A 61,772-nucleotide genomic window follows, 5' to 3' on the forward strand; every position below is an offset into this window, starting at 1 on the left:
TTTTTCCCTTCTTGTTTGGAGTGAAACATAGGCTCCACAGTAGTAGACCTACGACACAAATAACAAACAGAGGACAGGATGACATGAAATATAACAGCCATGTCTCTGAGTAGGACTACTGATCTACGATCACTTATGCTTTTTACATCACCTCTCCTACTCTTTATAAGGGATCTGTTATTCATTTTTGAATAAGAAATGCAGAAAGGGATTAACACTCTTTCCTTATCATAATCCAGAATAAAATGTGTTCTTCCTGACCAGCCACTCGCACATAAACAAGCATTTATTTTTTATTTACAATCAAGTTATTTTATTCCTTTACTTGACATAAAGTGCTATGTGCCAGTAGACTTTTTCACATCATAGACCTTCAGGAGTATTATTTATATTTATGTAATAATATAATATTTGGGTTTAGTATATCATATACAATGTACCTCAGACATCCACTGTTTTTCATAAGAATTTGCTTAAATGCAGTTTCTACCTGATTTCATTCTCCTCCAATCAAATCTCTGTTAGCAATACTCCCAGTTAGGTCATGTTTGATAGAGCAATTAGGAACAGTGATTAGATTGGATGAGTTTTGGTTAAATAGTTTGTTGAATAATGCTTTGTCTAGGAAAAGCAGTGGATTTCTGGAAATGCTAAACGCTAGTCAGAGGTTGCTGAAACAAACTAAATAACCAACTATGTATTTAAATCTGTCTGGGTCAATAAACAACAGCCTAAGTAAGTGAACAAACCCATTAATGGAAGCACCATTTGTTCTGTGTCATGAACTCTTTTTAGCACTAAATGAAATGGGCGCTATATTTTCATTGAACATGCATAACATTTGTAAGATGAAGGAATAATAATGTATTTGAAAAGACTTCCCCCTGCCATCGACACAGACTATGTTGTCTATAGCTTTATATGTAAGATGGCGATGTTTTCAGAAAGCTCATTCCAAGGTCTTAAAAGTTAGTTTGAAGGATTTATTTGAACTTGTATATCCAAATATCAGAAATGTAGACAAATGTGATGTCATTTTTAGATGTTTACTATGATTGAAATAAAGTTATTTACTGAACATTCTGAGATCAAATATAGCGCTGGTCTTGTCCATGTTGTCTTTGTTGTAAAATATAAATTTCCAATTTACACAGATTAGGGGAGGTTACAAAAAAATTCCAAGAAACTGAATATTCCTTTAAGCATGGTCAAGTACGGTAATTCATCGGTGGATGGCGTATCATGTCACCCTGGCACTGTGAGGCTTAGCCGAGGGAAGTAGGGGTCCTGCAGCATCCCCTGATAAGCACTACCAACCCAAAACATCTTCCCTCGGCCATGCTGTGAGCATCTGGCTAACCATCCTAACTGAGCTGCAGGAGAAAATAGAAAATACTCAGGGATGTCAGCGTGGCTGTGTTTTGGCTGCATTTAAACAGGCAGCCCAATTCTGATCTTTTTTCCACTAACTGGTCTTTTCACCAATCAAATCAGATCTTTTCACATCAGGTCTTTTTCAGAGCTGGTCTGATTGGTCAAAAGACCAATTCATGAAAAAAAGATCAGAATTGGGTTGCTTGTCTAAGGCTGCGTTCACAGAGCCAGCCCAATTTTTTTTAATTAATTGGTGTTTTGACCAATCAGATCCGCTCTAAAAAAAAAAGATCTAATGTGATTGCTGCAGCACCCTCAGCAACCCTACTTCCCATGGCTATGTTGGTAGAAAAGTGCTGCATCAAGTTCACAGTATCTCTCATAAGTGTTCAATTAGGTTGAGATCTGGTGACTGAGATGGCCATGTAATATGGCTTACATAAACAATTCAGTGACCACTCGTTCCCTGTGGATGGGGGCATTGTCATCATATGGGGGCATAACCATGGTAACCAAAATAATCACCTGCCCAGCATTTTTATACATGACCCAAAGCATGATGGGATGTTAATTGCTTAATTAACTCAGGAATCACACCTGTGTGGAAGCGCCTGCTTACAATATACTTTGTATCCCTCATTTACTCAAGTGTTTCCATTATTTTGGCAGTTACCTGTAGCTCAGTAGTTGAACTATTCTTTTTTATTTAGTCGGTTTTGCTCATCTTTATTAAGGGTGTCAATAATGTTGAAACCCACTGTAAATCTTAAATGAGCGTGTTTTCATGAATTTGATTATATAATCTTGAAGCCCATTTGAAAGACCCGGAACATGACCCTGGAAGTATGACGTAGTATGATGTCACTTACACATCATATAGGTGTGTGATGAACAGGCAGAGCTGCAAAATACATTTTATAAGGAACGCCCACACGAGGAACCTTGGCAGTGATGTCATTTTGAGGGGTGTAATGACGCAGCTGTCCAAAAAAATGTTATTCGAGAGAGGGGTTTCTGAGCTGTCTAGAAATGTCAGGCTTTTGTATTATGACTTGTAAAAGTGGGAAATTAATTTGGATTTTATTTTCAGTTTTTGTCCAGCTGAATGTGTCTGAAAGCCATTATTTTGCTAGACAAGCTATCTTTACTTTTAAGAGGATATAGAGAACTTTTATTTCTGGGTTCTCTTGAGCCTTAATAAGGGGTCCCCTAAATTGACAGATTGGCCACTAGGCCTCTCCAAGCTGATCCTAATGAGGCAAACCGGGGCTTGAACACAGAACCATGACTGTTATCCCAAAAAAGCTAAACTTCTTGACATCACGTTCCAGAAACTTCTGAATTTGTATTACTGTATGTGCCAATACTGTATTAAAATAGTCATTCATTTCACATGTCATATCTATGTTAATGTCCATAAAAAAAGCTTATTTTTTAAATGTTGAAACCGACAAATTGTGTTAATATTTGAATTTAATGAACATATTTAATGAATGTTTAGAATCAAAGGTTAATGTAGCTTTGTGGGGATCTGACCAAATTCACGTAGAAATGCCAGTTATTAATCAGTCATTCTGATTAAAAAGCACGTCTGATAAGCAGTATTCAGTTGTATTTTGTATTTTTTCTATGCATCCCGTCCTTAAATATTCAGGTTTAAATATTTGTGAAAATAAATGAGAACACTCTGTATACCAAAGGTGACATTGCAGTTAACCACCATCAATTGAGTTGCTATAATCTTTTAAAACTTGAATTTAGCAGGAGGAACATTGGTGAGCTCGTTTTGCATGACCGGTCCCCGGTTGTTGCACAGATGGGAGGAATTTACACTCGATTAGCAATTTAGGAGCCTGGCAGGGAACACTGAATGCCCCACCGAAACCGACGGTGAGGCCGTGGAGGGGTGGAGTCGAAAACAAAACGCACGTGGTGCATACAAACTTTTGAAAGACCTAATTAATACTACATGCTACCTAGATATTTCGTGACAATGATGAGGATGCCAGCTCATCAAACAGGGGCAACTAAACTCAGCAAAAAAAGAAACGTCACTTTTTCAGGACCCTGTCTTTCAAAGATAATTTGTAAAAATCCAAATAACTTAACAGATCTTCATTGTAAAGGGTTTACATGCTTGTTCAATGAACCATAAACAATTAATGAACATGCACCTGTGGAACGGTCGTTAAGACACCAACAGCTTACAGACGGTAGGCAATTAAGGTCACAGTTATAAAACTTAGGACACTAAAGAGGCCTTTCTACTGACTCTGAAAAACACCAAAAGAAAGATACCCAGGGTCCCTGCTCATCTGCGTGAACGTGCCTTAGGCATGCTGCAAGGAGGCATGAGGACTGCAGATGTGGCCAGGGCAATAAATTGCAATGTCCGTACTGTGAGACGCCTAAGACAGCGCTACAGGGAGACAGGACGGACAACTGATCGTCCTCGCAGTGGCAGACCACGTGTAACAACACCTGCACAGGATCAGTACATCCAAACATCACACCTGCAGGACAGGTACAGGATTGCAATAACAACTGCCCGAGTTACACCAGGAATGCACAATCCCTCCATCAGATGCACTCTTCTGTGTTCTGCAGAACAAAGTGATGAATATGGGTTTCTGCCTCACCTGTATCAGCGACACAATGAAAAGCACTGGAATGGCAGTGACAAGACTTTATTACACTGAACAAAATATAAATGCAACATGTAAAGTGTTGGTTCCATGTTTCATGAGCTGAAATAAAAAATCCCATAAATGTTCCATATGCACAAATTTGTTTACATCCCTTTTAATTAGCATTTCTCCTATGCCAAGATAATCCATCCACCTGACAGGTGTGGCATATCAAGAAGCTGATTAAACCTCATGATCATGACACAGGTGCACCTTGTGCTAGGGGCAATAAAAGGCTGCTTTAAAATGTGCAGTTTTGTCACACAACACAATGCCACAGATGTCTCAAGTTGCTTTATTTTATTTATTTAACCTTTAACTAGGCATGTCAGTTAGGAACAAATTCTTATTTACAATGACGGCCTGGCAAAAGGCCTGCGGGGACAGGGGCGGGGATAAAAATAAATAAAAACAATATAGGACAAAACACACATTACGACAAGCGAGACAACACAACACTACATAAAGAGAGACCTAAGAACAACATAGCAAGGCAGCAACACATGAGAACACAGCATGGTAGCAACACAACATGACAACAACGTGGTAGCAACACAACATGACAATAACATGGAAGCAACACAACATGACAGCATCATAACATGGTACAAACATTATTGGGCACAGACAACAGCACAAAGGGCAAGAAGGTAGAGACAACAATACATCATGCAAAGCAGCCACACCTGTCAGTAAGAGTGTTCATGATTTGAACGAGAGATTGAGATTAAACTGCCCAGTTTGAGTGTTTGTTGCAGCTCGTTCCAGTCGCTAGCTGCAGCGATCTGAAAAGAGGAGCGACCCAGGGATGTGTGTTTTGGGGACCTTTAACAGAATGTGACTGGCAGAACGGGTGTTGTGTGTGGAGGATGAGGGCTGCAGTAGATATCTCAGATAGGCCTTACTCCCCCCTAAGAGGGTTTTATAAATAAGCATTAACCAGTGGGTCTTGCGACAGTGATGACCAGTTTACAGAGGAGTATAGAGTGCAGTGATGTGTCCTATAAGGAGCATTAGTGGCAAATCTGATGGCCGAATGGTAAAGAACATCTAGCCGCTCGCGAGCACCCTTACCTGCCGATCTATAAATTACGTCTCCGTAATCTAGCATGGGTAGGATGGTCATCTGAATCAGGGTTAGTTTGGCAGTTGGGGGTGAAAGAGGAGCGATTACGATAGAGGAAAACAAGTCTCGATTTAACCTTAGCCTGCAGCTTTGATATGTGCTGAGAGAAGGACAGTGTACCATCTAGCCATACTCCCAAGTACTTGTATGAGGTGACTACCTCAAGCTCTAAACCCTCAGAGGTAGTAATCGCACTGGTTGGGAGAGGGGCATTCTTCTTACCAAATCACATGACCTTTGTTTTGGAGGTGTTCGGAACAAGGTTAAAGGCAGAGAAGGCTTGTTGGACACTAAGAAAGCTTTGTTGTAGAGGGTTTAACACAAAATCCAGGGAGGGGCCAGCTGAGCATAAGAATGTATGATCTGCATATAAATGGATGAGAGAGCTTCCTACTGCCTTGGCTATGTTGTTGATGTAAATTGACAAGAGCGTGGGGCCTAGGATTGAGCCTTGGGGTACTCCCTTGGTGATAGGCAGTGTCTGAGACAGCAGATGTTCTGACTTTATATACTGCACTCTTTGAGAGAGGTAGTTAGCAAACCCTCAGAGACATTAATACTCTTTAGCCGGCCCACAAGAATGGAATGGTCTACCGTATCAAAAGCTTTGACCAAGTTAATAAAAATATCAGCACAAGATTGCTTAGAGTCAAGGGCAATGGTGACATCATTGAGGACCTTTAAGGTTGCAGTGACACATCCATAACCTGAGCGGAAACCAGATTGCATACCAGAGAGAATACTATAGACATCAAGAAAGCCAGTCAGTTTTTCCAACACTTTTGATAAACAGGGCAAAATAGAAATAGGCCTATAACAGTTAGGATCAACTTGCTCTCCCCCTTTAAATAAAGGATGAACTGTGGCTGCCTTCCAAGCAATGGGAACCTCCCCAAAGAGGAGAGACAGGTTAAAAAGGTCAGAGATAGGCGATGATATGGGCAGCAACCTTAAAGAAGAAAGGGTCTAAACCATCTGACCCAGACGTTTTTTGGGGGTCAAGTAGAACCTCAGACTCAGTGACTGCCTGCAGGGAGAAGCTGTGTTGCGGGGCAGGAGAAAAAGAGGGAGGAGCATCAGGGCTAGTCGCATTAGACGGGCTGGGAGATGAGGAAGTGTTGGATGGGCAAGGAGTCATGGCTGAGCCGATAGGAATCCGGATTTAATGAAGTGGTGATTAAAGAGCTCAGCCATGTGCTTCTTGTCAGTAACAACCACATCATCAACATTAAGGGACATGGGCAGCTGTGAGGAGGAGGGTTTATTGTTCAGGTCTTATACTGTTTTCTAGAACTTCTTGGGCTTAGATCCACTGAGAGAGAACTGCTCCTTAAAGTAACGAACTTTGGCCTTCCGGATAGCCTGAGTGCACTTATTTCTCATTTGCCTGAATGAGAGCCAGTCAGCCTGAGTATGCATGTGCCGAGCCTTTCGCCAAATACAATTCTTGATGGGATCGTGTTTGTTAACAATACCACTGAAAATATAAAAAAAGATGGTCCAAGCGTCTTCGACAGAGGGGATCAAGGTGATTCTATACCATTTTACAGAGGCCAGTTCATGAAGGAAGGCTTGCTCATTAAAGTTTTTTAGCAAGCGTCTATGATAAATCAGGACAGGTTGTTTCACTGACCAGCCATTATGAACACAGGCTGGAAAACAGTGATTACTAAGGTCATTACAGAAAACACCAGACTGATACCTATCAGGATTATTTGTGAGGATAACATCGAGGAGAGTAGCCTTTTCTGGGTGTTTGGAGTCATTCGTTGTGGGATTGGTAATAATCTGAGAAAGATTTAAGGAGTCCCATTGCTTTAGGACTTGGTCAGGTGGTTTAAGCATGTCCCAGTTTAGGTCACCTAGCAGGACAAATTCAGATTTAGTGTAAGGGGCCAGGAGAGAGTCTAGGGCAGATAGGGTACAGGCCGGTGCTGATGGAGGACGATAGCACCCAGCAACAGTCAACAAAGAGCTATTTGAAAGTTTAATGCTTAAAACCAGCAAATTAAATTGTTTGGGGACAGACTTGGTGGAGACAACTGAGCACTGAAGGTGATCCTTGATGAAGATTGCAACTCCCCCACCTTTGGAAGATCTTTCATGCCGAAAAAGGTTATAACCAGAAAGGTTAATAACATCAGTATTCAAAACACTCTTCCTTAACCACATCTCAGTAATGACAAACACATCTGGATTGGAGCTGTGAACCCACACTTTCAATTGATCAATTTTAGGATATAAGCTTCTAGTGTTAACGTGCAGAAAACACAGGCTTTTACAAGAGCAGAAATCAGTAAAGCAGATATCAGAGCACAAGTCAGAATTGGGGCTAGCAACAGTAGATGGGCCACGGTGTACATGCACATTTCCAGATATCATCAGCAGTAATACAATCAAGGCACGGCAGAGGACAGGGAGAGCTCTGCTGTGTTGATTTATGACATTTGAATGTGCATTAGATGGCAACAAGATCATACTGTACAGCAATTTCATCAGGTAACATGAATACAAAACCGGCGAGAGGTGGTTAGAATAGGATGGGAGGCCAAAAGTCTGTGTAACCAATAGAGAGAGTCCCGAGTGTTGGAACAAACTTAGTCTGTCTCACTGTTGGGTCAACAAGAAAGTTCATAGTCAACAAAGCATACAGGAGTCATGAGGCAAATAGCAAAATGCACAAGAAACATTTTTAATATAAAACGACTTGGGGCTAGCCATTGTAAGTTCAGAGTCACTCGCCCCAAAGGTGCTTGTGTGCTGGTGGCGAGTGAAAGCTTGGGAGAGAGGTGGGGAGTGTGGTGGGGGTACCTGTACCAGACAGGGGGAGACAGGCCAGGGCAGACAGTGAACAGATCACCAGGTGGAATCCAAGCAGCAGTACAGCAGGCAACGGGAGTAGGTGTCACACCCACTTGGGAGAAGCTTTTATTTCTGGAGGCAGATTTCTTGTAGAAAATGCCAGTGGATGGTCTCTGAACAGCGGGAGGGGGCTTCAAAGGCCTCTGGATTTGGATGGGGCAGGCTGCGAGAGGCTCCTGGCACTTGTTGGGCCCAAAGGCCTCTACACCTCTTACTTCACACCTCAGTACTAATTTAAGTTTTATCTTGTCTGTTCAAGCAAACCTAGCAGTCTTAACTCAGCATTCAGTCCCCATAAAGTAAAATATATAATTGTAATGTACTTTATTTTTCATTTTTCTTCTTGGCTCTCAAAATAACATCAGACCAAACGCTACTCACTCAGTTCGAGGTTGGATGGTGTCCTCAGGAGTGTGCAATTGGCATGTTGACTGCAGGAATGTCCACCAGAGCTGTTGTCAGAGAATTTAATGTTAATTTCTCTACCATAAGCTGCCGCCAACGTCGTTTTAGAGAATTTGGCAGTACGTCCAGCTGGCCTCACAACCGCAGACCACGTGTAACCACGCCAGCCCAGGACCTCCACATCCGGCTTCTTCACCTGTCGGATCGTCTGAGGGAGGGTGCTGAGGAGTATTTCTGTTTATAATAAAGCCCTTTTGTGGGGATAAACAAATTCTGATTGACTGGGCCTGGCTCTCCAGTCGGTGGGTTTGGCTGCCAAGTGGGTGGGCCTATGCCCTGCAAGGCCCACCCATGGCTGCATCACTGCCCAGTCATGTGAAATCCATAGACTAAGGCTAAATTAATTTATTTCAATTGACTGATTTCCTTATATGAACTGCAACCCAGTAAAATCTTTGAAATTGTTGCATTTATTTTTGTTTAGTATAGTTTCTTTATTTTTTTATTTGACCTTTATTTAATCACGTAGGCCAGTTGAGATCAAGTTCTCATTTACAACTGCGACCTGGCCAAGATAAAGCAAAGCAGTGCGTGTCACGGCTGTCTGAAGAATGGGACCAAGGCACAGCGTGTGTATCGTTCCACATTTTATTAAAAAACTGAAACTATGCAAGACATACAAATAAACTAATAAACAAAACAACAAACCATGACGAAGAGGTGCAACATACACTTACTCAAAATAATCTCCCACAAAACCTAGTGGGAAAAACAACAACTTAAATATGATCCCCAATTAGAGACAACGATGACCAGCTGCCTCTAATTGGAGATCATCCCAACAACAAAAAAACATAGAAATACATAAACTAGAACCCCACATAGAAATACATAAACTAGACAAAACCCCCAACATAGAAAAAAGAAACTAGAACCAACAGACATAAATAAACTAGACAAAACCCCCTGTCACGCCCTGACATACTCTACCATAGAAAATAAAAGCTTTCTATGCTCAGGACGTGACAGTGCGACAAAAACAACACAGAGTTACAGATGAGATAAACAATCGTACAGTCAATAGAAAAATCTGTATACAGTGTGTGCAAATGAAATAAGGAGGTAAGGCAATAAATATGCAAATAGTGGCGAAGTAATTACATTTTAGCAATTTACACTGGAATGAGATATGTGCAGATGAGGATGTGCAAGTAGAAATACTGATGTGCAAAAGAGCAGAAAAACAAAAACAAATATGGGGATGAGGTAGGTAGTTGGTTGTTTGGATGGGCTATTTACAGATGGGCTGTGTACAGCTGCAGCGATCGGTAAGCTGATCTGACAGCTGACGCTTAAAGTTAGTGAGGGAGATATAAGTCTCCAACTTTGATTTTTGCAATTCGTTCCAGTCATTGGCAGCAGAGAACTGGAAAGAATGGCGGCCAAATGAGTTGTTGGCTTTGGGGATGACCAGTGAAATATACCTGCTGGAGCGCATGCTATGGGTGGGTGTTGCTATGGAGACCAGTGAGCTGAGATAAGGTGGGGCTTTACCTAGCAAAGACTTATAGATGACCTGGAGCCAGTGGGTTTGGCGACGAATATGTAGCAAGGAGCCAACGAGAGCATACAGGTCGCAGTGGTGGGTAGTATATGGGGCTTTGGTGACAAAACAGATGGCACTGTGATAGACTGAATCCAATTTGCTGAGTAGAGTGTTGGAGGCTGTTTTGTAAATTACGTTGCCGAAGTCAAGGATCGGCAGGATAGTCCATTTTTCGAGGGAATGTTTTGGCAGCATGAGCGAAGGAGGCTTTGTTGCGAAATAGGAAGCCGATTCTAGATTTAACTTTGGATTGGAGATGCTTAATGGGAGTCTGGAAGGAGAGTTTACAGTCTAGCCAGACACCTAGGTATTTATAGTTGTCCACAGAGTAGTGATGCTAGTTGCTGCGGGGGGTGCAGAGCTGTTGACCGGGGTTGGGGTAGCTAGGTGGAAAGCATGGCCAGCCGTAGAGAAATGCTTATTGAATTTCTCAATTATCATGGATTTATCTGGTGACAGTGTTTTTGGAATTAGTGCTGCGGATGCAAATTTCTGTTGGAAAAAAAAGCTAGCCTTAGCTTTCCTAACTGAGTGTGTGTATTGGTTCCTGACTTCCCTGAAAAGTTGCATATCGTGGGGATTATTCGAAGCTAGTGCATTACGCCACAGGGTGTTTTTGTGCTGGTCAAGGGCAGTCAAGTCTGGAGTGAAGCAAGGGCTATATCTACTCTTAGTTCTAAATTTTTTGAAATGGGCATGCTTATTTAAGATTGTGAGGAAAGCACTTTTAAAGAACAACCAGTCATCCTCAACTAACGGGATGAGGTCAATATCCTTCCAGGATACCCGGGCCAGGTCGCTTAGAAAAGGCCTGCTCGCAAAAGTGTTTTAGAGAGCATTTGACAGTAATGAGGGGTGGTCGTTTGACTGCGGACCAAACGACGGACGCAGGCAATGAGGCAGTGATCGCTGAGATCCTGGTTGAAAACAGCAGAGGTGTATTTAGAGGGCAAGTTGGTCAGGATGATATATCTGAGGGTCCCCATGTTTACAGATTTGGGGTTATACCTGGTAGGTTCCTTGATAATTTGTGTGAGATTGAGGGCATCTAGCTTAGATTGTCGGATGGTCGGGGTGTTAAGCATATCCCAATTTAGGTCACCTAGCAGTACGAACTCAGACGATAGATGGGGGGCTATCAATTCACATATGGTGTCCAGGGCACAGCTGGGAGCTGAGGGGGGTCTAGAACAAGCGGCAACAGTGAGGGACTTATTTCTGGAGAGATGGATCTTTAAAAGTAGAAGCTCAAACTGTTTGGGCATAGACCTGGATGGTATGACAGAACTCTGCAGGTTATCTCTACAGTAGATTGCAATTCCGCCCTCTTTAGCAGTTCTGTCTTGACGGAAAATGTTGTAATTGGAGATGGAAATTTCAGAATTTTTGGTGGCCTTCCTAAACCAGGATTCAGACATGGCTAGGACATCAGGGTTGGCGGAGTGTGCTAAAGCAGTGAATAAAGCAAACTTAGGGGGGAGGCTTCTGATGTTAACATGCATGAACCCAAGGCTTTTACGGTTGCAGAAGTCAACAAATGAGAGCACCTGGGGACACACAGGGTCTGGGTGAACCTCAACATCACCAGAGGTACAGAGGAGGAGTAGGATGAGGGTACAGCTAAAGGCTATAAGTACTGGTCATCGAGTGCTTTGGGAACAGAGAATAAAAGGAGCAGATTTCTGGGCGTGGTAGGATAGATTCAGGGTATAGTGTACAGACAAGGGTATGGTAGGGTGCGAGTACAGTGGGAGTAAACCTAGGCATTGAGTGACGATGAGAGAGGTTGCATCTCAGTTAAGCTCAGTGCGGTCTCCGCATGTGTGGGGGGTGGGACAAGGCAAAGGGTGGCTACTTTGAAGAATCTCAAGTATAAAATATTTGTAGATTTTTTTAACACTTTCTTGGTTACTATATAATTCCATATGTGTTATTTCATAGTTTTCATGTCTTCACTATTATTGTACAATGCAGAAAATAGTAAAAATAAATAAAAACCCTTGAATGAGTAGATGTGTCCAAACTTTTAACTGGCACTGTACATTTTTTTCCGGTTTGGGTTGTCATAGAAACATCAAACTAAATCCAAATTATTCAAACCAGACCGTCAATGGAACTGACACAAGCCATTACTGCCATACATAAAGTTTCGGCTTTACAAAGGATGTTACAGAATTATCTGCCGGTGACTCTTAGATAAACACCATTGAATAGCCCTCTCTCAGAGAAAATATGTAACTGGCCCTTCACATCTCTGGCCCTAATCAAACCGATTGGTTGCTAGTGACCAGGTTGCAAGGTGCCTTATCACACTGTGGAATCAGCCAATCACAGGCGGTCATCTTGGGTACCAGATCCCCAATTCCTGCCGCCCCCTCTCAGTCTTCTTCAAGCAGTTGCAGAGAGAGCATTAAGCCCCTACACCTCTTCCCTGCCCAACACAACTGGACTCATTCACATACCTTGACATGTGGAATGGTGTCCGTGTATAAAGTAAGTTGAAGGAGGGAAATCGTATGTGTATATTACTGCTGGTTGTTCTGTACAATATTAGCTTTTAATTCTATACAGTTATTTGCCATTTGTTTCTACTCTATTCTGTCAGGTTCTGCATCTGTGCATTCTTGCCCTGGTGTATTAATTTGGTATGTGAATATTCATTGCCTATATTTTCTCCTGTTACAGAAACACTACCATTCCCCTTTCCATGTCTGCCAGTGTATGTCAATAAAGTGTGTAACTCTGAGGTTGAATCATTCCCCATGTCCTCTGAACAGGGCCGGGTCTAGCGTGTCACAGACCAGCAAAATATGGAGAGCCAGGTCGCACTCTTTCAAACGGTGTGAAATTACTGGGCAAAATGGTGTGCAATTATTGATTTACATAATTACATCATGTATAGGTCCCCTTGTCTGTCCAGTGCCTTCATCATTGTCTTGTTTCAAGGTACTTATGGAGACAACACTGCCAAAATAACACCTGAACCCTGAAGACATCCACCTGGCTGCCACAAGCTCGCTCAGAACAAGCTGCAGAAGTCATGGTTAATTTGGAGTAGAAAATGTTGTATCCCACATGCTTCAAGTTGCACTGGACCAGGGTTTCTGTAATGGGATTTGGTTTGTTTGGTCGATGTGAGGAGTGTGAATGATGTTTGCTTTACTAATGATTCTGATGTGCTGTTTGAAACAAGTCATGCAATTGAAACCAAGTTTCCAAATGATGGTCCAAATGCAAACCCTCAACCCGGCCATATACAGATACTGTAAGTACGGGGTAGGTCATCGTTTCATCCACGCTTGTATGAGGTGAAGTCTCTCCTGTCCTCTCTCCGTCTGTCATGGCTCGGTGTGTTGCTACTCGTCTTTGTGGGTCTTTTACAGGCACGAAATACAATTTCAGATGATCATCAAATCAAAATCAAATTGTATTTGTCACATACTTCGTAAACAACAGGTGTAAACTAAGAGTGAAATGCTTACTTACGGGCCCTTCCCAGCAATGCAGAATGCAGTAAAGACATTCAAATAATAATAATAATAATAATAGAAATCTAGAGAAATAAATGCACAATCAGTAGTGATAGCTTAGCTATATACATGGGAACCAGTAACGAGTCGATGTGCAGGGGTACGGGGACATTGAGGTAGATATGTACATATACTGTTGTTAGGGGTAAAGTGACTATGCAACAGGATAGATAATAGACAGTAGCAGCAGCATACTGTATGTGATGAGTGTGTAATTGTGTGTGGTGAATATGTGCCTGTGTGTACGTGTTATGTGTGTGTGTGTGTGTGTGTGTGTGTGTGTGTGTGTGTGTGTGTGTGTGTGTGTGTGTGTGTGTGTGTGTGTGTGTGTATGTGTTGGAGTGTCAATGTAAGTATGTGTGAGTGTGTGTATAGAGTCAAAATGAGTAAAAGGTCAATGCAGATAGTCCGGGTAACTATTTGGTTAATTATTTAGCAGTCTTATGTCTTGGGGGTAGAAGCTGTTCAGGAGCCTTTTGTTCCGGTACCAATTGCCGTGCAGTAGCAGAGAGAACAGTCTATGACATGGGTGGCTGGAGTCAATTTTTAGGGCCTTCCTCTGACACCACCTGGTGTAGAGGTCGTGGATGGCAGAGAGTTCAACCCCAGTGATGCACTGGGACGTACACATTACCGTCTGTAGCGCCTTGCGGTCAGATGCCGAGCAGTTGCCATACCAAGCAGTGATGCAGCCAGTCAAGATGCTCTCAATGATGCTGCTGTTTAACTTTTTGAGGATCTGACTGCCCATGGCAAATATTTTCAGCCTCCTGAGGGGAAGAGGCGTTGTCGTGCCCTCTTCACAACTGTGTTGGTGTGTTTGGACCATGATAAGTCCTTAGCAATGTGGACACCGAGGAACTTCAAGCTCTCAACCTGCTCCACCATAGCCCTGTTGATGTGAATGGGGACGTGTTCGGCCCTCCGTTTATTCTAAATATGTCTAAGTCCCGCCGGGGAACTAATGGGACTTTTCAGTTTTTTTATATGTTGGCCACTATGGGGAGATTAATTATTCTTCTGCATTAGGCTACCAGGAAAATGGAATGGGGGGGTTGGCCAGGATCCTTCACTGGCAACCTGGAGATGGTTGTAGACACAACATGGACCATAGCTCCAGCCACCTCTCCCAGTCATCCACCTCTTCCAGTTCAGCTTAAGTTACTGATTTATTAAAAATATTGAAAAATGCATTTTGAAATGTTTGAGAAACTGCCCTGTCAGTGGATTATAAAATGAAGTATTGATATTCAACATTAATTAATTGAATAGGGGTGAAATTTCCCCGGCCCCATCGCGCAACTGTATACCTAAACTAATGTTGTGGACTGTGATGCGCATTGTCAAACGTCACGCTGGTTTCCACTTCCTTTTCCACAAAGCTTTGAAAATTAGCAGCGTGAGTGTATAGCCTAATGCAGATTTAATGCAGCCTACTGTCTGAGCAATTGAGATTCAGTAGATACTGTTGATAAATGGTTTACAGAACTAAAACTAACTTAGAAGGTTGACGTTTTCTAGGAAGGAGACAAGGTTTTTCTGTATAATAAGAGGGTGAAGCTATGACAATAGGATTAATCATGATTTTTTTTTAAATATTCTCCGCATTCTGTTGTCCTCTTCTTGATGTCAAACCTTCCTGTTTCTTCAGTTAAAGTATCTGTTTCTTCTTGGAGTGTCTTTCCCATATGTTTTTAGAATATTTTGCACTTGTTTTGGTGTTTCTATGACAATCAATGAAAAAGTTATTGTGAACGAGATTTAAATGCATTTTTATATTGTTTGATTATTTCTATCAAATCAACACTTTACTTTTTTATGCAAATCAAAGGTTGTAAAAGTACAGCAGATGTTATTAGAACAATTTGCACTAGCAAATCAACACTTGACTTTATCTGTCCAGTCCCTAACAAAAACATGTGCTCGTGAAAGATCCTTCGTAGTAGTCAGAGAGGAATGGAAATTGTTGTCAACCTTTAAATAGGCTAACATGGAATGTCTGTTGAATGTCTGATATAAAACCTAATTTACCTCAGTATGTTCAGATGAGAGACAGGTTTGACGACTTTGGTGTACTTAATTTCCTTGGCTTAGTGGACTGCACATTTTTTTTAAATAATGTCACTAGCAAACTGGAGAGCCTATCACAATATACCAAGTACTTCGATTTCATAAGACTTAAAGCTGATGTTGTCAGATTTTACAGTTCACAAATGGTACGAGACAAATCAACTGGACAGCTCCTCAGCTTTTTGTTCCAGCATGACCTGATGCAGACTGTCCTCGAGGCGACAAAGTTACTGCAGCTGGTTCTCACTATACCAGCCACAACAGCATCCGTTGAGAGGTCTTTTTCTGCGCTGAAATGGATAAAAACCTTTAGTCAAAACCGGACTGATCAAGGACGACTCTCATCCCTTGCCATCATCTCCATTGAGACCTAGAGACTTTTAAAACTGAGGCCCAACCGGGAGGAGTTTTTTACAGTTCAGTCACTGATGTCTTTACACAGAAGTATAGATAGATGGACTTTATTTACAAGTAAATGTAAGTTCAAGTGTTTATTTAAAGTAGCGCAGTCTACTTTTCATTTTATTTTTATCAAGAACAAAAAAACAATCTAGTCCTTGCCGATGACAAGCATACCCATAACATGGTGCAGACACCACCATGCTTGAAAATATGCTTGAAAATACTCAGTGATGTGTTGTGTTTTTGCCCCAAACAAAACGCTTTGTATTCAGGACATAAAGTTAATTTCTTTGCCACATTTTTTGCAGTTTTACTTTAGTGCCTTATTGCAAACAGGATGCATGTTTTGGAATATTTTTATTCTATACAGGCTTCCTTCTTTTCCCTCTGTCATTTAGGTTAGTATTGTGGAGTAAGTGCAATGTCATTTATCCATCCTCAGTTTTCTCCTATCACAGCCATTAAACTCTGTAACTGTTTTAAAGTCACCATTGGCATCATGGTGAAATCCCTGAGCAGCTTCCTTCCCCTCTGGCAACTGAGTTTGGAAGGACGCCTCTATCTTTGTATTGACTGGGTGTATTGATACACCATCCAAAGTGTATTTAATAACTTCAACATTCTCAAAGGGATATTTAATGCTTGCTTTTTAAATGTTTACCCATCTACCAATAGGTGCCCTTCTTTTTTTAATTGAAAACACCCCTGGTCTTTGTGGTTGAATCTGTGTTTGAAATTCACTGCTCTACCGAGGGACCTTACAGATAATTGTATGTGTGGGATACAGAAATGAGGTAGTAATTCAAAAATCATGTTAAACACTATTATTGCACACAGAGTCCATGCAACTTATTATGTGACTTGTTAAGCACATTTTTACTCCTGAACTTATTTAGGCTTGCCAGAACAAAAAGGTTGAAGAGATTTCAGCTTTTCATTTTGTATTCATTTGTAAACATTTGAAAACCATAATTCCACTTTGACATTATGGCCAGTGACACAAAATCTTAATGTAATCCATTTAAAATGCAGGCTGTAACACAACAAAATCTGTAAAAAGTCACGGGGTGTGTATACTTTCTGAAGGCACTGTATATCTCAATCAGTAGAGCGGACTACTAGGCATTGTGTGTGTGTGTGTAGCACTGTCTAAAACTAGGCCTACTCGCTGGCATTTGGGTCGCTGTCTGTAGTGCTGAAGGACGCCTGTTCATGCAGGCCAGTTTTGTGGGGCACAAGCTTTTAGGGCCTGTGAGTGTGTCTAATGGTTGCGCAGCCTACCTGCTGCTGTTTGATGGTTGGATTTTGTATTTATTTAGGATCCCCTCTACTCTTCCTGGGGTCCAGCAACATTAAGGCAGTTAAATACAATTTAAAATATAAAATGACATTACATTTCATAACACTTCACACAATACATTAATTGTGTTCCCCCAGGGCACTACTCCACTGACACATCTACAATACAAAATCCATGTGTACTGTGTGTGTAGAGTGCGTGTCTTATTGTGTGTATGTGTGTCTGTGAGTGTGTGTGTGTGTGTGTCTCTTCACAGTCCCCGCTGTTCCATAAGGTGTATTTTTACCTGTTTTTTAAATCTGATTCTACTGCTTCTATCAGTACCTGATGTGGAATAGAGTTCTATGTAGCTATGGCTATATGCAGTACTGTGTGCCTCCCATAGTCTGTTCATGAATTAGGGATTGTGAAGAGACCTTTGGTGGCATTTCTTGTGGGGTATGCATGGGTGTCCGAGCTGTGTGATAGTAATTTAAACAGACACCTTGGTGCATCCAGCATGTCAACACTTCTTACAAAAACAAGTAGTGATGAAATCAATCTCTCCTCCACTTTGAGCCATGAGTGATTTACATGGGATTTTAATGTAAGCTCTCTGTGTAAATTTAAGGGCCAGCTGTGCTGCCCTGTTCTGAGCCAATTATAATTTTCCGAGGTCCCTCTTTGTGGCACCACACAACTGAACAGTAGTCCAGGTGCGACAAAACTAGAGCCTGTAGGACCTGCCTTGTTGATAGGGTTTATTATGGACAGGCTTCTCCTCATCTTAGCTACTGTTGTATCAATATGTTTTGACCATGACAGTTTACAATCTAGGGTTACTCCAAGCAGTTTAGTGACCTCATCTTGCTCAGTTTCCAAATTATTTATTATAAGATTGAGCTGTTTGATGGTTGGTTGTGGTTGTTTGATGGTTATCTTTGTGATGGTGTCATACTGATAAACACTGTGTGTGTGTGTGTGTGCGTGCGTGCGAGCGAGCGAGCGAGCGAGTGAGTGACGGGACCGGGACCGGGACCGGGGGTGGGAAAGGGATGTGAGTGAACCCTCACTTTCACATCGTATTACAATGCCATGCTGCCTTGATAGTGTACTGTATATTTTTGTGATTGAAAATCAAATAATTTTGCTCTGTATAATTTCTGCTCTGTATGTAATTGTGTCTCTTTAAGCTGTTTTGAATTGTTGTTTGTGGTAACACAGGGCACCATTGAAAAAGAGGCCCTGGTCTCAAATTAGGATTCTCTATATAAATAGTGGTTAAATAAAATTAATACAAATGTTATAATGTTTCCTATCAAATGTATGAAACAACGTTTTTGTATCAGAATATTCATAAACATTGTGATTGGAGGACAACTGTGAGTGTTATCGGATCAAATCCTCTCTTCTCCTCAAGCTCATTAATGATAAAATGTTCATATTTGAACATTGCCAAAAGTCTCGCATTGGCCCAGGTATCCCGCGAACCAGACCGAATTTGATCTAAATCGAGACAGCTTGAACGGATTCCCTCAAACAGGCTGATTGTCATGATTAGGCAATAAGGAGCAACTTTACCGCTGCTGGAGATGGCAGATCGTATTTTCACTCAGGTGGTTGAGAGGAAGAAGGCAGAAGTTCTGGTTGAAACTGTGCAACAGGAGAAAATGAGAGCATAGACTCGGATGAAGGAAGGATGGCGCAGGCAGATGTGGAATATGAATCAGATGGCAGTGGAAGTAAGGAAGAATGGACCTTTGTCCAAAAGGACAGGAAAATAATCAAAGTTGGGATGGGAAAGAGAGCACCTAGTGTTAAAAAAAGACCTCATCACATTTTGTGGAAGTCAGGTTTCTGGGAGAATTGGGGCCCGAATTGTCAAATTCGTTGGAAGTATCCAAGATGGTGGAGAGAGGTGTGGGTAAAGTGGAGTCGGTGAGGGTCACGAGGAGTGGGCTGGTCTTGATTTTTTGTGTTTCTTCTGATCAGAGGAAGAGTGTCTTGGCAATCAGACAAATTCATGACCATGCTGTATTGTGTTTGAACTAAGGAGAAGTGCACCTGTCAAAGGAGTCATTGCTGGAGTCTCTGAGTAAGTGGGCATCGAGGAGTCGAAAAGTATTCCTGGAGTGGTTAATGCATGGAGGATGAATCGTTGGGTCAATGGCAAGAAAGAAAAGAACTTCTCTATTATTATGTCCCTCCCGATCCGAGTGAAGCTGGGGTATGTGCACTTTCCTGTAAGAGCTTTTACTTCCAGGCCGTTGCAGTATAAACGGTATAGAATGTTTGGACATGTAGAAAGTGTCTGCAGGCGGAGGAATCCGAGATGTGGAAGTTGTAGAAAAGAAGGTCATGGTGAAAGTTATGAGGAAGATGTGAAGTGTCGCAGCCGTTGTGGAAAGCATGTAACCACATCTTCGGAGTGCCGGGCAAAAGAGAATGAGGTTGCCAATGTCAGGGCCATCCAGAGAATTGAATATGCAGAGGCCTGCATATTAGAGACCTTCAATGCAGGCTGCGGAGTAGGCTTCCCACCAGCAGGATCCAAGGATGTTACATGTAAAGAAGGTGCACTTTATGATTTTTATGGCAATGGTGATCAGTGGCATGGCTAAAGTGGAGGGAAAGTCCAGGAAGACGACATTATTGTGAATGCAGCAGAGGAGTTCCTGGGACTAAAAGATTTCTCAGGGAAGGTGTTACACGAGGTGCTGTCACGAGCAGTGCTACCCTCTCAGAGCCTCAGGAGGGAGCAATGGAAGATGGAGGAAATGAGGGAGTAGGTTTTGTTAAGATATTTTGTTGTGTTTTAGGTTATGCGGATTAGCCCTGTACAGTTGGTGGCGGTAATGCACCATAAATATTGGATGCCAACCGCCGTTCAACTCCAACGAAGATGAAGAAGATTAGACAATATAATGAATTCATCCTACAGAGTAGTAAGCTTTACTGAAGTAGAGCAGTGGTCCCTCAAGTGGGGCTTCAAGTTTTCAGTTGAGAAAGCACACTGTTTTTTCTAGAAGGAAGGTTGGGGAGGAAATACACTTGAAGTTGTATGGCGGGAATCTGGAGCGGGTGGGAGTATTTAGATTCCTGGGGGTCTGGTTTGACACTCGAATGACATGGGCGGAGCATATTAACAGAGTAGTTGTCAAAGGAAAGAAAATATTGAATGTGATGTGTTGCTTGTCAGGAATGGAGTGGGGGGCAGATAGAATGCCATTTAAAATGATATACAGTGCGGGAAAAAAGTATTTGATCCCCTGCTGATTTGTATGTTTGCCCACTTACAAAGAAATGATCAGTCTATAATTTTAATAGTAGGTTTATTTGAACAGTGAGAGACAGAATAACAAAAAAAAATACAGAAAAACACATGTCAAAAATGTTATAAAATGATTTGCATTTTAATGAGGGAAATAAGTATTTGACCCCTCTGCAAAACATGACTTAGTACTTGGTGGCAAAACCCTTGTTGGCAATCACAGAGGTCAGACGTTTCTTGTAGTTGGCCACCAGGTTTCCACACATCTCAGGAGGGATTTTGTCCCACTCCTCTTTGCAGATCTTCTCCAAGTCATTAAGGTTTCGAGGCTGACATTTGGCAACTCGAACCTTCAGCTCCCTTCACAGATTTTCTATGGGATTAAGGTCTGGAGACTGGCTAGGCCACTCCAGGACCTTCATGTGCTTCTTCTTGAGAACACTCCTTTGTTGCCTTGGCGTGTGTTTTAGGTCATTGTCATGCTGGAATACCCATCCACAACCCATTTTCAATGCCCTGGCTGAGGGAAGGAGATTTGACGGTACATGGCCCTGTCCATCGTCCCTTTGATGCGGTGAAGTTATCCTGTCCCCTTAGCAGAAAAACACCCCCAAAGCATAATGTTTCCACCTCCATGTTTGACGGTGGAGATGGTGTTCTTGGGGTCATAGGCAGCATTCCTCCTCCTCCAAACATGGCGAGTTGAGTTGATGTCAAAGAGCTCCATTTTGGTCTCATCTGACCACAACACTTTCACCAGTTGTCCTCTGAGTCATTCAGATGTTCATTGGCAGACTTCAGACGGGCCTGTATATGTATTCTTGAGCAGGGGGACCTTGCGGGCGCTGCAGGATTTCAGTCCTTCACGGCGTAGTGTGTTACCAATTGTTTTCTTGGTGAATATGGTCCCAGCTGCCTTGAGATCATTGACAAGATCCTCCCGTGTAGTTCTGGGCTGATTCCTCACCGTTCTCATGATCATTGCAACTCCACGAGGTGAGATCTTGCATGGAGCCCCAGGCCGAGGGATATTGACAGTTCTTTTGTGTTTCTTCCATTTGCGAATAATTGCACCAACTGTTTCTCACCAAGCTGCTTGGCGATGGTCTTGTAGCCCATTCCAGCCTTGTGTAGGTCTACAATCTTGTCCCTGACATCCTTGGAGAGCTCTTTGGTCTTGGCCATGGTGGAGAGTTTGGAATCTGATTGATTGCTTCTGTGGACAGGTGTCTTTTTTACAGGTAACAAGCTGCGGTTAGGAGCACTCGCTTTAAGAGTGTGCTCTTAATCTCAGCTCATTACCTGTATAAAAGACACCTGGGAGCCAGAAATCTTTCTGATTGAGATGGGGTGAAATACTTATTTCCCGCATTAAAATGCAAATCAATTTATAACATTTTTGACATGCGTTTTTCTGGATATTTTTGTTGTTATTCTGTCTCTCACTGTTCAAATAAACCTACCATTAAAATTATAGACTGATCCTTTCTTTGTCAGTGGGCAAACGTACAAAATCAGCAGAGGATCAAATACTTTTTTTCCCCCACTGTATAGCGCTATTAATGTCATCAATGGATTATGGAAGTATAGCAAATGGATCAGCAGCTCAGACATCTTTAAAAAAAATCTAGATTTGTTATCCAGGCCCAGGCCCTAAGAATCTGTTGTGGAGTACTTAGTTCCTCTAAGGTGGCAGCGATGCAGGTAGAGTTGGGAGAGATGCCGTTAAAGTTAAGAAGACAACAGCTAGCTATGACATATTGGGTAAATCTACAATGACATAAGGTTACACATCCTACAAAAAAGGTGCTCCTAGAGTGCTGGGAACATAAACAAAATATGAATACAAGCTTTGGGTGGATATACAATTGCATGGTGAGAGAGATGGGGTTGTTTGGGAGGGAGTTTTCCTGCTATCCCACCTTGGTTTCTCCCTCAAACAGTGATAGATCTAGGGTTGCTTGAGAGGGTAAGAGATGTTGAAGAAGGAGTAGATTCAGTTGTAAGTGAACATTTAAGAACACAATACTAGGCTTTCTTGAATATATTCACAGATGGATCTAAGGACCCTAAAACAGGGAGCAGCTTTTAATGTTCCTGAGTTTAAGGTGGCAGTGACAAAAAGAGCAACGGATAATTTATCTGTTTACACAATGGAGTTGTTGGCCATACTATTGGCTGCAGAGTGGGTGGAGGAGGTGAGGCCATACAGGGTAGTCATCTGCTCTGACTCCTGTACAGCATTGATGAGCTTAAATTCATGTGTGTCTCAGAGCAGATAGGATGTATTGTATGAGGTTTGCAGTGTTTGTATAGGATGAAACAAATGGGGGTATTTGTGATGTTCCTCTGGGTACCAGCTCATGTGGGAGTAGAGGGGAATGAGGAAGTGGATATTATTGCCAAGCAGGCTCTTAATAAACATCCTAATGTTGAGATGGAATTGTCAATCAGTAAAGCAGACGCCAAGGGATTAATAAGAACAGTGATTAAAAATAAGTGGCAAGAGATGAGGAACAGGAAGAGTAAGGGAAGACACCTGTATAAGATCCAGGAAAAGGTGGTGGCAGGGAGGTCCTCAGGCCGAGAGAGAAGGGAGGAAAGTGTAGTCACAAGGCTGAGACTGGGACACACAAGGTAAATAGTACATTGAAAGTGGTGGGGAAACATTCGACTGGGAGGTGTGATAATTGTCAGGAGGAGATGGAGACAGTGGAGCATGTTCTATTTCAGTGCCAGAAGTATATGAGAGAAAGGGAGCGATTGTTATTAGATTTGAGGAGTAATGGAGTTGAAGAGCCAGGATTAAGTGAACTCTTGGGGAAATCTTCATGCGATGTAGTATTTAATCATGTATTTTGTTTCCTTCGAGAGACGAGATTATTGGGTAGGATTTAGACCGTCACTGTCTCTGGTCCACACTCCAGTCCAGTTGGTGGGAGTAATGCACCTTAAAGTTGGTTGCCAACCGCCATATAAAATCCACAGTAGAAAAAGAGTAACGTATTAGGCTGATGCACAGCCCATATAGAGGCTGGAGGCATGCACCCATAACAATTGTTTGCAGACCGCAGTAATATCGAATAAAAAGATTGGGCACAGACGACGGCAAGCAGTTCTATTGGAACTGCCGCATGTTGAGCTCAGAGAGGCACGCCAACTTCACTGAAAAGGGTAGCCAATCACCATACATCTGAAATGCCGAATGGTAAGTAGGATTGCAGCACCACACTAGTGAGTTTAACTATATCTTTATTTGGTGTTCAGTTTAAATATATCGTTAATCAGGTAAAGCGAAGGATCGTTTCCTGAAGCCACTTGTAGCAGACTACGAGGAACTGCTGGGTCGTTTCCAACAGACGGAATCCGTGCGGTTTGAGGAATTTACTGCTATTTGGAGAAACATGGGCTTCTCAAGTGTATTTTAGTAAGTCCCTTTCCTCTTCATCAGTCGTCTCTTTATGATTACCTGCCGGCCTACCTAGTGTGGACAATTTGTTGCCAAATATGCATTTGCATAATGCACACTTTTTTTTAAACATGCAAATTATTATTAGACCACTCTGCCAACCTGTGCCTGGTTTTCCGATAACGATGGAATTTAGGTTTACTGGTGTTTTAATGATGCATCTTTCCTACAACGGCCGAATATTTAACATGAGTTTCCCAAAACGCCACACAGAAAACCACGCTAAATATGTCAGTGTTTGTCGATACTGATCGGATGGAAAGAAGGGTAGCGCTGCTCGCGGGTCAGCTTTCTCAGTTAAAATCTTACTTTAATATATAATTATTTCACAAAACTGACGACGGATGAGTTCCTAGTGAGAATTTACAATCTACGGCTGCAAGTATTGAAGTGGCTTAATGTATTGCGTTACCCAATAAAAATGCACTAAATCAACGATTTGGCACGTCATTCCGCAACATTTTAGGCTACGCGTCATGAAATGTATTAGACAAATTAAGCAGTTGCCTACAAGTAACAAAATATATTCAATTTATTGAACATGAAATAGGCCTATATGCTACTATATTTATATTTTAATGCAGTCATCTTGTTTTTAATTTAAAGTTTATTTTATATCCCGCTTGTGTTAATTGCAAAGACATTAGCAACTTTTGTTGTAGAACACTTTGTTCAGCAGTTGCAGAGAGATGGATAAATCATGTGATTCTAGGTTTAGCAGAGATCTTCTGTGTATAAAGTGACGCGGGAGGGCAAAAAAGCATATAATGAAGCATGTAGCTGTTCTTCGAGTGGTCAGAGGCAGACGTTAGGGGTGCTTGTTAGGTTACGAGCGTTTTCAAGTGCTACGTTAACGATGGTTTTGAGAAACAGCTCGAGGTTTAACGATGCTCCTACGAAGGCGCTAAAGATTTCAATTTTCAATAATTTCTCCTTAAAATGCTTTTTGGAAACTGGGCCATGGTCACGTTCCAGAGTGTGCGGTCAATGTTGTAGATTGGTTATGCCATGAACAGAGCTGACGCATATTAGGAATTCACAACAATAGGTGGTGTTTCTAGAGGTGCTACTTCATTTAAGAGCTTATTCTGCGAGGGCAATTACACAGTAAAATAATGATGCTGAGACTCATATTTTTCACTTCAAAATGTCAATGATTGCAAGGTTAAACAGACGATACTACTTTTAACAATTTCCACAGCAAATTTTACAAACACATTTACTTGAACAGTGCAGATGCAAAGTTTGGTAATGGCTCAAATCGTAATTCTTTAACCAAAATTTGCACTGTTTGTCAAGAAAATGTTTGTTTGCTCAATAAATCCTGTTAATTCATTCATTTATTTTATTTATAAAAAAAAAATGAACACAACAAATACAAAAACTGAAATGTACAAACAAGAGCACATAAATCTAACATATCAAGATTCATTTTCAATTTGTTAAATACTTTTATGGTGCGTATTGTTTTTACATTTACTGATCATTTCAAAAAGAATTGAAATATTATATCTTAAATAATGTAAATGGGGGTTTGTTCTCTGCCCACTTCATTTTATGGACAAAGAATCTTCCATGAAAGAAAAACAAATTAACAATGAAAGTTAAATCAGGGTCCATATCATTTGGATGGAAATAAAACATATCAATCTTTCAAATTAACATTAATAGTTGCTTCTTTTCAAATAAAATCTTCTAACTCACACAAATCTTCTGACATAAGAACAGTCCCAAAATAAATGTTCAAGAGTCTCTGGGTCACAACTACAAAATACACATTTGTTATCAATAGCTATTTTAAATCTGTATAGTAAAGGTCTTTACAGGGTAGATTCTATGAATGCGTTTGAATGATACTACTTTCACCTTATTAGATACAATATTTACCAGATAACGAAACTTTGTTCCAGTTCACTTGTCCTAGGGCTGCATTCCAGTACATTTTAGCAGAGGGAATGGTAAGATATTGACATAGTTTCCTTATATACATGTTATTACATTTAAAATGTCAAAATGTCAATTCCTTCTAATTGTATTGAGGCTACAAAATCCTCAACAGTTGCACTTGGAGTATTGTTATATTCTCCTAAACGAAGAATAGCACCTTTAGGGACAGCTCTAACAACAATTTGATACTCCTCAGGAGTGAATGTAACATTGTGTGTGCTAATAAATTCTGGATAATCATATAGTTGTCCATCATTATTCAATAATTGTTTAACCCAAATAATGTTGTCAAACCAGTTCTGGAAAAACAAAGACTTGTTTTTGTATTTTATGTCTTTATTATTCCAGATTGTACACATATGTGGGGAAAAATGGTGTGTGTACATGAGGTTCCAAGTTAGAAGTACTTGTTTATGAAAGTTTGCAAGCTTAATAGGGATTTTACCCATATCAAAGTTGCATTTGAGTAAGAATTCTAGACCACCAATCTGTTGGAATATTAAATTAGGGATGATATTCCAAATGCAATCCTTATTTCTTAAATAGTTTTGTATCCATTTAATCTTAAATATTATATTAGAGGTTTTAAAATCCAGAGCATTCAACCCTCCCTCACCTTCGGGGCTACATATTACCGCTTTTCTTAAATAATGAGGTTTATTCCTCCGTATGAAGTTAAATAATTTAGTATCAAACATTTTAGTTACTGACAGAGGAACATCCAATGGAGGTATGAACTAATCTGGACAGACCTTCAGATCTTGATAAAAGTACACGTCCAGAAAAAGAAAGATCTCTTAATAACCAGGAGTTAAATCTCTTTCCAATTTTCTCTACAATAGGAGAGAAATTTAAGTTGGCCCTTTCTTTCTGATCTTTGTTAACTGTAATACCAAGATATGTGATCACATCTTTTACAGGAATATTACATACTGAGTTTAAGTCACATCTTTTCAATGCAAATAATTCACATTTCCTAATATTCAGAGATAAACCTGATACATGTGAGAAGGCATTAATACACTCAATAGCTTTCTTGACTTCATTATGATCTTTCAAAAACAAATGGTGTCGTCAGCCAATTGTGAACACTCTATCTCTTTGTCTTGTTTCTGAATACCCCTAAAACTATCCTTATTTATATGAAGTGCCATAACTTGTGTGACCAATAAAAATAAGGAAGGAGAAATTGGGCGTCCTTGTTTAATTCCACGTCTGTCGAATCTTTGAAGTTCCATGGGATAATTTAACAGAGCTGTTACTATTGTAAAGTGTCTTAATTACACTGTATCAAATGCCTTGTAAAAGTCTACAAATAAAATAAAGCAATCTTCCATAATGTGCTCATTGTAGTCTAACAAGTCCAATACTAGTTGAATATTATTACATATGTCTGCCCTTCATAAAACCAAACTGGGTATGTTCAATGATTTGGTCAAGACCTTTTTTTAAAATCTTTCTGCAAAGATGGATGCAAGTAGCTTTTCATTAATGTGATTGGTCTCCAATTTTCTAACATCATAGAATCTTTGTTTTGGTATTACAGAAATTAGGCCTTGTGTCATAGAAACAGGCAGGACCCCTAAATCAATTGTCTCCTTAAAAACATTAACGAAAATTCAATAATATCCTCCTGAAAATATTTATAGAATTCACTGATAATGCCATCATTCCCTGGATATGTGCTCTCTTTTAAATTGCTGATAAATTTTTATTTCATTGATAGAAATAATTTCGTCAAGACTTTTAGAAGTCTTGATCTATGAATTTTTCATAGTCTTTGACAGAGTTTAAAGGCAGATATGTCACTAGTGGGACAGGCATGACTGGTATAAAGGTTACCATAGAATTCTGAAACATATTTTGAAATATCTTTGGTGTTTTCATTTTCTTTGGCATCTATATTGAGCTTATGAATTATTTCTTTCTAAATTGTAAAAGTATTTTGTATTTTTCACCTTCCTCCAACATCTCCTTTTTGATCTTACAAATGCCCCTTTTGCTCTCTCTTCATACATTTGGTCCATTTCTAGTTGTAAAGAGAATAACTGGCCCTTTCCTTCTTCATCAAGGTCCTCCATAGAGATTAGAGAAAGTATTTCCTTAACAAGTTTATCTTCCCTCAATCTTAGGTTCAGCAATTTCTTTACCTCCCTTCATGTCCTATTTCATACTTCATTAATTCCTAATATTTCCCATAAGACTTATAGTTGGGCTTTCCTCCAATTGTCTTGTATAATATCTTTGGCATCATCTTGCAATTATCATCTACCAACAGTCTACTATTGAGTTTCCAATAACTCCGATTTGGTTTAACTTCAGATCCATTAATATTTAAAGATAAGAATATAACTTTATGATCAGTAATAATTGATGGTTCATTTGATACCTTGACTACAGAATTATCTAATGAATTAGAAATCAACCAGAAGTCAATTCTTGACTGTGTGGACATGTCCTTGTTACTCCAAGTGAATTCCTTTTTATCAGGATATTTACATCTCCAAATATTGACTAATCCAAGACATAGGTTATTAAACTCAGGATTAACAATGCTGGATCTGTTAGGAGGGGGATATCTGTCAATAATCATCACATTGGATACAGAATTAAAATCTCCACCTAAAGATACTTTTGATATCCTGAAATGCACCGATAACTCTATTAATCTCTCCAAATTCCTGAAATAATATCCTGTTTGGTTTGTTGTTGGATGCATAAATATTCCCTAATAAAAACATTTTACTGTTGAAATTTACTGTTAAAATTAACCAACGTCCAGAGTGGTGAGTCTTACTACTGATGACCTTCCCTTTAAATGCACCTCTTAAAACTGCTCTACCTGCAGAGTGGTTGTTGCCATATGATAACCAGATATCGTTACCCCATTGATTTTTCCAAAAAGATGGAGCGGAAGAACAAGCATGAGTCTCTTGTAAAAAGTAAAAGTCTGCATTATACCGTTTGCAATACAGGAAAATAGCCTTACGCTTGAGTAAATTACGAATACCCCTGACATTATTTGAACAAAGAGATAAAGACATACACTTCAACCTTGTTATGCTAATATGAGCTTTTCCTAAGGATATGTAACTCAAAAGGATTTCCATCCCATTATTAACCTCTCCAACAAAAAACAAACAAATATTGGTCATAAAGTTACCAAAGTATTATTACTCCCACAAGGGGGAGACATTGTGTAGACTTTACAATAAGCAGTTATTCACCTATAGTTAGTTTATTTTACCAGTTCTCAGGTCAGCCTTTTCTCATTTAAGTGTTTGTGTCCATTTTTTATAATAAAAGGCTGCTTTTCACCTGGCAATCAGTTTTTTGTCCTGACAGTTCTCTGAGTTACTCTGGCACTCTCTCAAATATTCTGATTTGGCCGCATTTCTTTCCCATGATGATCACTCTTGCACCGATTTATTTTTTTTTTTTTTTTTTTTTTTTTTTTTTTTTTTAAATATATATATATTTTAAATGCAGTTTTCCCTGCCTTTCGAGCTGCAGCCATCATCGGCCAGTTTCTCTCTTGTCACTTTGTCTGCTGAGGTCAGATCCTCCGTGAACCTCAATTTTTGCTTGATGAGGAATTCACAATTCTTCGCTCGCCTCCAAAGAAGATCCTGTGTAGATCTGGTGGTGAACCCGATGATGGTTGTCCTCGGTCTTGATCCTTGAGACTTACCAAACAATGGACGATGTCTACATTTTTCTGAAGTTTGGCTTTTGATTCGGGAATGACAGCTCCGCAGATGTCAACAACTCTGCATTTGATGTCCTCACCCGCCTGCTCTGGAATCCCATGGAGCCTCAGGTTCCACCTGCGCTGGTATCTCTCTGCCTCATTCACCTTTTGCTCGAGTTCAGCCACCTTCTTTTCATTTTCCTGGCAGATAACTTCCATTTTCTTCATGTCACTTTTGAGGGTTTTCACTTCTCCAAAAATGAAGTCGACAGATTTTTTTAATGGCCTCAATTTTCATTGTATTCTCCCTAACCATGACTTCTAAGGCATTTGCCCTTTCATCTATCTTTGCTGTCAAAAGCATTACAATATTGTTTTGCATCTCAAGAAGTGACACCCTCTTGGCCTCATTTTTTTCCCCTGGGGCTTGACTGGAGTGCCGGGGTCGTAAGGTAACGGCCTGAGCTGGGGACTGGAGGGGTGCAAGTTGTGAGCGTTGTTGTCCGTGCTCACCTTATTTTCATCACCCATTGCAGTATTTCCCCCCACAGTTACATTCTGAAGAGGAGTACCCAAAATCATACTATCTTTTGTGGTTAATTGTCCATCTGACGATCTCTCCATTTCTTTCCTTTTGGTTCTGGTCGTGGCAGTTTCCATGTATGTTCGACAAGCACATTTTTGAGCTAGCTTATCTGGCTATCTAGTGTTGTCGCAAACTTAGTTTTAGAGGTGAATAACTTGCAGAAAGTAATCAATTACGTTGGTAAATAAACTAAACCATATTCATACAGGGTTTTATGACTGTAGAAATTATCCAATGGTCATAATTGGGTAAGGAAATCCAATAATTCCTTCAGCTACCAAAACAAATTATCTGCACTGACCGCCATCTTGCGCGCTAATCATTCAGTCATATGCCTTGCGATCGTGATATAAATGAGGAAGTGGATATTATTGCCGTGTGTGTGTGTGTGCGCCTAAAGGCTGAGACAAGACAGTTGCAGAATAAATCCAACCACACTTGTTTCATCACAAAACCAGATGGAAACCTCTGTCAAGTCCACAAAGCATATTGCATGTACAGTTACAGTTACATGACCTACAACATGGTCGAGCAAGTTAATTGTTTCAACATTTTTGTAGCACTTAACTATTGATTTAAAACCACAATGAGTTACAAATGGCAAAGAAAACAGGAGCTGCCTCTACTATTCCAGCACTATTTCAACATCAAGTCACGTCTAATACAGTGACATCTAAAAGATACCAAAAATAATTGTCCAATCAATGTAAGCTGAGTATGTTGCTCTTCATGGTTCAGATTTCTGTGTTCGTTCGTGCAAGTAAAAAAACATGTTGACTCTACTTGTAGAGAAATGCCAATGCCGCCAACATCTTTCCTGTTGACGAAACGATCTATCACTCTGTCATACAGTACACGCTTGTATTTTTTTGGTTGTCCTAGACTACCTGGCTAAAATGCTTGCTCGCTAGCGTAACTTCCATTCATGGGCAACGTTAGCTAGTTTACGTTAGCCTTTTACATCAAACTACCTATTGAGCTTCCATCCTCTCAGGGTAAGGGCACAACAATGTATGAATTAATGGTTGCATCAGAATTGCCATTATAATCATTGGCCAGTACGGAGAATTAAGTAAAACCACAAGTCAAAATCCATGGCTAATTTAGGAAAGGGACGATTTTAGCTAGCTAGCCACAGGAGGACAGCAACACAGTGAGATGCAACAATTTATGTCAGTATGTTCTCAGTGTGATTTGATAGGAGTGACTCAAATCCAAGCCTGCTTCCTTGACACTTTATTTTTTTATTTTTTAGGTGCGCCAGAACGATTTGCTTTTGAGCTCGTTCAGTTTAGCTCAATGCTGATTTGAATAATTTTAAAACATTTTTATCAGGGGAGGCCAAATGCTCACTGGCTTCCCTGGCCTTCAATGCTATGAGCTTCAACAATGTCATACTCGTTTGGACCAGACCGCATCAGATGGATGGCTTACATTTAGCGAGACAGAGGGATGCTGTTTTGCTCGCTCGAATGCTTTCTCCTGAGATGCATTAAGCCTCTTGTGATTTTTGAAGGAAACTTATGAACCCGAGAGACAAAATAAATTATTTTATGTTCATTTATTTTCTTGCTACATTTTTTTATGAATACACGCCACTGCCTTGGCATGGTTGTATGGTTTGTTTAACCATAGAATTGCCAGAGGCACCAGAAATACTTAATTTTGCAGGAGTTCATATTAATGCTACAGTATGTGAGGTTATAGACCTACAGTCTGTCCAGATTTGTTTCCATTTAACCCATCTGAACAGTAGGCTACAGTCCCCTTGACTTGCCATGGGCTTATTTGAAGTCCCCGTCTTTTGACTGTCGAATTTGCATAGCGCCTCACAATGATCACACGTAACATAGCCAGCACTGATATTATCCTCTTTTACCACTTTCCCAAATCGTTCCCAAACATTACTTTTCTGGCCCTCCCTTCTCTTTATTTAACTATCCATTTTGCAGCTTTTGTCTTGAATTTAACATCGACATTGTCCTTTTTGCCTCCGTGGATCGACATCAACTTTTTCTGCCTGTTCCTAAAAGCGTTTGGCATTTATGCTATTAGGCGCTCATAGAGTAAGACCCTGAAGCTTAGGCTTGCGCACTAATGCCACATAGGCTAAAATAATTAAAGGAAATCCTCAATGTAGCCTATAAATTGCAATAAGAATGATATACAGTTAAAGTTTACATACACTTAGGTTGGAGTCATTAAAACTCATCATTGCATTAGAAGCTTCTGATAGGCTAATTGACATCATTTGAGTCAATTGGAGGTATACATTTTAGTCATTTAGCAGACGCTCTTATCCAGAGTAGTGAATGCATACATTTCCTACTTTTTTTTTCTTTTTCCCCGTACTGGTCCCCCGTGGGAATCGAACACAGACCCCTGGCGTTGCAAACACCATGCTCTACCAACTGAGCCACACGGGACCTGTGTACCTGTGGATGTACTTCAAGGCCTACCTTCAAACTCAGTACCTCTTTGCTTGACATCATGGGAAAATCAAAAGAAATCAGCCAAGACCTCAGAAAAAGAAATGGAGACCTCCACAAGTCTGGTTCACCCTTGGGAGCAATTTCCAAACGCCTGAAGGTACCACGTTCATCTGTACAAACATTAGTACGCAAGTATAAACACCATGGGACCACGCAGCCGTCATACCAATCAGGAAGGAGACGCGTTCTGTCTCCTAGAGATGAAGGTACTTTGGTGTGAAAAGTGCAAAAGAATCCCAGAACAATGGCAAAGGACCTTGTGAAGATGCTGGAGGAAACAAGCACAAAAGTATCTATATCCACAGTAAAACGAGTCATATATCAACAACCTGTAAGGCCGCTCAGCAAGGAAGAAACCACTGCTCCAAAACTGCCATAAAAATTCAAGACTACGGTTTGCAACTGCACATGGGGACAAAGATTGTACTTTTTGGAGAAATGTCCTCTGGTCTGATGAAACAAAAATAGAACTGTTTGGCCATAATGACCATCGTTATGTTTGGAGGAAAAAGGGGGAAGCTTGCAAGCTGAAGAACACCATCCCAACCGTGAAGCACAGGAGGAGGAGGGGGGGGGCAGCAGCATCATGTTGTGGGGGTGGTTTGCTGCAGGAGGGACTGGTGCACTTCACAAATAGATGGCATCATGAGGGAGGAAAATTGTGGATATATTGAAGCAACATCTCAAGACATCAGTCAGGAAGTTATAGCTTGGTCGCAAATGGGTCTTCCAAATGGACAATGACCCCAAGCATACTTCCAAAGTTGTGGCAAAATGGCTTTAAGGACAACAAAGTCAAGGTATTGGAGTGGCCATCAGAAAGCCAGACCTCAATCCTACAGAAAATGTGTGGGCAGAACTGAAAAACCGTGTGCGAGCAAGGAGGCATACAAACCTGACTCAGTTACACCAGCTCAGTCAGGAGGAATGGGTCAAAATTCACCCAACTTATTGTGGGAAACTTGTGGAAGGCTACCCAAAAAGGTTGACCCAAGTAAAACAATTTAAAGGCCATGCTACCAAATACTAATTGAGTGTATGTAAACTTCTGACCCACTGGGAATGTGATGAAAGAAATAAAGCTGAAATAAATCATTATCTATACTATTATTCTGACATTTCACATTCTTAAAATAATGTGGTGATCCTAACTGACCTAAGACAAGGCATTTTTACTAGCATTAAATGTCAGGAATTGTGAAACGGTGTAAATGTAGTTGGCTAAGATGTATAAACTTCTGACTTCAACTGTATTTCTGTATTTTTTTTAAAGGTGTTTTCTCTTTTCAACCCGCCCTTTATCGACAATTTCATGACCTTAAACCCAGCCCGCCCCGCGGGTATAACTGTGGGGAATGCGGGTTATGAGTCAACCTGTGCATCACCAATGGAGGACTTCATAGCATACGTTTTGTTGGAGGGGAATTATATTAACGAACATGCAATTACAAAATATAGGCCTAAAATCTGTCAATGTTTTTAGGACGACTCCTAATTATTCTGGGCCCTGCTTCCCAAAAGCATTTAGGGAATAATGTGCTTTAAAGTTACATGTTGCATGGACTCTGTGTGCAATAATATAACCTGATTTTTGAACGACTACCTCATCCCCACACACACAATTATCTGTAAGGTTCCTCAGTCGAGTAGTGAATTTCAAATGCAGATTCAACCACAAAGACCAGGGAGGTTTACCAAGGCAAAGGCAACTATTGGTAGATGGGTAAAGAAATGATACAATAAGGGATATTCAATGTATGCTTTTTATATTTTTCAATAATAGTAAAAAATTGGGACCCCTAGGATGGCAACACAACAGTGCATTAGAAAAGTACTCGGACCCCTTGACTTTTTACATTTACATTACATTTAAGTCATTTAGCAGACGCTCTTATCCAGAGCGACTTACAAATTGGTGGATTCACCTTTTTCCATATTTTGTTACGTTACAGCCTTATTCTAAAATGGATTAAATAAAAATCCTCATCAATCTGCACACTACCCCATATTGCCAAAGTGAAAACAGGTTTTTAGAAATTTTTGCAAATTTACTCACATTCATAACCTTTGCTATGAGACTTGAAATTGAGGTCAGGTGCATCCTGTTTCCATTGATCATCCTTGATGTTTCTACTTGATTGTAGTCCACCTGTGGTAAATTCAATTGATTGGTCATGATTTGGAAAGGCACACAGCTGTCTATACAAGTACCACAGTTGACAGTGCCTGTCAGAGCAAAAACCAAGCCATGAGGTCAAAGGAATTGTCCGTAGAGCTCCGAGACAGGATTGTCGGCACAGATCTGGGGAAGGGTACCAAAAAATTTCTGCAGCATTGAAGATCCCCAAGAATACAGTGGCCTCCATCTTAAATTAAGTTTGGAAGCACAAAGAGACTAACTAGAGCTGACTGCCTGGACAAACTGAGCAATTAGGGGAGAAGGGCCTTGGTCAGGGAGGTGGCCAAGAACAGGATGGTCACTCTGACAGAGTTCCTCTGTGGAGATGAAAGAAACGTCCAGATGGACAAGCAGCACTTCACCAATCAAGCCTTATGGTAATGGCCAGACGGAAGCCACTCCTCAGTAAAAGGCACATGACAGCCCGCTTGTAGTTTTCCAAAAGGCACATAAAGACTCTCAAACAATGAGAAACAAGATTATCTGCTCTGATGAAACCAAGATTGAACTCTTTGGGCTGAATGCTAAGCTTCACGTCTGGAGGAAACCTGGCACCATCTCTATGGCATCCCTATGGTGAAGCATGGTGGTGGCAGCATCATCCTGTGGGGATGTTTTTCAGCAGCAGGGACTGGAAGATGAGTCAGGATTTAGGGAAAGATATACGGAGCAAAGTACAGAGATCCTTGATGAAAACCTGCACAGGACCTCAGACTGGGGCGAAGGTTCACCTTCCAACTGGACAACAACCTTAAGCACACAGCCAAGACAATGCAGGAGTGGCTCTGGGACAAGTCTCTGAACGTCGGACTTGAACACGATCGAAACTCGCTGGAGGGACCTGAAAATGGCTGTGCAGCAACGCTCCCCATCCAACCTGACCGAGCTTGAGAGGATCTGCAGAGAAGAATGGGAGAAAATCCCCAAATACAGGTGTGCCAAGCTCGTGGTGTCATACCCAAGAAGCCTCGGCTGTAATCGCTGCCAAAGGCGCTTCAACAAAGTACTAAGTGAAGGGTTTGAATACTTACAGTACCAGTCAAGTGTTTTCTACAGTGTCTCCACTATTATTCAACAAACTATGAAATGACACAAGGAATCATGTAGTAACCAATAAAGTGTTAAAGAAATCAAAATATATTTTATAATTGAGATTCTTCAAGTAGCTACCCTTTGGCTTGATGACAGCTTTGCATTCTTGGCATACTTTCAATGTGCTTCATGAGGTAGTCGCCTAGAATGCATTTCAATTAACAGTTGTGCCTTGTTAATTTGTGGATTTACTTTCCTTAATTAGTTTCAGTCGTGTTGTGACAAGGTAGGGGTGGTATACAGAAGATTTGGTAAAAGACCCAAGTCCATATTTATGGCAAGAACTGCTCAAATACGCAAAGAGATGACCACATTACTTTGACTGACCTTTATGTGTTAATCTGGAAAATTTCAGTAACTTTGAAAGTTCAAGTGCAGTTGTAAAAACCATCAAACGCTGTGATGAAATTGGCTCTCATGAGGACTGCCACAAGAAAGGGATACGCAGAGTTACCTCTGCTGAAGAGGATACATTCATTGGAGGTAACTGCACCTCAGATTGCAGCCCAAATAAATGCTTCAGAGTTAAAAGTAAGACACCTCTCAACATCAACTGTTCAGAGGAGATTGCGTGACTCAGGCCTTGATGGTCGAATTTCTGCAAAGAAACCACGACTAAAGGACACCAATAATAAGTCTTGCTTGGGCCAAGAAACACGAGCAATGGTCATTAGACTGGTGAAAATGTGTCCTTTGTGAGTCCAAATTAGACATTTTTGGTTCCAACCGCCGTGTCTTTGTGAGACGCAGAGTAGGTGAACAGATCTCCACATGTGTAGTTCCCACCGTGAAGCATGGAGGAAGTGTGGTGGTGCTTTGCTGGTGACACTGTCTGTGATTTATTTAGAATTCAAGGCACACTTAACCAGCATGTCTACCACAGCATTCTGCAGCGATAAACCATCCCATCTGGTTTGTGCTTAGTCCCACTAGCATTTGTTTTTCTACAGGACAAACACCCAAAACACACCTCCAGGCTGTGTAAGGGCTATTTGACCAAGAAGGAGAGTGATGGAGTGCTGCATCAGATGACCTGGCCTCCACAATCACCTGACCTCAACCCAATTGAGACGGTTTGGGATGAGTTGGTCCGCAGAGGGAAGGAAAAGCAGCCATCATAGCGCTTTGTTTTTTTTTTTTCGACTGCACTTGAAGAAACTTTCAAAGTTCTTAGTGTTCCGCATTGACTGACCTTCATGTCTTAAAGTAATGGACTGTATCTCTGCTTATTTTAGCTGTTCTTGCCATAACATGGACTTGGTCTTTTACCAAATAGGGCCATCTTCCATTCTAATTACATACTGTCCAATTAAATTTCAACCCAAAATAATATTCTGCATTTCCTGCATTCATTTGCGAATTTCCACTCTGCCACATAGGGCTGCACAATGTGGTTAAAACATCTAGGCCTTATTTTTAACCAAATGTTGAAAATGTGATTTGACTTGCGATTTTTAGATCAACTCTTCGGTGAACTGTTGGAGTTATGGAAAAATAATTATTTTTCTATTGTTAGAAGATAGTGGGCACTTTGAATAAAGTGTTTTGACAACCAGTGAAAATGCCTGTGAGGAGTTATTGTGACAGGGTAGGAACCAGTGTTGGGCAGTGTTTCCTAGGGGTCCCTATGATCTTTGGCTACATTAAATGTTTTCTCTTAGCTACTCCATGTAGGTAACATTCATGTTTTGCCTATTCCTCTTTGATTTAGAAGATGCTGTGGGGGGTCAAACATAAAAGTAACAGTATCTGGTGTGGCCATCAGCTGCATTAAGTACTGCAGTGCATCTCCTCATGGACTGCATCAGATAAATGTGAATCCGACCATCACCCCTGGTGATACAAAACCGCGACTCGGCAGGGAAGAGCACTTTTTGCCAGTCTTGTCTGGTCCAGCGACGGTGGGTTTGTGTCCATAGGCAACATTGTTGCTGTTGATGTCTGGTGAGGACCTGCCTTACAACAGGCCTACAAGCTCTCAGTCCAGCCTATTGCGGACAGTCTGAGCACTGATGGAGGGATTGTGCGTTCCTGGTGTAACTCGGGCAGTTGTTGTTGCCATCCTGTACTTGTCCCGCAGGTGTGATGTACCGATCCTGTGCAGGTGTTACACGTGGTCTGCCACTGCGAGGACTTAGGCGTCTCACAGTACGGACATTGCAATTTATTGCCCTGGCCACATCTGCAGTCCTCATGCCTCCTTGCAGCATGCCTAAGGCACGTTCACGCAGATGAGCAGGGACCCTGTTTTTTTATTTATTTTAATTTTATTTTTTTCTTCCCCAGGCTGTAGAAAGGCCTCTTTTCTTTTTTTTAAGTGTCCTAAGTTTTCATAACTGTGACCTTAATTGCCTACCGTCTGTAAGCTGTTGTCTTAATGACCGTTCCACAGGTGCATGTTAATTGTTTATGGTTCATTGAACAATCATGGGAAATGGTGTTTAAACCCTTTACAACGATCCAAAGAGCTGTGAAGTTATTTGGATTTTTACGAATTATATTTGAAAGACAGGGTCCTGAGAAAGGGATGTTTCTTTTTGATGAGTTTAGTTACATTATTTTTGTTATGCCATTTTTATAAAATATTTTCACCCCCACCCAGTGTTCAGAACTTACCAGAAAGCATGTAGACCTTGGCTCAGACAATGTAGTAGTGTGGGTTCAATAGCATCTCATTAGTGTGCAAGATCTTGAGAATCAGCTGTACGTGTGATGGAAGCGTGCACTGTACATGTGATGGAAGAATGCACTGTGCATACAGAGGGTTGCAATTCTGTTGAATTTTGGTTAAACTATCCCTAAGACCTAGAATTGCCTTGTGTATCCCACAAAAAAAGGTTCACTGTTATAAGCTAACTTTTGCTGAATTTAAGCAAAATTTCCCAAATTCCCGGGCTTACCTTCCCATGTAAAACTTCTGGAAAATTCCAGAAATTTACCGGAAAGTGTCCTAACCTTTGCAACTCTACTGGTGTGTATGCAGGCAATGGAAGAACTGGGACATTTTCAGCTTCCAGGAATTGTGTACAGATCCTTGTGACATGGGGCTATGCATGTTCATGCTGAAACATGAGGTGATGAGGTTAATACTGTTACATTTTAAATAAACTTTTTTTCACTTTGTCATTATGGGGTTTTGTTTGTAGATGGGTGAGGAAATGTATCTTGAATCCATTTTGAATTCTGGCTGTAACACTGTTAAGGGATATTAATACTTTCTGAAGGTGCTGTAAGCCTATATATTTCAATCATATTGTAATCAATTTCTGGTTCATTTGGTTTCTAATTTGCTAATTGTAGGCTAGTGTCTAATTTTAGCATTCATGGTGGGTAACGTGCGGAATGATGTGCCATGTCTGTTATAGTGTAGGCTATGGCCTAAGCGTTAGAATAAGCCGCCTCAATATTTGCAGCCATAGCCTGTACAGTAGGTGCCTATATCGCTCTAGGAACTGATCTGTCAGTGTTGTGGAACAATTATATTAAGGTAGGATTTGAATAGAGAAAGCTGATCCGAGAGCAGCGCTGTCTTTCCTTTAATCCTATCAGTGCTGGCACATGCCCCAACTACGCACTTAGTGAAAGTTATCCCTATGTAGTGTTTTGTGAAACGCATGTGAATTCTTCAGTCGTTGTAGGAACGATGCATTGTTAATACACTCAAACCTAATCGGGGAAAAGGGGCTTTGGATGTTGCCCCACATGCTTGACTAGAAGTTCAGTTCTTCTTCCTAGTCAACTGCCATATGCCAACATGTTTTATTTATTTATTTTTAAATCAATTTGCTCAATGGAATAATTAGGAGTACAGTGACACATTCCATCCCTGGATTGAGGTATGTTTTGAAACCATTTCACTTCTTTCACCGCGGTGTAAACATATATTGGTATGTGGCTGTTTTGACTAACGGGAAGTACTGAACCTCTAGTCTGTTAACTGTACACATACTGTGTATACAGTTACCATCTGTGGATACCATAGTGTTTGCGTTAAGTCATACTGAAATGACTACCTGTTTAGCAGCATGTCACACGTTGAAAGGTATATCTGTAATAATTGGTAGAAAGTTCTGATTTTAAAGGCATTTACCGAGCGCCCAAGAGAGCATTAAATCAAGTTGTTCCAATAATCTAAAATACATGGTGTGTTCTTGCTTATTGCATACACCAGTCTCACACCTGTTTTGTCCTAGCTAATCATTACCAGTGCTACTGTTGTAACTCCCACTCTTCTTAATTTTCCCTCCGATCTCCATTTCATTTTAGCGGTTCACTTGCTGGTAATGAGATGAGGGAATTCTGCCACCTAACCCTGAACATGGCCTTCAACTACTTCTTGCCCCCATATAGCTTCCAGATCAGAGTGGGGGGTCTGTACCTTCTCTATGGCCTATACCACACACAGCTCGCTTCCCCTAAAGAGAAGGTGCTGAAAGACACTTACTTTGAATCTCATTATTCAATCCCATTTATTCCAATAGTGTTCTATTTTTTTTCTTTAACAATTGACTTGATATACTTTTCCACTTCCTAAACTAATATGCTGTACTGAACAATGTCTGTGGAGAATCTCAATTGTATACTCCTCGCCGCCTCCTGAACCCATTGGAGAAGGCCACAGGGGATGCACCTTTTGGCTTTCTCATTCAATGGGTTTTGAGGAGGATGTGAGGAGTATGCAATTGAGATTCTCCCATAGTGTGCAACAACTTGCAGACAGCCCTAGTCTCGGAATGTCTGAGTTTCCTGTACAATGACTGTAAATCTTACAGATCCAAGTGTCACTGTCAATCCATTTGAAATGCGTATTTGTGTATCTCATCAGAAAATTCAATCTGATACATATGGGTGTATTTTGTTTCTCACTAGCGCAGGAGAAAATGTATGCATGTCCCTGACAGTAAATACCCCCAGACGATAGCTTATGAAGTATATCCGTATGAATTTGCTGTTATTATTATGTTTGGGTTATGTCCCCCAAATGACTCAAAAGTATCCCGGTTGGGCAACTTGGGCTATCTGAATTTGATTCTTGTGGTTGGATGATAAGTTGAATGAAATGTATCCAACTTGTTCAGTGTTTTGTTAGATGTATTAGGGGGACAAAGTTATGCACAATATGTCAAGATGAGTAAGTGTGTTTTCCCTCCCAGATCAGGATTGCCCTAAAGGACTGGGAGCAAATTCAGAAGTTTTACCAGGATTCGGTGAATTCACAGCACTATGATGCAGTTTACATTATCAGGAAGCTAATAGCTGAGAATGCTGTCCTTTACACCGCCATGCCTCAAATGGTAAGGCACTCCCAAATTACATATTGTAATTTAAAAGTATCCCTTAAGGTGTTTTGTCATATTACATACTTGGCAAAAGCGAATATAGAAATCCATTTAATGTCTACATATCTTCCAAAACTTTTTAAACCAATGTAGGAGTACAAAATGGCAGTGCAGCAGCTTAAACAGTGCCCCCTGTCAGTCATCTGTTTATTTACATCATTGGTCAAAACAAGAGATGTTAACAAGAACAAAATACAACTAGCTGAAACAAGCCACCTATGATTCACCTCGCAGCAGTCTAGTCAATGTTGCTATCTGACCGACCCGAATGACAGCCTTGTACCTCATTTTTGTCGTGATGTCAGCCCATCCATCTATCTTCATAGGAAAAGAGTAATTAGTGTCAAGTTTTTGGCCAACTGATGACATTGCAAGCTTAAATGTTTGTTTTTCATTAACTTCATGTTGGTCTGTGTTTCTGCACAATTTTGTACAGATATATTAATCATGATATGGGCCTCCTATGCCCATGTTTTGCGACGGTGTAAGTTCCATAGGTTGTGCATCTAAGGCTTAAATAATTTCAACAAATATATTTATTTTCATTATAGCAGGGCTGTCTGAACAGTGACCTGATCAGCTTGAGTGAATTGAATTGAAATTGATTTTGTTGAATTCTTGTTGGGGGGAATTTACCTGACATTAAAATGAATTGACCTGGAATTTGAATTTCCTTGATGTAATTTACAGTGAGGGGAATTTAATTGGAAGTACATTTTTTTTTTATTGACTTTTTTTTTTTTTTATTATTTTTTTTACTCAAATTCAAATCCCTTTTTGATGATTCAAAATAATGTTTAAGCATGGAGCATAAGCTGCGGGAGCAACACTCCATTCCAGAGTGCCAAAGAAGGCCAAAACAATTCTGCTGCAGAGAGACAAGACAAAGCCATGACAACCAGTTTTGATGAGTCCGTGTTGACATTTTGTTGATTCACCATTAACTAAGTTTATTAGATGGAAAACAAGCTATTAGGGTGAGATTCTGACTTTTTGTCGCAGGTGCAGCCGATTCGAGCAAGCGAATGTTTGAGATCATGGCTATACGGCGGAACGATTTTTTTGACATTAAGCCTAGTTGTATTTTTCAGCGTATCTCCACGTTTGGTAGGCAATTTCCTATTTGTTAGTCAATAATTGGATACGTGGAGCTTCTCTTTGTCATTACTTTATGCCCTAAAATAATAAATAAAGCTTTGCCCACCAGAATGTCATAAATCACTCGATTGACTGAATGCATCAGTGGTGGAAAAAGTACCCAGTTGTCATACTTGTGAAGTAAAGAAACCTTAATAGAAAATGACTGAAGTAAAAGTCTAAAATATTTGGTTTCAAATATACTTAAGTATCAAAAGTAAAAGCATCAATCATTTAAAATTCCTTATTTAGCTAACCAGATGGTGCCATTTTCTTTTCCCTTTAAATTTTACGGATAGCCAGAGGTACACCAACGTTCCTACATAATTTACAAACGAAGCATGTGTGTTTAGTGAGTCCGCCAGATCAGAGGTAGTAGGGATGTTCAGTTGAGAAGTGCGTGAATTGGACCACTTTCCTGTTCTGCTAAGCATTCAAAATGTAATTAGTATTTTTGGTTGTCAAGGAAAATGTATTTATTTTCTTTAGGAATGTAGTGAAGTAAAAGTAGTCAAATATATAAAGTACAGATACCCCAAAAAACTACTTTAAAGTATTTTTACTTAAGTCCTTTACACCACTGGAATGCTTTCAAGTTTTCTCTTTCATTTCTGCTTCTCTCACGGAGTGAGGATGTTTAAGGAAGTGGGGAGAGAATGCAGTAACTCAAACAGCTGAAAGATTTCTCATGCAAAATGTCTGAATGACATCAGTTTGACTGGTTTTAAGAAAATTAAATTCTGTGAAAACGATCCAACGGTTTCAGTTTGTCTTGAATGCATTTCCAATTTGTGGTTGAAATACTGGTAGCTTTTATATTGCTGAAAACAAAGTTTATACACTGTCCCTTAAAAGCCAATTTATGCTTATGTACCAATGCGGAGGGCTCCTTTATAGCTCCACATTGACAGGATTGGTTGACGTTATGTGGGGGCGGGAGGTCCTGTATAAACACACTCACTTCCTTCACAACAGCTCTGCTCCGTGTAGCGCAAGAAGTAGGAGTGCCCTGACTTCTGCGGAGGCCGTATCACTGTAAATTCTACACGTCCAATGCAGATGTCGGATTGACCATGCAGCCCCCGTAACCACACATTCCTATTCTCTCAAGATGCTGAAAAATCATATTTCTCCACTCCTGTTCCCGAAACAATGTTATTTGATGTATCATTTTACTGTAAGAAATAATTAATTCTGCAGAAGTTTATATTGTATTAGGCTACATGTGAAAGGTTCTAGGCCCATAGTCAGTGTCCAGATTTCAGTGTGTTCCATTTAACCCATCTAAACTTCAAAGGTGTGTAGACCAGGGAGTGCGGCCGCACATGTCACAACCTACTTCCGCTGTCTCTGCGCGCACACACCAAACTTGGCTCCATTTAAGCCAATCAGTGCAGCAGAGTACACGTGTATAGACCCTCCCCCTTAGTTTTGTAGGGTCAATACTTTTTTACCAGAAATGTTAGTTATTGAACTTGTATTAAAACAGATTGCACTTTTAATTGATCCTATACTGCGGTTCTGTGTCCACCTGTAGTTGACCTTCCGTGTGAAGAAGAAGCCCCAGCATCACAAGGTGTGCGAGGAGTTCCGTGACCGTCCGGAAAGGGTCAAGGACCTCATCTCTACAGATATGCTACAAGTATGGCTTTTGCTCTATTAAAAACTTTGTTGCCGTAAAAAAACGGTTCCGTGTCACACTGGGGAATCAGATCTCCCACTGAATGTGTGAAGAGGCTTTTTGAACATCAGTAGGCTATAATGCAGGCATGGGTGTGGGTCTAAAGCCTGTCTCATACCATCCAGTCAAAATGTGGTCGAGCTGTTTTGTGCATTATAGACTGAACAAAAATATAAACATGCAACAATTTTTGTTTTTTGTTCACCGAGTTCATAGAAGGAAATCAGTCAATTTAAATTAGGCTCTAATCGATGGGTTTTAAGATGCCTTAAAAAAAATGTAGGGGTGTGGATTAGAAAACCACTCAGTATCTGGTGTGTCCACCAATTTCGTCATACAGCATGACGCATCTCCTTTGCATAGAGTTGATCAGGCTGTTGATTGTGGCCTGTGGAATGTTGTCCCACTCCTCTACAATGGCTGTGTGAAGTTTCTGGATATTGGCGGGAACTGGAACAAGCTGTCCTGCTAGAAAAGGTTGGAGACCCCATCTACTGTAGTTGGAGAAAACATGGGGGACGTAATGCTGCTTTAAAAGTTGATAAAGTGTAATCCCATTTAGGAGAAAAGGGCATTCAAACATTTTTCTGCGATTTTTCACATTTGCGCTACATTAATCGTTGGGAAAAGAATACTTTAAACAAATTACCTAAATGGATTCTCTGATTCCCGTCATTAGGCAAACCATTAACAGTATTAGATTAGTTGTATATTAAAAATAACATTTCACATTGAACAGCTACAGTGCTGCTCTTTGTTTTTGCCCATTTAGTATCGTTCACACCCTCTTAAGCCTTAGCTCGACCATCTCTTACAGAATTCACATGCGACTGGCCAAGATTTCAACATTTAAAATACTTTATCAACATCAAGTGCTAAAGGATGCCTACAATTAGGAAAAAATTCAAACACAAAGGCTTGGGTAGAATAAACTACCTATGCCTACAGTACATTTGGAAATTACAGACCCCTTAGACTTTTTTCACATTGTTACGTTACAACCTTATTCTAAAATTGATGAAAAACATGTATTGAATCCATCTACACACAAACCCCATCTACACACAAACTTCCTTGACCAAGGCCCTTCTCCCCCGATTGCCCAGGCGGCCAGCTCTAGGAAGTGTCTTGGTGGTTCCAAACTTCTTCCATTTAAGAGTGATGGAGGCCACTGTATTCTTGGTGACCTTCAATTCTGGTACCCTACCCCAGATCTGTGCCTCGACACAATCCTGTCTTGGCGCTCTACAGACAATTCATTCCACCTCATGGCTTGGTCTTTGCTCTGACATGCACGGTCAACTGTGGGACCTTTTTATATAGACAGCTGTGTGCCTTTTCAAATAATGTCCAATCAATTGAATTTACCACAGGTGGACTCCAATCAAGTATTAGAAACGTCTCAAGGATGATTAATGGAAACAGGATGCACCTGAGCTCAATTTCAAGTATCATAGCGTCTAAATACCTATGTGAAGGTATTTAAAAAATAAATTTGCAAACATTTCTGAACCTGTTTTTGCTTCATCATTATGGGGTATTGGTTTTATTTGTAAATTTTTTTAAATGTAACCGGTATTTAACTAGGCAAGTCAGTTCAGAACAAATTCTTATTTACGATGACGGTGTATCGTAGATTGAGGGAGAACATTCTATTTAATCCTTTTAATGTAACAATGTGGGAAAAGTCAAGGTCTGAATACTTTCCGAATGCACTGTATGTTACTGCAAAACTTGTTGCAATGGTTTTACGTAGGTATTTAGTTTTATGTAACAGTTTGTCACGAGAAACTATTTTCACATTGAATGTCCCTCTGGATTAATTTAGCATATCTGACTGTTTTGTTGTCTGGCAAGTGTGTTTTGTTTGCATTGCACATAGGAGGTGGCTAACATTCAGGGTCACTATGAGCGGCTGAAGGCGTCTGTCTTGGAGAGGTCATCCATTGCGGTGACCCAACAGGACCTGCCGGCCCGCTTGCACAGCTGTGTGCTTGAGTTCCTCCACTGGCAGGACAGGCATGAGGTGAGCCTCTATTCTTATAGCGCAGCGAGAAAGCATATTTCAATGCAGCAGTGTTTAATTGTCACTTTTGCACTATAAACATTTTCGTTGGCAATTCATCAAATGTACATTTCTACTCTAAAGAAATATTTGAGCCCAGAAATTAGGTGTGATTTTAAACTAGGCTTTTTGTTGTGCTTAGAACCGTGGCGATGCAGACCACCTGGTTGATGCTGAGGAAAAAGCCCAGCAGGTCGAGGTAAGCTTTATCATAGTTAGCCTCTTTTTTTTTTTTTTTTTAACTGTAATGAAATAACGTTATGACTATTTGGGAACTTGACATAGACCGTTAAATGCTAGAAAGCCTTCTGCACAGCACTGCTTGTTTTGTTACTGTACTAACATTGCTAGAATATAGTACATTGACTAACAAACTAAAAAACCCTTTGGGAGTGTGCAATGGTTTTGTCAACACTGGTGAGTACCACAGTTGGCCAGATGGTGACATTGCAAGCATTGAAGGTCTTATCCTTTCCTGAATAAGCTCTCTTTTTTTGTCCAGTCTTCCAATAGGGCACAGCTTCTGGCATCCATCAAGACAAAATCATACGGGTCTCTTGCAGAGGTCTGCTGAACAAGTGATTTTTCACACTTAATTTCATGTGCCACTGTTAAGTGTTCAATGCATATCTGTCAAACTCCAGTCTTTGAGGGCAGCGTGTCTGCGGCCTTTCGCTCCTCCCTTGTACTTTATTAAGGTAATTGTTTAGTTAAGAACTCCGCTCACCTGGTTGTCTGGGTCTTAATTGGACATTAACTGAAAGAAAATCACAAACCAGCAGATATACATCCCTCCAGGAATTGAGTTTGACACTGCTTGTCCAATACATAGTTTATTTCATACACCACTTTATAATGGCTATGCATGTGTTTAAAGACATGTTTTGTTAATAGAAAATGATGGGCAACATTTTCCTCTTGCTAAAAGGCGCACAATGAGCAAAAAAATCTGAGCAATGACTTGTTTGGTATTTTCCGCTCACCTGTAGGTGTCTGTACAGATCTTGGCCATGTTCGACATCAAATAATGAACACCTTGAAAAACATCAGAAGCAGGCATTTCTATTGTTTATCCCCATAATGCACCACACATTGAATGTCGTTGATCACTGCTGGAGAACCAACTTAAATATATCTGATCAAAGGTGCCCCTTGCCAACTTTCCCACAACAGAGGTGAAGCTACCGGAAGGTGTATTGGGGAGTAGGCTAATTAGCCTTTGTTCATGAATTTAGTGATTGGCATGGCAATGCTTACAAAACTGGGACTGTGGCTTTTGCTAATGGAGTTAAGGACAAGGAAAATGTTGCCCTACATGTGGTATATTTTTGCTTGTCTGCATCACATGCATCTGGTTTATCAATTTGTAATTTATTGCATTACTGGCTAGTGGATATACTCAGTGTCCTATTCAATGGAATACTTTTGAACTGATTGATCATTTTTATGTTTATCCACAGGCCTCGAAGTCACGGCGGCATCGCCAGGTGGAGATGGACACATCCTTTTCTGGAACAGGCTACATTAAAGAGGCTCCCAAATACCACAAAAGTAGGGCTCCATCACTCAGGGCCCGAACCTACAAGAACCTCTGTGGGGAAGGTCAGTGTACGTCTTGTTTGATGAGAACTCTGTTTTTTGGGGGGGGTGAGATGTTTGGGGGAATTTCTCAAAAGTCAACAGTGATGTGGATAAACTTTTAAAGCTAACCACAAAGCAAGAGAACACCTTCAGGCCTGTCAGACTGAGGTTCTGTTATGGCTGCACCACTAACAGGCAGCTAGACAAGTGGTCACACCAGGATGGATTCCGCTTAGTCTATTTTAATTCCACGTGCATGAATTACTCTTAAGGGCATGTTCAGACTCATAGGCACCTGAACCATGGGGTAAACTTGGCATCTGCCACAACACTTATTTAACCTTTTATTTAACCTTTTATTTAACTAGGCAAGTCAGTTAAGAACAAATTCTTATTTACAATGACGGCCTAACCCGGACGACGCTGGGCCTTTTTGAGTGCCGACCTATGGGATTCCCAATCACGGCCGTTGTGATACATGGAATCGAACCAGGGTCTGTAGTAACGCCTCTAGCACTGAGATGCAGTGCCTTAGACTGCTGCGCCACTCGGGAGCCCCAAATCATTGCACCGTGATTAATTATTTTGTTTCTTGAGCGGGTTAATAATGTTCTGAGCTAGGAATACAGTAATCTATCTTTGAAAATAAGCTACAATATAATTAAGCAATAAGGCCTAGTTGTATGGTGTATATGGCCATCCAAGTGTACAAAACATTAGAAACACCTTCCTAATATTGAATTGCATCCACCTTTGTCCTCAGATCAGCCTCAATTTGTCGGGGCATGGCCTCTTTACTTTACTGACTTTATTGTCCCATGGGGAAATTGTTGCAGTGTCATGTACACGTTTAAAGTGTCGTTTAAATACAAAACAGATTGACAATACAACTTTCATAAGTTACATACCAATAAAAAGAGACTAGCCTGCTGGCCTTACTGGGTCGTTAGGAGGGATATCACACCTGGTACAAATTGTCTAGTTGTGTTTTTCCTGCCGAGGGGTGCACTATATCTGCACCCAGAGGGGAGTAGTTCAAAGTCTGGGTACAGGGGGTGGCTTGGGTCTAAAATGATTTGAGCCTTGTGAAGGGCTCTGACCATAAAGATCTCACACATGCCTTTCTGTTTGACTCCAAGTACCTTGTTGCTGTGGTGATAATCCTTCTCAGCATATTTCTCTGGCTGACAGTGGCATTGCCAAACCAACAAATAATACAAAAAGTTAAAATGCTCTCAATGAAAGATTTCTAAAACAGAGTTAGTGTAGTACAGTGACTGTCTTTGTAGATCAGGTCTGTACATTTACTCCACTGAAGGTTATTGTCCAAGAGGACACCCAGATATTTGTTTTCTTCTACAATCTCTATGTTCTGACCACTGATAGATGTTGCAGAGGTAGGTGTTGTACACTTCCTGAAGTCTATGCACATCTCTTTGGTCTTGAGGACCAAGTGTGATTTGTCACACCACTCTACAAAGTCATTTAGGACCGGGCCATGGTGTTCCTCGTCATGCAACAGGCTGATCAAGGCAGTGTCATCAGCGAACTTAACGAGGTGTCTGACAGGATGGGAACTAGTACAACTATTGGTGTACAGGAGTGGGGACAAAACACATCCCTGAGGAGAGCCTGTGTTGGTGGTGTGTGTCTGACATGTGGGGACCTACTTTGACCCGCTGTGGCTCATGAAGTCCAACAGCCACATAACCAGACCTCCATCAAAGTAGAAGTCCCTTAGGAGTCTCTGTGCCAGAATGTAAGGCTGGATTGTGTGTAAGGCAGAAGAAAAGCCAACAGAACCCTGACATGGGATTTGGCACCTTCTAGATGTCTATAGACCATGTTGAGAGTAAGAATTGATCATTAACTCCTCTGCTGGCAAAGTCTTGAGAAGAAAACATTAGCAATGTTCTGGCCCTCATGTCTCCCTACGTCAGCATAGTTTTTTTCCCTTGCCTATGTGGGGGCTCTAGCCATGGATTTAATCTGTTGAGTTTCCTGAGGAGAGGGTCCTCTCCACCCTTTGTTTATATGCCTCCTTGTCCACCAGTATCTGTCTTTTGAGCTCACGTTGTACATCTCTTAAAGCCTGTCTATTACCCTCAGTATAAATTGTCCTGGGTGGCGCGAACGAAGGATCCGCTTCAGGGAAGTCATTTTCCTGGTCGTAGTGCTGGTAAGTTGACGCTGCTCTGATATCCAATAGTTCTTCCTGGCTGTATGTAACACAAGATTTTCTGGGCTAACAATGTAAGAAATAATGCATAAAAAAAACTAAATGGTGCAATGTTTCCTAAGGATTAGAAGCAAAGCAGCCGTCTGTTTGTGCCATTTTCCTATTTGTGTTGTAGAATAATAGTGAAGACATCAAAACTAAGATTTTTATTTAACTAGGCAAGTCAGTTAAGAACAAATTCTTATTTACAATGGCGGCCTAGGAACAGTGGTTTTATAACTACCTTGTCAGTTCGGGGATTCGATCTAGCAACTTTTGGGTTACTGGCCCGACGCTCTAACCACTAGGCTACCTGCTGCCCAAAATAACACACATGGAATCATGTAGTAACTAAAAAAGTGTTAAACAAATCAAAATATATTTGACATTCTTCAAAGTAGCCAACCTTTGCCTTGACGACTTCGCACACTCTTGGCATTCTCTCAACCAGCTTCATGAGTAATGCTTTAACAACAGTCTTGAAGGAGCTCCCACACACATGCTGAGCACTTGTTGGCTGCTTTTCATTGACTCTGTTTGGGATGAGTTGGGCCGCATTCTCAATTGGGTTGAGATCGGGTGATTGTGGAGGCCAGGTCATCTGATGCAGCATTCCATCACTCTCCTTTTTGGTCAAATAGCCCTTACACAGCTTGGAGGTGTGTTTTGGGTCATTGTCCTGTGGAAAAACAAATGATTGTCCCACTAAGTATAAACCCGATGGAATGGCATACCGCTGCAGAATGCTTTGGTAGCCATGCTGGTTAAGTGTGCCTTGAATTATAAATGAATCACCAACCGTGTCACCAGCAAAGCACCCCCACACCATCGCACTTCCTCCTCCGTGCTTCACGGTGGGAACCACACATGCGGAGATCATCTGTTCACCCACTCTGCGTCTTACAAAGATACAGCGGTTGGAATCAAAAATCTCCAATTTGGACTCATCAGACCAAAGGACAGATTTCCACCAGTCGAATGTCCATTGCTCGTGTTTCTTGGCCCAAGCAAGTCTCTTTTTATTAGTGTCGTGTTTTCTTTGCAGCAATTCGTCAATGAAGGCCTGGTTCATGCAGTCTCCTGAACAGTTGATGTCTGTTACTTGAACTCGGTGAAGCATTTATTTGGGCTGCAATTTCTGAGGCTGGTAACTCTAATGAACTTATCCTCTGCAGCAGAGGTAACTCTGGGTCTTCCTTTCCTGTGGTGGTCCTTATGAGAGCTAGTTTCATCATAGCGCTTGATGGTTTTTGGGACTGCACATAAAGAAATGTTCCAAGTTCTTAAAATGTTTGGCATTGACTGACCATGTCTTTATAGTTATGATGGACTGTCAATTCTCTTTGCTGATTTGAGCTGTTCTTGCCATAATATGGACTTGGTCTTTTAGATAGGGCTATCTTCTGTATACCACCCCTACCTTGTCACAAGACAACTGATTGGCTCAAACACATTGAGAAGGAAAGAAATTCCACAAAATAACTTTCAACAAAGCACACCTGTTAATTGAAATGCAGTCCAAGTGACTACCTCATGAAGCTGGTTGAGAGAATGCCAAGATTGTGCAAAGCTGTCATCAAGGCAAAGGGTGGCTACTTTGAAAAATCTTATATATATACACACACACACACACACACACACACACACACACTACTTTTGGGTTACTTTATGATTCCATATGTTATTTCATAGTTATGTCTTCTATTATTCTAAAATATAGAAAATAGTAAAAAATAAAGAAAAACCCTTGAATGAGTGGGTGTTTCCAAACTTTCGACTGGTACTGTAATATTGTGCAGTTGAGGAACAAAAGGAAAATAATTCTGCTTTGAAAGTTGACTAACTTGTTACCTCACTTTTGAGAAAATGCCCCTTCAATGTTTTGGTGCACCATTCAGCATCGTTCACACCCTCTTAAGCTTTAGCCCCACCCAGCTCTTTAAGGATTCACATGTACTAAACAACCAAAGATTTCAAGACTTAAGGCTGGTTTATATTAATGGTTTGTTTTGTAAATTCATTCTGGATTGCCAGAGTTCGCTTAGAGTGTGCTCTGGGCATTTGTAAACTCAGAGCGTTGTCAGATTGTCCGTTCGTAAATAAACACCGTTTTTCTCTCTGAGCTTTCAGAGAGCACACTGGATGCTCTGACCGAGGAGTAGGGTTGATCTGAGCGTTCTGAACTAACTGCTGTCAAGCACCCAAGCTTATGCTGGTTAGCTTGCTAGCTATTTCCAGACACAAATGAGAGAACTCACCATTTTACTCACCCTAGCACTTAGGCTGTTTTTGTTATCTAGAGTGTTGGTGACCTTTAAATTGTTGCCAGCAGCACAGTTATTACGCTTTTTTTCCAACATTTACTGACACCGCTCAACACTTGAATATGGCCGTCCGCAAATTTGTCAGTTATTCTGCGCTCTGGCACACTCAGACGACAGTGCTTTAAAATCGGAGTAGATAGCCAGAGTGAATTTGCCAGCTACGTCTATCGACAGTTGTCGCAGTGACATCAACATTTTAGTGAAATGGTTACTTGCATAGTGGAGTTTTTGTTTGGACATGTAGCTAGCTGAACAATTAACCATAATATCAACTCATAACGTTACTACCCTGCATGATTCTGCAGGTAATTAACCAACCAAGTTCAATGCTAGCTAACCTTAGGCTATAACAAGCAATACAAATAATATTACTACACAGATCTACGTCTAACTTTAGCTTGCTAGCTAACCGTACACTAACTTGAAACAAAATACTTTCTGACAATTTATAAACGTGTAATATCTGAAAATGTAGCTAGCTAGACCATCTTATACATGGATGGACGGTTCTCCCTTTGTCACGGATGCCATGGTTGCCCTTAGTTTGAAGATGTAATCCAGAGTTTTATACAACAGCCTTCTGTGTGTTTTCGACTCCCTCTGCATATTTGCAATCAAACACCAGAATCTCCTGAGCTATCATACTGCAGTTCCACCGGAGAGCAATACTTTTGCAGTTCTATTATGTGATATCGCAAAAAAAAAGAAGCTGCGTTACAGTATTACCTACATATACTGACCAGAGTGCTACATGTCAGACCAATCAAAACTCCTTTCTCGGCATGTCCAGTCCACTCAATATCTCAGCCAATCATGGCTAGCAGGAAGGTTGCTGTCTTTTTCTGTGGCTAAACCAACTAGGCTCGTAATTTAACAATTCTATTCACATTTACAGATGGAATACAAGTTATGTTATTAAGGCACATGAGTTCACATTCTCCAGAGCATTTCTGCCCAAAAAAACTGCTTAAAATCAGCAAAAAAATAAACATCCTCTCAGTCAACTGCGTTTTATTTTCAGCAAACTTAACATGTATGAACATGATTCAACAACTGAGACATAAACTGAACACGTTCCACAGACATGTGACTTACAGAAATTGAATAATATGTCCCTGAACAAAGGGGGGATCAAAATCTAAAATAACAGTCAGTGTGTGGCCATCAGCTGCATTAAGTACTGCAGTGCATCTCCTCATGGACTGCACCAGATTTGCCAGTTCTTGCTGTGAGATGTTACCCTACTCTTCCACCAAGGCACCTGCAAGTTCCCGGACATTTCTGGGGGGAATGGCCCTAGCCCTCACCCTCCGATCCAACAGATCCCAGACGGGCTCAATGGGATTGAGATCCGTGCTCTTCGCTGGCCATGGCAGAACACTGACATTACTGTCTTGCAGGAAATCACACACAGAACGAGCAATATGGCTGGTGGCATTGTCATGGAGGCTCATGTCAGGATGAGCCTGCAGGAAGGGAACCACATGAGGGAGGAGGATGTCTTCCCTGTAACGCACAGCGTTGATATTGCCTGCAATGACGACAAGCTCAGTCTGATGATGCTGTGACACACCGCCCCAGAACACGACGGACCCTCCCCCTCCAAATCGATCCCGCTCCAGTGTACAGGCCTTGGTGTAACGCTCATTCCTTCGACGATAAACGTGAATCCGACCATCACCCCTGGTGAGACAAAACCGCAACTCGTCAGTGAAGAGCACTTTTGCCAGTCCTGTCTGGTCCAGCGACGGTGGGTTTGTGATATCTGGTGAGGACCTGCCTTACAACAGGCCTACAAGCCCTCAGTCCAGCCTCTCTCAGCCTATTGCGGACAGTCTGAGCACTGATGGATGGATTGTGCGTTCCTGGTGTAACTGCAGTTGTTGCCATCCTGTACCTGTCCCGCAGGTGTGAAGTTCGGATGTACCTATCCTGTGCAGGTGTCGTTACACGTGGTCTGCCACTGCGAGGACGATCAGCTTTCCATCCTGTCTCCCTGTAGTGCTGTCTTAGGCGTCTCACAGTACGGACATTGCAATTTATTGCCCTGGCCACATCTGCAGTCCTCATGCCTCTTTGCAGCATGCCTAAGGCACGTTCACACGGATGAGCAGGGACCCTGAGTATCTTTCTTTTGGTATTTATCGGAATCAGTAGAATGGCCTCTTTAGTGTCTTAAGTTTTCTTAACTATGACCTTAATTGCCGACTGTCTGTAAGCTGTTGGTGTCTTAACGACTTTTCCACAAGTGCATGTTCATTAATTGTTTATGGTTCATTGAACAATCATGGGAAACCGTGTTTAAACCCTTTACAATGAAGATCTGAAGTATTTGGATTTTTACGAATTATCTTTGAAAGACCAGCGCCTGAAAAAGGGATGTTTCTAGTACGGAATTGATTCGGGAGAATGTTTTGTGCCTGTTTGAAGAGAAAGTGTACTCTTTTAGGGTCATGAGCTCGCCAGGCGTCAATGAGGTTGTAATCAGATAGTATATGTTGGAGAGCCTTGGTTGCCTGTGAATTGTTGGTCTTATTAGATTTGTCCTGAATGGCATTCATGTCTGTCCCAATAACCAGTTCAGTTAATTCTAACAATTATGCTGTTCAGAGGATCATTATGAATTTGGAGCATACTCATTAATAAAGGCAACTTTTATTTCCATTATGGGTACATTTAAGGAAAGTGATTATGCAATCTTGGTCTTTGCCTTTACCAAGGATAGTGAATTTATGTATCATTGTGATTCCACGTTTTAGTTTTGTTTGTACAAATGATTCTCTATTCGGTCTCTTTTGGAGCAGGTGTGTTTCTTGCTAGAATGTCAAGACTGCTTGAACACTTGATAGGAATATTAAGGCCTTTGAAATTCCAGAAGAGAATAGCTAGTGTTGCCATTGTTTTTCTAAAATGTAAGTAGTAGCAGCAGTAGCTTCTTTTGGTTAGGGAGTGACCAATGGGTGGGTTTCCCTGTGGGTCCTGCTTTTTATTTTACATCCATGGGCTTATCAACCCCAAAGGATACTAAACAAAATAAGTAACCAATTCAGACCTTTGCCAACTTAATTGTAGACTTCATGAGTAAGGGTGGGTAATGATGAAAATAAAATAACTTAGATATGACATATGAAAGCTTAATCCCTTAACATTTTTTAAAAAGTATAGCAGTAGGATCCATATATTGTTCATTAATTGACATGGTGTCATCACCTGTGTAAATGTTCTGGAACATACATTTACATTTTAGTCATTTAGCAGACGCTCTTATCCAGAGCGACATACAGTAGTGAATGCATATATTTCATGGTTTTTTTCCCCCTGTACTGGTCCCCCGTGGGAAACAAACCCACAACCCTGGCGTTGCAAACACCATGCTCTACCAACAGAGCACACGGGTGTTATGTATGGTACGACGTGCTGTACGTCATACTGTACGTTATGGTTTACGACAGTGTGCTGCTTTACGGACTAATGGGTTGTCAGGGTGAGTGGCACATGTCATTAAACGACAGTGAAACTGTGCAGATGTGCGTTCTTCTACAGCTAGGCTAGATATAACGGGACCGTACATGGGCAATATAATTACAACAAGTTCAATGCTCAGCAATAATAGTAATATTGTTCTTTGTACCCAAACATGAGGGGTGTGCTCCTTTTTCTTATGCTGAGGGCAGCATCATAGCAATAGGCTATGCTGCATGGATAGCATACCTGAATGAGCCAGTCATGGGGTTCCATCTGTCAGCTTGTCCATTTGTGTATTGGGTTTTATGTACTTCTCAATGAAGTCCTTTGGCAGTGCAAATAGTGTGTTGTGTTCTGGAAAATGAATGAGTTTAGCTGGGTGGATGGAGCTGCATCTCGTAGCTGTAATCTCCCCTCGTTGTAGGTCTCCCTCGGTTTTAGCAGTTTGTCACTCAGGTGTAGGTAGATGCTGATCCTCTTCCCTGCATAGGTCAGACCCCCGGATTCCGCTGCAGGGTGAACAATTCGCCGCTTGACTTCGACGCTGTGGATCCATACAATCATACAGCGAGAGCTGTTGCGGAGTTGATCCGTGTGGTGCACAATGTTAATGAGTGGCATGGGACCCAGCTCATAGAAAAGATTGCTCAGGAAGGAAGTTGTGTTGCCCGCTTCCACTAGTTTCAAGTCCTGTGACCCGCACATTCAATTTACGATTCCATTTTCTCTTTCAGGAGTTTGATTATCCCTTCTGACTTAGCTGGCGCTGTTTCTAGGTCATGGAGTCTTCTCCAGATTTCCCACTTTGGTTGAATATGTATCTATTTTAGCAGTGCACACTACCATTTGATTTCAGTTAAAGGTTTTAATTGTGAGTCGAGGGCAGAGGTAATCTCCTCACAAACACTCTCGTATACTAGTGTCTGCTATTTCTGTTGCCTGGTATTGAGAGCCGCCATGTTCCCACAGTTGAATTGTGGATGGACAAATTCTTGCTGCTGCGGCGTAATAGACCTGGTAGTTGTTTCTTGTCACACAATGCATGTCCCCACACCTTAATATGATAGTTAATATTGAAAAGTTTTAGGAAATAAGTCAGTCAATTCATAGTAATTTGCCAAAGAAAGCCACAAAGGCCATGTGTTTCAGTGTATGCCAGCTGACTTTTGAGGGATAGATGAATGTGTACTGTGTTGATGCATTTTACCTGTCTGTCCAGGCTTTTAAGTCACTTGATTGTGTCGTGTCTTTGGCTATGCCGGATTAAGTGATATGACATGCTAACCTATAAAATCCTTTCTCTGTAATTAATATTACCTGATTAAGCTAATCATGTAAATGTAATTAACTAGAAAGTCGGGGCACCACGGAAGAACGTTTATAGAGCCGTTATCTTCCGAATAAACTCTTAAAATACTTAGTAATCTTTTACATCGATAGCAGTCAATATTAACCCTTATCTTATTTTCAGTCTCATAATGAAAGTTGTAAATTCTTGGCTATCTTCATGAACCCTGGCTAACAAGTTGAATCAGTAATACAAAATTGGGTTTAATTATTTATTTACTAAATACCTAAACTAATCACACAGAATTACAAATACACCGAATACAAATGATGTCATACATGATGGCTGGTTACACAAAGGAAAGGGGGTTGGGCTTGAATGAAAGAGCGGGAAGACTTAGGAACAAAGAAACAGCAGCTATGCTATCGTAAATACATTATCTTATGCATTCTAAATTACTGCCCATTTGGAAAAGGAAAATGCAATAAATATTTACTCTGAGCTGCACTTCGGTAGATTGGTTGTAGATGCTGGCCGGGTTGGCCAACAGATCTTCCTGTCCTCGGGAAGAATGTCTCTGGTGGTAAATTAGATACGTGGTGGTATCTTCGTCTGGTTGTTAGACTGGATCCGTCGTCCGTCCTTTCCTAGCCCACGTCTACAGCGGCCGCTGCTAACTCAACGGCTAGGAAGTATCACTTCTGTAGTGAATAAGCTCAAAGTTCATACCATTCGCCACCAAAGCTCACGCCGAGGTTGGCTTAGTTCTGTACTTGACATGTGTGTCCTTCTGTCGAGGCTGCAGACCTCACGTACTGGAACATGTGGTTATCTTTTCGTCAAAGGCTGTGGGAAGGATGTGTTTCATCGTTTATAACCCCTGTCTCTTCACAGGGGTGGGCCACTGATCAAGCAGGGCACTTTCCTTATGAAAACCCAATTCTCTCATTTGGAAGCTAAAATTACATTTAATCTCCTAACAAACAATTTCAATATCAAACATTTCAATTGCATAACAATTCCATGTTACTCTGATAACTAGAGGGTGTATACTTTCTCAGGTACAGTTTATGTAGTCCTGTCATCAGTCATAATGTCTCAGATGACAACCCAACTGACATCCATACTCATTACGTTCCCAAGCATATTTCCAACTGGTTTTATTACTAAAATATGGTTCCTTTTCCCCATTTGTTTGATGTTCCCAGACTCTCTATATTTATCACAGGCTATTCAAGTCCTTCAGTAGGGTCAGAAAGATAGGGGAAGGGAGAAAGGTATTTATGGGGGGTCATAAACCTTACCCACAGGCCAACGTCATGACAGTTGATACCAGATGAGGCTGGTAGGAAGAGCTATTGGAGGACGGGCTCATAGTAATGGCTATAATGGAATACATGGAGTCAAGTGGTTTCCCATATGTTTGATACGGTTCCATTCCACCCATTACGATGAGCCCGTCCTCCTATAGCGCCTCCAACCAGCCTCCTCTGATATTTATTCATATTTACCTCAAGCCAAGTTATGCTCTTTATTTCACTGATTAACTCCGGTCATCACCAACCTTACAATAGCTTTTTGTTCTGCTGTGTCCCTTTCCATTAGGGGATGAACAGAAGATCCAATATTGGCTCCTTAGTGCTGCAGAGGAGGACAAGACTGCATGTAAGAACAGGCCAATGCCACTTACCAGTGTGAATAGAGGATTATTTAAATGCAGATCCATACAAAAAAACACTTGTAGTCCATTTATTGTGTTCTTCAAAGTAGTTCCCTCCCACACAATTACCTGACAGCCAAGTGGGGGGGGGGGGGGGCAGGAAACAACTAAGTGTAAGTCTGGATTTACACTTAACCAAGCGTTCTCCTTAGCAATATGTCATTGATGCTTGTGTAAAGTTTATAAATTCTGGCATGCGTCAAAATATCACGATTCACATGTCAGACTATTTTTTTTTAAAATACATTTTTAGGTTGTGTATTGAAAATGAAAGTTTGAGCTCCACAGTATGGCAGGGTCAATGACATCCAATTAATAGCACTAGTGATCTCCCCAAAAAAAGGGAAAAAAACACTGACAGAATTTGTCTTAGGTGTAAAAATACTGCTACGAGGGACAAATGCGGTGTGTTTTGGAATATTTATTTCTCGCACAGAATAAAATAGGTTGACTTTTGTACTATGTGGGATAGTAGACTGACTTTTGCTGTTCGTTAGGCCTACTCATCTTGTTGGCTGACAAAGTAAATGTGGACTGTTCTTCCAATATCTTCAATATGCACCTTGGAATTAGATAAGGATGCGTGCAGTCCCGTCCCCGTGTCTGTCTTCACTTGTAGCCTGTGAGAAAGACCCGATCACTTTGATGGAGAGCTATGAGAGGTGATTCGGAGCGCGCAGCACTCGGGGAGAAGGGCCCGTGGATGCAAAAGGCATGGATTTTTTTTTTGGGGGGGGTGCATTACGGCCACACAAGGGATGCCACCATGAAATTCTAGGCATTGTCAAATTGTGACTGATGTAATGTGTACAGCCTGCACAAAAAAACAAAGCAGAGCTCATGCCTTTCAAGCAACTTTTTTCCAATCATCATTCGTGTCATATCATGCAGCCTTACAGTGTGTTAAAAATCAAAACATAAAGCCCAGCGTTTGTAGAACTAAAGTTAGATGAATTACTCTAAATTAAGCAAAAAGGAATTCCTATTTCTTTGTTAACCACTCAACACAGAATAGTCCATTGGTACACTCCCTCAAATAATTTGGAGAAAAAATCCTTTCCATTTTATTCTGCTTTGTTCAATTGTATTCTTCATACTATAAAATAATGCCACGTAATTCTAAGCAAATCCTGTCTGCTAAATTAACTAGTGTAGCCCACAGCCGTATGGCATAGCCAGATCAGGGCCTAACACATTTAAATGTAGATGTTCCAAAGGTCTGCATCACAGTGGCTTGTAGGCTATGCGTGGAAGCCAGGAGATGATAAAAGTATTTGTTAATTAACAGTCCATTACTGTGAGACCGACAGTTATTTGCTTGACAATCACCGGCTGACAAATACCTGAGCGCCACAGCCCTATCCCCAGCTGAGTCATACCAAAGACAACATTTTCTTTTTATATTGTTATGGTATATTCTCTCATTTGTGCATATAAATGGACCACAATGTAATGAAGACACTCAAACCTACGGTTTCCATTCTCCTAAATTGCTTTGACTCTCTCTTACATTTTTGTTTCAGTGAAAAGACCGAAGCGAAAACGCAGTTTCCGGTGGTGAAGAGAATGCAGAGGATTTGGGCAATAACTGCTGCACTTTTGGAGAGGCTGGTTTCAGACAAATGTAACACATTAGGAGAACACAATCTCCACATAATGAATATATTCATCAAGTTGTCTGAGGGCTTGAGCCCGTTAATTACTGTGCATATAACAGGAAATGTAATTAATAGCGCACACTTGTTTTTGTGTACAAATAAATGTGGCACCAAATTTGCATCATTCTCTGAATTTCCAAGCATGGATCGGTAATCCTTTGTCCTTCTGACAATAGTACTGTACTGGTTATGGCCCATCCTGTGGGGTTCCCTCGTCCACTTGTTTTTAGTCGGTCACCCTACCTGAAAAATACTTTTGAGCTAAGGTGGTGTTTTTACCCCAAGTTCCCCTACAATTGACCCATGTTACATTTAGCTCCACTCTCCCCTATCACTTATAGTGAATTGCAGCGCATTAAGGTCCTTAAGTCTATTGATGCAACTGTCAATCTAAGTAACATAATAAAAAATGTAAAAAAAATCCACCCTTCAGTTTAAGATGGAGATCTGTTTTTTTGCATTGGCTATGTGCCAATCCATCGCATCTGCCTATGTCGGCCTTACGCATCTGCGTTGAAAGGTGGCTGAGCTACAGCAGTGTTGGTCAGACCATGAGACATCCTGAAAATTAGTCTTCTCAAGAAAACCTCTCTGTAGCGTCCAAACGGTTTGGCCTACAACCCCTATAAGTGTCACGGGACTCGTGTTAATAGATGTTTAGAGGCAGTTTTGTGCCAACAAAGGGGTTAAATATGTCTAACAAATGTTTTTTAGCATTATTACGTCTCCAATATATAGGACAGACATTTCAAAACTGGAACCCTTACGATTTAATTTTGTATTTTTTTGTGTGCCATTTATCACCAATGTTATTCAATGCGTTTCTATGGGCTTTAGTAGTAAAGGTTAATTCAATATTTTTGATACCTGAAGGGGTCCTAAAATACAAAATCAAATGGCTAAATGATCCATGGTACGACCATCCACCAAAACAATTCCATATTGCTTTGTAGAACTAGCGTTAGTGCAATGACTTTAAGTCTATTAGTATCTACTACCATGCTAGCAGATACCATGGACTTCCAGTCATTGCACTAATGCTATTTAACATTGGCTCACAAAACTCCCTCAAACTTCCTTCATACTGGACGCAGAGACATAAAAATGGCATCCACGAGTTCATCTGACTCTGGGGAAGTAGATAAAGGGGCTCATTGCCAAAATCCCAAAGTATCCCTTTAAGCAGTCTCACAAAGTAAGGCATAGGGCTGTTGTATCTGTCAAGATT

At 40.9% G+C, this 61,772-nt stretch overlaps 2 protein-coding genes across 2 annotated transcripts in view; both read left to right on the forward strand.

The window, feature by feature from the left end:
- ppm1ab (protein phosphatase, Mg2+/Mn2+ dependent, 1Ab) overlaps positions 1 to 2,978 on the forward strand; it is a 22,549-nt gene extending 19,571 nt beyond the window's left edge. Inside the window, exon 3 of the mRNA XM_045695773.2 lies at positions 1 to 2,978. This exon is cut by the window's left edge and continues 11,028 nt beyond it. The gene's annotated coding sequence lies outside the window, so the exon portion shown is untranslated.
- Positions 2,979 to 23,623: 20,645 nt separating this feature from the next.
- Positions 23,624 to 60,663, forward strand: snapc1a (small nuclear RNA activating complex, polypeptide 1a). The gene is made up of 11 exons (XM_014144677.3): positions 23,624 to 23,820; positions 23,901 to 24,039; positions 40,335 to 40,494; positions 41,222 to 41,362; positions 44,082 to 44,186; positions 46,108 to 46,251; positions 46,433 to 46,489; positions 46,793 to 46,855; positions 47,751 to 47,892; positions 58,772 to 58,831; positions 60,410 to 60,663. The coding sequence occupies exons 1-11, from the start codon at positions 23,811 to 23,813 to the stop codon at positions 60,445 to 60,447; spliced, it is 1,059 nt and encodes a 352-aa protein (XP_014000152.1). The 5' UTR covers positions 23,624 to 23,810; the 3' UTR covers positions 60,448 to 60,663.
- Positions 60,664 to 61,772: the final 1,109 nt, after the last annotated feature.

Source organism: Salmo salar, chromosome 15, assembly GCF_965601325.2.
Source record: "Salmo salar chromosome 15, fSalSal1, whole genome shotgun sequence".
NCBI lineage: Eukaryota > Metazoa > Chordata > Actinopteri > Salmoniformes > Salmonidae > Salmo > Salmo salar.

Coding starts and splice junctions, on each gene's coding strand:
- snapc1a (XM_014144677.3), top strand. Junction 24,040..40,334: donor GGCTTCTCAAGTGTATTTTA/GTAAGTCCCTTT, acceptor ATTTCATTTTAG/CGGTTCACTTGCTGGTAATG. Junction 41,363..44,081: donor ACACCGCCATGCCTCAAATG/GTAAGGCACTCC, acceptor GTCCACCTGTAG/TTGACCTTCCGTGTGAAGAA.